A 60,948-nucleotide genomic window follows, 5' to 3' on the forward strand; every position below is an offset into this window, starting at 1 on the left:
TTTTAGAGAAGTTTGCAAAAAATAGTCCTAACATCAACTTGTCATTTACTATGTGCTCGCAATCTCGAAAATAAAAGAATTCATTCTACCAATTAGCTTTTAGCTGAATTGGTACAAGCTCAAGCTTTGAGACCTGAATGCAGTGTCTAAGTCAGAGATTCAATTCTCCACCAGGTCCATTTTTATCAACGTGTTCACTTCACACTTTGCATCTCCAATGTAAACCAAAACACGCACACAGTTACTTTCCTTCATAACTAAATTCGGAATTATAATTGTTACGAAGATTCCGTTCATCTACAAATCACCTCGTTACCAAGAGTTTGCTAATTTATAATTGTTACCGTAAGGACATAAAATATAAACCACTGCACTGCTGTTGAAACGATTATTTTCCTGCCCCGGTTCTTAAGTTGAAACGTTCCGAACCCTTCATTAAAACTACTTCCTACGCGACAAAAACCAAATTGCAAAACCTGAAAACCAAGCACTATACTAAAACTCTATAAGCCCCTCCCTCCCCTATTAAGCCATTCCATTCCACAAAACGTGCCCCGCGAAGCCCAGAACGGCCCGGCCCAAGCCCAAGCCGAAACAGAAAGAAGTCAAACAAATACGCATTAACAAAAATCCGAATCAAGTAAGCATACGCGTACGAGTCATGAGATCATAAAAGCAATTCCAAATTGGCAAAGTCTGGTTAAGTGTGTTAATTACGCGAGATGGATCCAGATCTCAGCCAGGTAGATTGAGCAATGCGAGAAAAGCAAGGAAGCGAGCGTGGAGAGTAAAATGCACCTGAGGCTTCCCTGGCACGACGGTGACGCAATCCTTGCATCCCTGAAGCTTCTCCTCGCTGATGAGCGGTCGCACGTGTACCGCCACCTTCACGCAACAATCTTCACTTGCTTCCACCATCACGAGATAGAAACAAAGAAAGCGAAAGTGTGTGGTGTGGCTGAGCTGAGTGTGAACTGTGAAAGGATGAGTTTGAATTCAATTGGTTCGTGAAATGGCTGTGCTGTGATGTTCGTTGGGAATTGGCATTGTATATTTGTGTTGTGTGCGGAGGAGAAGGAAAGTGAGAGAGAAAGAAAGAAAGCGTTGTTGATGTTGCAGTGAGTGGTACTGCTACTACAGGAGGAGGAGAGAGAGTAGTTATAGTTGGAGTAGGAGAGAGAGAGGGGAGGGTAATTTGGGAAATGAGAGAGAATGAGAAACGAAGGTGGTGGAGGTAACTGTAAGGACAACAACCGCTATCATTTTCCCTTTGCCTTCACTGTAATGTACCTGTCCAGACGGTTGCGTACTCTCACTCTTTTATCACCCCTCTTTCCCAAATTACCCCTTCCCTTTTCTCAACGGCCATCTGCTTCACCACAAAATCCTACACTTCTAACGTAATTACCTTTTTACCCCCGACCCATTCCCTTTTTACTCAAACTTAAAATTAATTAATTAATATATATGTATTAATTTAGAATTAGAGTTTTACACTACTTTTACATTGTAAAACAACAATAGTTTGCATAAGTCATGAAGAGCCAACACTTTAATATCTATACATTCTAAACATTTTATATCGTAATAGATAGAGTAAATATTTATTATATATATATTTAAAAGATATAATAAATTATATATAAAAAAATAAACGTTATATTTAAATATATGAATTATATTTTATATTTATGATCAATAAATTATATTATAGTACAAGATATTTTATTTATTGATATTTTTTTAAAAGTATTAAAATTTAATCAATTTTTATATATTAAACATAAATAACTATATTGTATGAGGGTGTTTTTATGAATTATTCTTTTATCTAATTTAATTTTTTATTTATTATATTTGTTTATGAATTAAATTTTAATATTTTTAAAATAAGTTATTAATAATTTAAAAAAAATTGGTAGAAAAACTTAAAATATTACTAAAAATAATAATTGTAAATTTAAATTTTAAACATAATTAAATTAAATACTTAAAAAAAGAAGAAATTTATTCGACTCAAATAATATTATCAACAATAAAGGATACATGACATTATGGCCCTTTGAAGAAAAAAAAAACACCAAGTCCACTTATTTTTAATATTATCATTTTTCTCTCTTTCGCAATTAACTAATTTTTTATACTAGAATTAACTTAAATATTTATCTCTTAATCGTATATTTTTTATTTTATGTCTTAGAATAGTGGATTGAAGTCTAATTCAACCCTACAAAACTGGCTTGTAAGGTGAAGGTTGTTTTCCACTTATATACTATTTAATTGCCTAATTTCTAGTCGATGTGAGACTTAGGTTTTTCCCAATACGCCCCCTCACGTCTAGCACTATTAGGTTTGGTACATGGATAAATAGTGAGTGGCCCTTTTTAATGATTTAGGATTGGCGGGATTTGAGTTTTTCTCAATACACCCCCTTATGCCCATGGTGCATGTATCAATGGTGGGTAACCTATTTTTAAAATTTTAAGATAACTTTGATACTATTTTATAATAGTAGATTTAAGTTTAACTCAGTCCTACAAAACTAGCTTGTAAAATGAGGGTTATTTTCCACTTATATACTATTTAATTATCTAATCTTATATACACATAATTGTTAATTACTTGTGTATTAGTTGGTTTTAGTAGATATTGACGTGATAAATTGTTGAGATATGGATTACATAACACACATTTATGAATATAGTTTGAAAGGTTTGAAAAGGTAAGAGAGAAGGAGCGGAGGAAATGGGTGTGGAGTGTAATATTATTGTAGTAGGGATGTAGATTTGAGAAGAAGGTAGAAAAGAAGAAAAAGGAATAACACAGCGCACAAAGCCACGTGATGCGGAACCGGATACAGCATTATGAGAGGGAAGCTTTGACGGTACACCGTCCTTATCACACACGTTCACATTTCAAAGGTGCCATACCACTTTTCCTTCACCCACACAAACCCTAACCTAGGGCATGTGCTCTGCCAGTTTTCCATGCACTCTTTTTAATTTAACTATACCTTCCATCCTTAACTATAACTTATAACCACTCAACATAATAAAACAAGTATCATGTCAATGTAAAATTTTTTATATTGACAATTAATTTATTTATTTAATTAAATAAAAATAAAATAAAATAATTTAAAAAAGTATAATTAATTATCAATGTAAACAAATTTTATACGGACAGTGTATGAATGATTAACTCATAAAACAAAAACAAAATATTTAATTGTACTTTTTAAGCGAATAATATTATTTTAAAATCAAAATCATAAATTTATTTCAATAATATGTGTAAATATGTATTAATGATATTTGTATTAAATGTAAATATATATTATCAAGATAAATTTTTAATTATGATTCCAGAACAACATTAACCACACTTGAGAAAGTGTATCGATGTTTTGTCCTAAAACAAATTGTGTTCACTTTTTTAAAAAGAAAAAGTATATTTAATTACACTTTTTGTCACTCATTTTTATATTTTTACAAATATTGTTATTTAATTTTTAAAATTGCACATTTTATAACTCAACTCAATATTTTGTACATTTTTTGATCTTGTTAGCTGAAAATGTTTGACATCTTAATTAATATGACACGCTTACCGTTAATATGATATATTAATTGTTGAAGTGAATTATTAATGTGATATATATGATGACATGCTATAATAAAATACATCGTTAATATGTTATATTAGCAGTTAATGTATCATATTAAAAGTCAATTAATGATATCAAATAATCAATTAATGAGATGACAAAATATATTAAAACTTTAGAAGTTACATAACAAAATGTATAATTTTTAAAAATTGAATGAGCTAAATTCACAAAAATATTAAAGAATAATATTGTACCTTAGTAACTATAGGAGGTCGATATATAAAACTTCTGTATTTTGTCATTATATATAAAATGTCTACTATATTATTTTTGAATGAAACTGTTTTCATTTTATCAAGAGCAATCATTATCCTATACATCACGTATAAAGGAAACCGGTTGGTTCTTCATTTGTCATATGGACCAAACTTATAAGTACAGTATTTTAGATATTTCGGATGTCATTTTCAAATTAGATGTAAATCAAGTAATGGAAATTGATATTAAAAGTGCAGCACTCATATTAAGTAAAAAGTAATACTGAATATATTTAAAGTATTGCGTCTAGATTTTTTGTTTGTCAAACTTATTGTAACCTTTTCTCAGGTTTAGCTTTTTCTGTATTCCTTTACGCATATATCATGAAAAAATTCTAAATAATGGTTTAGACATGCAAAAAGAGAGTGTATGATTTGATTGAACTATGTAGGAAGCCAATCAATTCAGCTAAGTTGAGGCCACTCCTAACTCATCATCATTAGTTCTATATGGAACTGTTGGAGAGAAAAGAATTTGAAAAGAAGAAAGAAAGAATGGCATTACAGATCAAAATTGGACCGAAATTGAAAGGAAACAAAAAAAGAAAAGAAGGAATAAAAGGTGGCATAGCATAAGAGTTAAATAAATAAATAAATACAAATAAAATTTTTATTAAAAAAAAAGGAGGAAGGATCCACACGGTCCCAATTTTAAAAGAAAAGAAAGGTAGAAGAGATTGAGTTGAGTGGTAACATAACATTAGTAGAAACAAAAACAAAATATGGCAACGTTTGGATAAAATTTTTTAATAAACATTTATTGAAGAAGCAATAAGAATATAAAATGAATTAACTTTTTTTTTTATAAAGTAGAATTAATTTAAGTTAAAATTAGCTTGTGAAAAAAATTAAATGAGACTAGTTCAATTAGTTAAACATGATGAGTGAGTGTTATGAACCCTTTTTTGGTAATGAATTTAATTCTCATGGATAAAAAATAAGTTTGATGTAAAAACTTTTATAAAGTATTAACTTATTCCCCCAAATGATTAATTTATTAAAATTAAAAAAAATAATTTAATTAGTTGACAACATCCAATTAAATGACTTATATAAATTAAGGATATTTCTTGTAAAAATAAATAATTCATGCAAGAGATATTTTATATTAATTTTTATTTATTAGTCATATACTGATTCATGAAAAAGATAAAAACAAATTTTTTTATTTGGATCTCATAAAATAATAAGAGATAATTGGTGAATTAATTTAAAAGAGAAACTTAATTCATTTCACTTTTTATTTCTTTTAACCATAAATATTCAAAAATTAATATATATTATATAACTAGCATCGGATAATTCAGTAGATATATGACAGCACACTTAATTTATGAGATGAGAATCTTGAGGTGTATTTATCACATAACACATTTAAAAAAAACAAAAAAAAAAAAACAAATAACTCTAAATGTGATTAAATTGGATTTATAGTTAGGCAAATGGATAAAACTTTGTAAAAGTATTTATGAGTTACTGATATTTATTTAAAGAGTTAACCTCTTTTAACAAAATTTTTTTATACTAGAAATTAAATCTTTAATTTTACACTTAAATCACACAATTCTGTACCAATATATCACCTCTTATGAGTAAAATACTCTGGAATATGATTGAGAAGTCAAAATGTGTAATTAAAATGGTTGGAAAAAGGTAGCATTGGATATAAAGACTTGGTGAATATAGAGAGGAAGAAGTAAAGGGAATAAAAGAAAAATAGAATATGAGACCCACTTTGTGGACATATCCAGCTGGTTGGCCTCACTTCACATGCAAATGCAACTTAGCTTATGGTGGGGTCCACCCTTCGTTCTTGAGGTCCCCCTAATTAGTCGCAGTGGCAACTATAATAAGGTTTTCCTTTCTCATTTGCATCTCTAAGCATGCTTAATAATTAATATATCCGTTGCTCTTTACATTCTAGACCCTACCTTTTTTTAACTAATATTTCTACCATGTTTTATCGAGTATTATCATGCAAAAGTTTAGATATTTACACTCTAATTATGTCGTTAAACTAAAGTATGTATGTATACAGTTTTCACCCCGTCAAGGTCAATGAGATTATGTCAATTATTACTCATCGTTAGATTCATCAACAAAAAGTTTCTTTTATTTTTTATAAGCTCATCAACAAAAAGTTAGTTTTACTAACTTAACAATTTGTTTCTCAACTCCATTGTATGATATATTTTGAACTGCATTTGGAAAATATTTTAATTAACATGTTTTGTTTTAGAAAAAGAAAAAAAAAAGTTATATTAGTCCAATGGTGAGTGAACTAAACAAATTTTAAGAAAAGTTTACTGAAATCCAATTGCATTACGTTAACATGAAAAGTGAAACATTCATATGGTTTAACTTATTTTTTCACTTATTTTAAGAGTAAGGTTAACTAAATTTACTTCAGTTAATAATTTATATTTTATATTAAATTTTAATTATTTGATCATTAAATTAATATTTTTAATGCATAAATTAAATTATAATTTTTTACAAATTTAAAAATGATTTAATACTTTACTTTGTTAAATTAAATTGATGAATAATCATAAAAAAATATTTTATATGTTGATTTAAATTCATATAATGAAGTATCATATAGTTTTCAAATTTTTTAAAACTTTATAAAATTGATTTATACATTAAGAACTTTAAATTTAATGGTTAAATTGTTGAAACTTTATGTAAAACATGGGTTATTGAGTAGTCTACCAGGCCTTACTCTTAGAGTAAGTGGATCTCTCCTCATATAATATATATGTATGTGTGTTAAAATATTTTTTTAGCCCATATAATTTCACTTACTTCATCTTTTAGTCCCTATAATTTAAAATAGGTATTTTTAGTCATATACTTATATTTTTCAATCCTTTTCGGTCTATATAGTTTAACATAGATCTTTTAATTTTTATACTTGTATTTTTTTAATCTTTATGTCATTCATTTTTTGTAACTATTAAGTCAAAAGACGATTTTAGATTCCTCAAACTTTCAAGTTCTAATGACAATAAACAAAATATTATTCTAAAAGGAAAGTATTTTTGCAAAATATAAATTAAAACGAAGCATAAAGACTCAGACCTTTAGACAAACAATGTGTCATCAGACAAAGCATACAATTTTACTTTATAAAGTCTTAAATGTGTATCATTTATTATAAGTAACGACTATTTAGTGCATCACTAGCCAGTTCCTTAAGAGACTGAACAAAGAAAACCCATAGGAACTCACAAATCTATTAAAGTGAATGAAGTCATGTTGTGCACAAGAAACAAGGATAGGAGGATCCCTGAAATCATGGAGAAAGTTAGTAAAAGTTGATGCATAACCTGCTCTTAGCTGACACACACCACAAAAAGTCTATTTGGTTTCTTAAAGTTGATAAGTAGCCCTTTTGATCTTATAAGAAGTGGAAATCTTGTGAAATGAAATTAATGCAAGCATTTAATACTTCAACGAACACTTCTCATCTGAAGGGTCTTGATAGGAAGATAGACGAAACAAACTTGTGAGGAACTCTCAAAGTGTTGCAACGTTCATCTTCATCCATGTTATCATGTAAAGAACTCCAAAAATAGAAAGAAAGATGATGGATTAATTATGAAAAAGAGAATATCTTGTACAAATATTTATTCATTCTTTTTGTAAAGACATTTGTACTTAGTTGGTTATATCACGTTTTGTTTGTAAAACGAAACAATATTTGAAAATTTTACCTAGATATAACTATTATTGTAAGATTAAGTCTTTAGAGACTTGTCTGTAAAAGAATATTCATTTTAACTTAAAGAGGTTTGACTATAAAAAAATACTTGTTGTTGAAACCTAAAGGGACTTTGTGTTCAAAAAATACTTAGGTAGATTGCTTGGAGAGACAATTCAAAGAATACTTATGTTTGAGCCAAAAGTGACTTGTTGAAAGAATATTTATATTTTTTAAAGATGGTGGAACTTTATATATATGGTTGAATTGAGAATCAGACACAGTCTCGATAGTTGAGATAAATCAGTATTAAAAATACTGTGTGTTTTTGTTTGCCTCTTCTACTACACTTTTTATTGTTAAAGCTACTAATTCACTACTTGAAAAAAGTGTGAATTTCTTATATACAATATTCAACCCCCCTTCTAGTGTTTGTCTTTTTCTCCACAATAACGTTGTCTTTTTTGTGTTGATATGACAAAAGTATTAATTTAATTTTTTGTATCTGATGTTGAATTTATTTTTTATGGAATTACTCTAAATTTAGTCCTTTGACGTTTTGTGTCTTTTTTTTACCCTCACTTAAGACATCTATTGTTGAGGCACAACTTTTTTTTACTCTCAAAAAATTGAATATTATTATTATGTCAACATAAAAGAGACGATGTTACAAAAACATTTAACAATAGAGACTAAAAGAAATTTAAGAAGCTAAATATAAGAACTAAAAAGGATTAATAAAAATAAGTATAGGGACTAAAAATGTCTATTTTAAACTATAAAGACTAAAAGGTAAAGTAAGTAAAAATATAGAGATTAAAAATATGTATATATATAGGGAATGACTCAAATAAGAACACTTGCTAATATGAGAATATGAGAGTAATTAATGACAACCCTTAGATTAAAATATTATATATAAAGTTATCACATACCATTATCATTATAGTTTTTTTTTCTGTATTTATTATTGTTAACTTTATCACCCCCACCTTCGTCACATCACCACCACCATAACCACCGATGTTGCCACCATCATCACTATCATGGTTGTTACTGTTGTCATTATCACTACCATTGTCGTCACTCCTACCATCATTGCTAATGCGGTGGTGGCAACGATAGTGAAGACAATAATGGTAACGATGATGATGACAATAGTAGTAGTGGTGGTGGTGGCGACAAAGGCAATGGTAGAAGTGACAACGATGGTTATTGTGATGGTGGTGGTGGTGATGACGATGGCAGAGGTGATGGCAATGATAGTGGCGACGATGGTGGTAGTGGTGGGGGTGGTGGTGAAAACTATGATGACAATGGTATGTGGTAACATCTTTTAATTTAAGTTGTTTATTTTTATCCAAAGATTGTTATTAGTTATTTTCATATTCTCATATTAACAAGTGTTTTTACTTTAGTTGCTCTCTCTCTCTCTCTCTCTCACACACACACACGCACACACACAAATATATATGAAGTATGATCCGTTTTCTCTAAGAGTAAGTCGACCTAAACTTAGACTTACTTCATTCAATAACTCATAGTCTACATCAAATTTTAACGATTTAACCGTTAAATCTAAAGTTCTTAATGTATAGATCAAGTTTGTAAATTTTTAAAAAATTTGAAACCATTTGATACTTCGTTTCATTAATTCAAATTGACAAATAATCATAAAAGTACTTTATACATTAATTTAAATTAATGAAATGAGGTATCAAATAGTTTTTCAATTTTTTAAAAATTTACATATTTAATCTATGCATTAAGAATTTTAAATTCAACAGTTAGATCGTTGAAATTTGATGTAGAATATGAGTTATTAAACGTAGTAAGTCTATACTTATTCTTAGAATAAATAGATCTCTCTCTCTCTCTCTCTCTCTCTCTCTCTCTCTCTCTCTCTCTCTCTCTCTCTCTCTCTCTCTCTCTCTCTCTCTCTCTCTCTCTCTCCTCTCTCTCTCTCTCTCTCTCTCTCTCTCTCTCTCTCTCTCTCTCTCTCTCTCTTCTCTCTCTCTCTCTCTCTCTCTCTCTCTCCTATATATATATATATATATATATATATATATATATATATATATTTGCGATGTAATAATTTAATTTAGTTTTTTAAACATATAAAATTAAAATTATTTATTAATTTTTAGTATAATGATAAAATTTAGAAAAGTCCGTAACATTACTATCTTAACATATTTTTCTACTGATTTTTGTTTATCGAATAAAATTTATTAAAAATTAAAAAATCATAGAAGTAAATAATTAATTTTACATAGTATTTCACAAAATTTTGCAAATTTTCAATAAATTTGATTAAATATACCCTTATCCTTGTAGCCTCTAATTAACGATTTTTGCCCTTCATTTTTTATCCCAACAATTTTATTTTATAAAATTTATAATTTTAATTTATTATTAAATATTTATCTATTAATAATTAAAATTATAATATTGATTATAATTTTATGATCTTACATAAAGTAAATGATATAATTATTAATATTTAATGTGGAGTAATATTTAGATTAAACTTTTTTAATCCTCATTTTTATTTCATTAATTTTACAATTTTTATGAAATAAAATAGAAACTAAAAATATACTTTAACTTATATATTATTAGATAATAATAATTATTTTGTCATTTACTTAATATTATATTATGAACAAAATTTTAAAAATATAAATATTAGTCCAATCCAAATTATAAAATTAAAAGTTGAGATATAAAATTGCGAATTGGACATTATAATCCATGTTTATTATATATAAATAAATTTGTAAAAAATTATCTATATATATATATATATTATGTTTAAATATATGAATTATATTTAAAAAATTTATAAATAAAAATATTTAAACATATAAATTATATTTTAAATTTATAATAAATAATTTATATTCTAACTAATGTTTTTAAAACTGGATTAGTCATTGAACCAATTTAGATACAGTTACAATGTTCAAGAGTTCAATGTGGTTGAACAGTGATTAAACCAATATAAATAAAATAATAATTATTATTATCAATACAAAATTAATATTAAATAAATATAATATTAATTTTATAGTACTAAAAATTAAAATAAAATGTTATTTATAAATTATTAACATTTAATATATGTAAAATTTCAAAATTATATATAATATAATATTTAATTTTATGTTTTATTAAAATATAACAATGTCTATTAATAATAATTAGTTTAAGTTTTATTGCATTCGTCTTATCGAGTTATTTGAAAAAAAATTCTCTAAAAAAAGTCAATTTGTTATCAACAAAACTTATAACTTAAGAGATCTAAGATCATTTTCTGACTTAGCAAAATCATATTATAAGACGAATCAATATAGATGATTGGTTATGATAACATGTAGTCTCTTAGATGAACTACTTTGTCTGTAAGACGAATGCATTTAATATTATATCATGTATGATGTCTAATAATCAAATCACATTTGTATATGATATTCCTTATCATATCAAAAGAAATAAAAAAAAACCTCTTTGGTGCTCGCACTTCAAAAAGGAAAGAAAACATGTTTTATGTTAGAGAAAGGACAATCAAATCTCTCGTAGCATGCAAAATCTAAAAAAAATCATTATTGACTAACACACCTAATAGTTCCTTCCGTTTAGTACCATAAAGGTGACAAGTAACCTCTTTGATTATATAAGAAGTGACAATTTGGTTAAATATATTTAATGCTCACAATTAATGCACTAACAAACATCTCTTCTCACAAGAAAGAAAGATGAAGACAAACAAAACAAATTTATGAGACATTCTCAAGGATTTACAATAGTCATCTTCAAGGCACCTATGTAAATAAATTTGAAGATTCATAAAGAAAAGAGAATCATCATTGTAAAAACTTTATATTTATTTTTTTTTGTAAAAAACTTTGTATTTAACTAAAAACATGAGTTCCATTTTCGTATTGAACAGGGAAATATCACTTTATTTTTATAGGAGTCAATCTAGTGAAAATTAGTTAATTTAATTTAATTTTACAAATCTTATTTAAAAAATATTTTTATAAATAATATTATTAAATGCTAGAGGAAAAATGACATCTCATGTCCCTTAATATTTATTTAAAAAATTAAATTAAAAGAAAATGATAATTATTACAAATTTTTTGAATTTTTATTTTTTTTTAACAATTAAAAGGTATAATGATCTAACAAAATTAAAAATAAAGTGTGATTACTGAAGTGGTATTTCTTATTTATATTAGAATACTTGATAAAACTTACTAACTTTACTTATATTTTGACCTGTTATACATTATTCTTTTTTTTAATTTTACTTATATTTGAATTCAAAATATAAAATAAGATTATTTTTAGTTATTAATATTTTATTTTTAAAATATTCAAATTTAAATTAAAAATGAATATCATAAATAGAAATTAAAATAAATAAACAAATAAAAAAAATTTCATTGAATAAAATTGTCTAAAAATGTTGTCTTAAAAATATTCTTATTCAAGATAATTATTCTTTTTTATATATAGATAAGTGATGTCATGAATATCCTATTTAAAATACTTTTCTAAACATATATATTTTTTATTGATTGAAATTTATTAAAAATAATAAAACTTAATAGATCTTACATCTTATTTCATAAATTTATCATAATTTTATGATTTTTAATAAATTTTAATTAATAATAAATTTGTAAAAAAAATAAAGAAGAATATATTACCAAAACTCTTTTAGTACAATCATATTTTTTCGTTAAATTCGTTCAGTTCATATATAATTTTTTGGTACGATTGTTACATTGAATCAAGTTTCATTTAAAATAATTAATTTTGGTCGTTAATAGGAACGTTCATAGAAAAGTATAACGTTATGGAAATTGTTTTTTTTCTTCCTAAAATGTAAACATTATGGAAATAAATATTGAATCGTAACAATCGCATTCATAGGAGAAAAAGGCACTCCTGACGTTAATATTTAATGCATACGAAATACAGATAAACTTGAATGCACGAACAATTAGTTAATGTACTGTCACTAATAAATTTATTTTTAGTTCATAAAAAATAGAGAAGTGAGAGGAATGGATTAGAGGGGATTTAAAAAAAAAAAAAATAATATATATATATATATATATATATATATATATATATATTTGTGTTTGTTAGTCTGATAATTATGAAAAATTAGAAATAGATCTCATATATTTTTTATATATAGTCTCTCCGTTAATGAGATTTTTATAGAATTTGAAAAATGTATAAAATTACATAATATAAAAAATATTAATTTAAATTAAATTATAATGTGAAGATAAAATAATAATTATAAATATCAATTTTATTCTTTTTTTTTATTTAAATTCAATCTATCAAACAACTACAAATTTTATTTTATTTCACTCTATTTTTTATATATTTACTATCAAATCAATTTTCATGTATTCTTTTTTATTCCTTCTCTCTCCCAAACAAAGCATAAAAAAGTTAGGCAATTAAAAAATTTAAGTCCCACATCAACTAGAGATTAGACAATTAAATAGTATATAAGTGGAAAGTAATTTTCACCTTATAAGTTAGTTTTGTATGGTTGAATTAAGTTCAAATTCACTATTCTAAGTTAGTATCACCATTTATCCATGTACCAAGTCCAATGATTTTGTAAGGTTGAATTAGTTTCAAATCCACTATTCTAAGAGTTTTAATTATAAAAAAAATTAATGTAAATTATATATGGATTTATTAACATAATTTAATTTTTTATAATTGAAATTGTCAATTTGTTAATATTTAAATTGTGTTTCTTGTAAATATAGAAAACTCAACCTTGAATGAGATATTCATCTATATATATATATATAAAGAGAGATCTATTTATTCTATGAGTAAGTTTACCTAAACTTATTCTATTTAATATTTCATATTTATATTAAATTTTAATGATCCAATCATTGAATTAAAAATTATTGATGTATATATACAATCATGTCTATAATTTTTAAAAAAAATTTAAAAACTATTTAATATTTTATTTTATTAATTCAAATCAACGTATAAAATATTTTTATGATTATCTGTCAATTTGAATTAATGAACGGAGTATCAAATAGTTTTCTATTTTTTAAAAAAATTATTGACTTAATCTACACATTAAAATTTATTTAATTATAATAAATTAATCCTTCCTCTCTCTATATATATATAATTTATCAACATACTCTAACAAAAATATAAGGGAGTGTAAATTAATAAATCCTATAATTATTGGCTAATTAATACACATTCACTTGATTTTTAATTAGAGTTGGTTTGCAGATTACACTATTTGCATGTATTTTGAGATAATTCTTAATTGTAATTTACTAATGCTCTCTCCCTATGTATTAATATTATATAGTCTTTTATTTTATTTATTATATTTATTTTAATTTTTTATTTTTAGAATATTTGTTTTTTAATTTTAAACATTTAGATTCTTTTGAAATAATGATTATTTTTAATAATTATTTTTAATTTTAAAACATAATTTTAAATTATTTTTTTAACTAATTTAATACTTAAACTTTGACTTGTTAAATTTACTTATATAAAAATTATTAAATATAATTAAAAATTTTAAAAAAAGTATTATATACATAGTAAAAATTACATAAAGTTAAATTAAAGAACAATTTAAAAATTTAAAAGTCTAATTTTATATTATTTTTTAGTTGTTTGTAAAATATAAATTTTACATAATTTTCAATATATTTAGAATCTTTTTGAATTCATACTTTTATTAAATTTCATAATTTTTATTTAAATAAAAATCTAATATTAGAAATATTGTATCTTAAATCAATCAAAAATTAATTTAAAATTATATCATAAAATAAAAAAAAATAATATTATTTTTATCTCAACCTTATCCGTTATCCCTATATCAATGTTAGTAATTCATAAGACACTTTTTAAATATGCACATTTCACGCTTTACATGCTAAGGGGTATCAAAAATTTTCAAAATCAAATACTTACATTTAAGTAAGATTTTTATTGAATATTTAAGTTTTAACTTGGAAAAAACAGAAAAAGAAAAAAAAAAGTGTTATAAATATAATTGTTTTGTAAATGTTCATTGATTGATTTATTTTTCGTGAAGGAAATAAAACTTATTATTATTATTATTAAATAGTCATTTTGGTATTTAAAAGTAGTAAGCATTGTCACATTGGTCATTAAAACTAAAAAAATATGTCAAATAAATTCTTAGAATGCATAATAAGTTCTTAATTTTAATTATTTATTCTTATTTTAATTTTTAAATATATATTAATATGACTTAAATATATTTTTAATTCTTATAAAATGAACGACATTTGATTTTGGTCTCTACAATTTTCTATTTTGTTTTTCATCTTTCTAAAATTTGTTAACATTAATTTTGATCCTTATAAAATATTTTTAGTCCTTGTAAAAGTGATTAAATGATTTTGATCCCTATTTATATTTATGAATGTCACACATTAACACAATATCACTAATGGTTATAGGTAACAGTAACACATGAGATCGTTGCTTAATCATTTAATGAATAATAAGTAATTAATAATGATTACATAATAATGAAGATTAAAAATAATAATTGTAAATTTTGAAGGAATAAAAAATAATAAAAAATACAGAGAAAAAAAATCAAATTTTACTCATTACAAAGATTAAAAATATATCTAAACTTGTTAATATTAAAATTTTAAGTTTCATTTAATTTTAGATAAAAAATAAGACAATTCTTTTACTATACATCCCTGTTTGAAGATGTACTGGTACATTACCACCTAAGACTAAAATTTTATGCCAGGTGAAATTTTTTTAGCTTATCACTTTTATAGTCAACTGTCTCTCGAATTTATAATTTTTATTTTTTAAAAACTTATTTAATAGTTTTTATTTTTAAAAATTAATACGATAACTTCTAAATTTAAAAATCTTTTACTGGAACATACGAATTTAGAAGATATTATAAATTTTTACCTTCATCGCCACTTTTTTTTATTTATTTTATTTTATCGTTTTATCATTCATGACGAGACACACCTAATATTTATGTTATAAAAAAAAAAAAAAAAATACCACCTGTCAACCAGTATATTTGAATTTCCAAATTCATTATTTGAATATTCAAAAATTAACACTGTACACTAAAATAAAACTTATATCTCAAAATTAAAAGAATAACTTTTATCATAAAATCATTTTTCTTAAGTTCAGGCTTCGCACTTGCATTACATAATTAACTCCAAGCGTGTGGTTCAGCGGTAGGGGTTGATTCACGTTTAAGTAAGGTCAGAGGTTCGAATCATGCCTTGTGTATGCAGCCACGTTAAATCACCCTTTAATATATAGTCGGAGATTGCACATCACATGTGATATTGTAAAAACTCAAAATAATAAATATATAAATAGAGACAATTCTTAACTTTACTTAGTAACAAATTTAAATTTTAAGATGAGAAATACTTTAGGGATATTTTATTTAATACTTTCCTTCTAATATACTATTTTTATTGTTAGTCGAATAATTTAATAAAAATTATAAATTTTGTAGGCTTGTATTTTATTCAATATGTCTTCTCAAAATTTAATAAATAAATTCTGTAGGTCTCTTATTTTATTTAATATGTCTCTTTTTTGATTTAGTAATAGGTCTACAAAAATTTATAATTATCAACTAAGAGTAAAGAGGGTATTAGAAATGTAAAAAAAAAAATATAATAGTGTTAAATAAAAGTGATATAAGAGTAATGTTATAACAAAAAATTGTATATTATTTTTATGCATATTTCTCTTCATCTTTTATAATATTTTTCTATAAAAAAAAATGAAGTGATAAAGATAAATAAATATAAAGCAGGGACGTTGTATAATTTTTTATTATATATGTAATATTACTCATATTTTTTGGACACTCAAATAAGTAAAACACCCCAATTAATTTGTATCCATCTCTTATCTTTATTTTTTTGTCATACATAATATCCTTAATTATCTCAATTACTTATCATTCCTCTCTCCTAATATCTCTCTAGATGTATACACCTCTTGGATGTCCAAAAAGGAAAATAAATTATTAATCTTCTCTTATTGATTCACTAGTTATCAAACCTATCAATATAGATAACTAATCTTGCGAAGTTGATACTTGAGATGTCTAATTTTGAGAATTCTCACCTCTTGAACTAAGTTTGGGAATTGAGTTAATCCTTAAAAGTTTTAATGTACAAAATGCCAAAACCAAAACCTAGCTCTATTAACTTCCTGCACTGTCTCCATAAAAACAACTGAACATGTCCATGTCGTGTTAACTTGTAATGCATTAAGATTGGAACACAATGCATGGAGCCAATGGAGTTAAGAGCGTCGTTCAAAGTGGTTGCAGAGGGGCCACCAATGGGGAAGATAGCAGTGAGTTGTGAGTGCAATTTGATGGAATATATATATATTGACCACTATCACACTCCCTTTGAGTTAAGGTCCAAACACCATGTGCTACCTAGCAGATTTATGAAGCTATGTGTATAGAGTAGGGCATGGGGGAGCGTGGCAAAAATTGATTAGTGGGCCATAACTGCAATATCATTTTCTCATATCCAACTATTCTACTCTTTTCTTGGATAATAGCCATTATCCATACTTCCACTAGCTAACATCAAACTCACACATGTATGATTTTCATTTTCCTTACAGTTACGGGTTTTGCTGAACAAAATACTGAAAAACGGCTCTCAAATTGCGGTTGCAATACGCTATGTACCCTAAAAATCTGATATTATTTAAGAATTAAAATTTATAGTAATTTATAAATTCTCTCATGCATCTTCTTAATCTTGAGATATCTTTTTAATTTAAAAAGCAAAATTTAATACCTCAGATGTGAACATCTTTAATTTGTACTGCCAATTTGTCATATCATTGCAAATGATTGAGTTTTTACAATAATTATTTTAAAAATCACATAATAAGTGGTATCTTATTAATTTTTAGTATAAAAAGATATTTTTTTTATAGAGAGTGCACTCTCTTCGTTTCATTTTATTTTATGTTTTAATATTTTTTATTTATTTTAATTTGATTATCATTTTATAATATTAAATATGTTTTTTTTTCTATTATGTACCCTTAATCATTATTAATGCATTTTTCAATTTTAGTGAATCTAAAAGGTTTAAGAGTATATTGAAAAGTTACATAGTTTATCTTATGAAATTAAGCATATTAATTGTATTTTTTAAGTGTTGTGCCAAAATCTTAAACATGAAACAAAATAGAATGAAAAGAGTATCAAACATTAACACAAGTGATTATGTAATTTATTCATTTTTTATGATTATTTTAAAAATCGCATATAAGTTGTGTTATTTTTTAATTATTAGTATAAAGAAGACATTTTTCATAAAGGGTGTATCAAATTAAATATAAGTGTTTTTTTTTCTAAAATAAACTAAACACGTATACAACACATCATACTAATTGTATATAACAATGTTTTTAATACATTTGTTATATAGACCATATTTATCCTTTATAGAAACAATTATGGTCGAGCCAATATGACTATTGTATATAACAAAGTTTTTCTCTAAATATTTAATTTAAATGTGCAAGCATACAATTCGAATTCAAAATTAATGGTATATATACTATTGTTCTACGCGCCTAGTATAGTAGTATACAACTATATAAATACACTAAACCATGAATATGCATTCATGCTATTTCTGTGCTTGCTTGCATTGCAATAATAAAAAAACAATTCTAGCTTGGTAATGATTATGAACATTTATCTATTATTTTCTTGTTCAATTCAAAATGGACAAGGACCCGTGCTCTCTCTGGCTTTCTCTTTTTTAATTTTCTTTGATGTGCAAGGAAAGCAAACTTGCAGTAAAAACGAATTCTTATGTGTTTTTCCTCTGCACAGTGCACACACTTGTCTTGGCTTCTCCTTTAGTTAGAAGGAAGAACAAATAACTGTAGAGGGGTGGGTACAATATTCACATGATACGATCTATCTCAACCTCAAGTTTTCTTTTCGAACCTAACTCTTCATTCATTGGATTTTTGTCACTCGAACGTTAGTTCAGATGCAAACAAAGCAACAACAAAATGGGCCCCATCTTAAACTGCTTATTTCGGCTTCTTGGGGCAACACATCATTGTATTGTTAAGCACTTTGTGGTGGTATTGAAAATTCCGATAATAGGACCAAAATAATCTATATAATTAGATAGTAATTTTTTTTTCAAATCTATTTTATAAAGTTAAGTTAATTTTTTTTATATTTTTGAAATCGATTTTATAAAATTAAGTTAAGTTTAATCAATTTTTTTTAAGCATTGTTAGATTTATAAGATTACTAACGGATCATCATCATATATTCAAATATTCATATGTAAACTTCACATTCAAAATGTTTAACGATCAATATAAGAGATTATGTAAAAAAAAATTAAGGCTTAAATATGTTTTTAGTCCATCAAATTTAAGATAAATTTATTTTTGGTCCCTCAAATTTAAAATTATTATTTTTAGTCCCTATAATTTTCAAAATTTTTATTTTAGTCCCTTAGGTCACCAATAACATATTTGAAAATGACTAATTAAGACAATTATACAATATCAACTAGATTAAATGTGATATTTTCACTAATAGAGACACCAATAGGTAGATTTTATGCAATAATGTTTGATAAATTTTTTAACAAAATTTGAATATAAGAATTAAAATAAGATTTTTTGAAATTACAGGACTAAAAATAACAATTTTAAATTTGAGGAACCAAAAACAAATTTACCTTAAATTTGAGAGACTAAAAACATATTTAAGCAAAAAATTAATTAATATTAAAATCAAAATACTATATATAAATAAAGAATAATATTCACCACACAAATCAATTTTATATTATATAATCATGTTGAATCCAGTTTCTTTAAGATTTGGAGTTAAGTTTGGTTGGAGATTAAGTTGTAACATGGAGGAGTTTTATAACAGTGTATTTTATTGCTAGGTACGTGATTGAAACGTGGCCTTCATCCGACAAATAATTTTTTGTTATTTTATATCTCTCAACTCAACCTTACCAAACAGCAAACCAAATGACACTATCTCACTCCTCGTGGCTGTGTGGGGGAAGTGAGTTTAGTTATGTATGATCTTGATGGGTGAGGTAGTGACAGGTCATTATTAATCACAACCTTTTCATTATTTTATCATAGTTAACCATTTTAATAGGGGTGTTCATAGGTTTGGTTCCATTCCATAAATCGAATACTTTAACCACACTAATTATGTTCATTTAATTTATTTATTTAAGATTTGATCCCAACCATATCAACAAGACATAACTGTTCCATTGATATGTATCAAGTTTATGTTTCAAAACTAAAATATACAACCCGATCTTTCACTATTTTTTATAGTTTTATTATTTCTTTTTTCTTTTACATTTTTTATTTGTTATACTCATGGTTTAAACTTAGATTTCAAATATTTTAAAATTTTGTATCAAAAATAGATTTTGACTGTTTGAAAACAAAAAGTTACAAGAATTCTTATATTTTAAAAATATTTTATAACTAAATTCTTTGTTCACTCTATATAAATTAGAACAACTATATTCTATATTGAGCATTTTAGAGAGTTTTATTTGATAAAAGTGTTTTTAGAAAAAAATTAATAATAATATCTTACAATATATCATTTTTTTTATTTTTAGATTATATTTTAACATATTTTTGTTAAAAATTATCTAACATTTAAAATTATTTTTATATCACAATGTAAATTATTTATTACAACTTTAAAGGTAAGTTGTATGTTAAAAATTTTATTTTTTCTAATTTTAATTATAATATAATTTATATATTAAAAATATTTATTTATTATAAATCTTAATATATAAAATAAATATTTTTCATACATGTAAATACTATTTAATTATACTATTAAACTAAATAGACCTTAATTTGTTTCTGGTTATTACTAAAGGTGAAACATACCAACCTACTAAAGACTAATGAGGTTCAATTTAATTAATTGAACAGTGCACTACATTATTATAATAAATCTTTTGATACTTATTTTTTATTTTTGTTGACAAAAAAATATAAAAAAATCAAACTTGTTTCAATATCTTCAAAAGTCAAGATATCAATTAAAAATTGAAATTAAAAGTAGTTTATAAGCATTATCTTTCTTTAATTTATCGAAACAATTTTTTATGAACAAAATTATATTAACTCAATTAAAATAGATAATATTTCATACACGATAATCTTAATAACGACTATAAACTTTACGATCAAAACATTAACACTAAAAGAAAGGTTTGGATTATTTGAAGAACCTAAATTACTTTTATCCTTAACATGGACTACAACTTATTCTAGTATATTTAAAAGCATCAAGCATGACTTTAATTAATAATATCCACAAACTTATAAGTACGATAAAAAAACATATTTTAATATAGACATTACAGTAATTATAATGATATTTACAAGACTTACGGTGAACAACACTTATATTTTAATATGGAACTTTCTTAATTGAAGGATTCTTATCAAATAAATTAATATCTAAAAAAATTTTTATAAAAAAAACTTAATCCTTTAAACTATAAGAGGAGGATTATTTAAGTTTCTGATATTGTTAAACAGAAATTACTATAATCGAGAAAATTACAAAGAAGTAAAATGATGATGAATAGTAATAATTTGGGAAAGTAATTTGGTGTATTAATATTTACTATCAGTTGCGGAACTCGAGTGAAGACAAGAATGAGTTTAATTAGAGCAATAGCAGAGTGGCACGTTGAGTGAATGAAAACATTCGATTCATTTCTTTGGAAACAAGGGTAGCTTTTCTTTTATGCTTCGAGTGAGAGTGAGGCTGCACCATTGCTTTCTTTTATTCTCGACCAACCACTTTTTCCTCTCTGCTTTTCTTCTACCCATGTGGACCTTTAAGCTTTAACATCACATGCTCCCACCCCCTTTCCATCACTAACATCATTCCTAATCCTCCTTTTTCAGATCAATCTCACATCTTTCTGCCTCCTTTAGCCCCATCATTCTCTCCCACAACTCTTCACTTTATTAACCTAAATCATCATTAAATAATAAATAATAATAATGCTGTTATAACTATATCTTATATCAATATCTTGATTGCCCAATATCAAAGTCTCATTCACTCTATGCACTGATTTCAATTAGGACGAGCACAGTTAATCTTATAGGCTTTAGATAACTTATGAATCTAAACTCAACTCAATCTAATCATTTTTAATTAAATTTTTTTCGTATTTTAATCAAGTTCAATCTCATACAATTTATTCAAGTTCGTTCATGTATAACTAGTTTTAATTTTCACTAGTACACAATACACATTTTACGTCGGTTATTTTAGGAGTTTTTACGTCAGAAAAACTTTCGACGTTGAAGCGGGAGACATAAATTTATAGCGGAGCGCGAAAACCGACGTAAATTTACGTCGGACATGTCAAGGTCCGACATAAAAAAGTCATAAAAAATAAATAAATAAATAAAAAAGAAAACGAGTGCAAGCAGAACGGGCCGTGCTGCTTGGAGAACGGCCCGTTCTGCTTGGAGAACGGCCCGTTCTGCTCGGAGAACGGCCCGTTCTGCTCGGAGAACGGCCCGTTCTGCTCGGAGAACGGCCCGTTCTGCTCGGAGAACGGCCCGTTCTGCTCGGAGAACGACCCGTTCTCCATGGAAAACGGGCTTGGTCACTTCCTTCTCCAGCTTCAAAAACTCAAAATGCAACACAAACATTATTACGAAAAAAACATCCCAGAAAACACAAACTTGATAGAAGATGCTACCTCATAGAACCTCCCAGAAAAGTCCATGACCAACGCAACCCTCCGAAGAAGAAAAACATCATCACGCGAAGAAAAACAGAATAAGGTGCAGATGAGGAGGACAACCACGATTTGAGGAGGAGGCGGAGGGATGAGGAAGAAAAACAGAAGAAGGTGCACAACACGCGGGAGAAGGAAACCATGAAATTTTTGAAATCTAGCTAGTGCGCGCACACCTTCTTTTAAGCAGGTCCTGTGGGTTATTTACGTCGGACACAATCCATAGCCAACGTAGATGTTAAAATTTACGTCGGACCCTTTGATATTCGACGTAAATAATTTAACAAAATTACGAAACATGTCACCGCGTTTTTATTACGTCGGATATTTGTATATCCGAGGTAAAATGGGTGACGTAGTATCCTAATTTTCCACTAGTGTTTTAAATCCAACTCAATCTAATATGTAGATGTTAAATATTATTATATGTATAATTATATATTTTAACCTAAAAAATATAAAAGTATTTAATGCCTTGATATAACTTTAACTACTATTGTCTAACATGAGGTACAAATATAGGAGTAAAAAAAATCCTGATTTACTCTCTTCTAAAGTTTCAAATTAGCATATATTTATAACAAACTTTTTATTTATTTATTATTTTATAGTTCTCACTATTATTGATTAAGGTGTTCATTTAGTGAGTAACATTGATCAAGCTAACAATTTTATCATTCTTTGCTCTCTACATTGTCTTTTTTTTTATAGATAAAATGTAAATAAAATATATTTTTGTTTATATGAATAGATTTTTTATATATAAATCAGTTAGCTTTTAGCAAGAAAAAAAACAATTTTAAAAAAATAAATTTAATAATTTTAAATAGTTAAATCCAATTAACTTAACTAAATCTAATTTGTGTAATTTCAATTACATTAAATAACAAATTTGTAATAGTTAAGACATATTGAAATGAGAGGGATTCAAAGATTTGTAAAGGTGTGAGACTATGTAATTGAGGATGACTTTTATTTTGTATTACCTATACCAACAAAATGCATCTAATTTTTGGTAGCTTATCACATAAGAACTTCACAATTGAGCGTGTTTGATATTGAGTGATTTAGGGATGAGTAATCTTTTAGAAGGTTTCTTAAAAAGTGTGTAAGTAAGGATAAAATACGCTGAAAATTTTTGTGTTGGTTTGTGAGGGTAATCATTGATCCTAAAGACGACTAGCCATATTAGAAAGAGTTATCCATGGAAGGTTTTGGCCGATGAAGGGTCCTAACCAACAAAGAATTGTGTGAAATGTCATCATGTTAAGTGTCATGAAGTGAAGTCATTGAGACGTCAAATTTAATGGGTTTACAAATGATATTAGAGTCTAGTTCTCTCTCAGTGTAGTGTGGTTTGAGGACAAATCAAGTGGAAGTTGATGAGTTTGTAACAACTTGGACACACTGAAATGAGAGAGATTTAGAGATTTGTACATGTAAGACTACTAATAAGATGCATTAGCTCATCACATAAAAATTTCACAGTTAAACGTGCTTGATTTGAAGCGATTTAGGTATGAATGACCTTCTAAAAAAAATTTCAAAAAGTGTGTGAATGAGGATAAAGTACATTAAAAAGTATTGTATTAGTTTATAAGGATAGCCATTGATCCTAAAGGCGACCGAGAATATTAAAAAGAGCTATCTAAAAAGAGTTCTGACCGATAAAAGATTCTAATTAATGAGAAATTATGTGAAATGTCATTATATAAAGTGTTATATAAAAAATTTAGACTAACTCAAACCAAACCAACACGTAAAGAATTTTGTAATTTTTTTGTATGATTTCAAATAGAAATTTGATTCCATTACATAATCATCGAATGTGACCCAACCCCCTCTTAGCAACCCAAATAAAAAAAAAAAGTAATATAATTTTGTGTTTTGCTGTAATATCCTGTTTTGGATAAAATGCTATATATGCCTCCAAATTAAGTATCTTCTCCCTCTTGCTTTGGACATTTTATCTTAAAAGCATGGAGTTGGAGACACAACATGTGCATCATTGGAAGCTTTCATCATTAGTGTGCGTCAATATGGTGTTGAAGGCATACCTAGATAAGTACCTACATAGATGACATTTAGGAGTTAGGACAATAACTAGGGGCACTTGATTATTGGGTATTTGGTGAAGCCTGGCTCCTTATGAAAGATCTCTTAATTTTTTACTAGATGCAAACAAACTCCAACGGGTGTTTGACCAAATCAACAATAATTTGTAGGGTTCTTTTCACTCAATATACGTCGAGAAGCACAATTAAGCATCGTTTGCGGTGGAAAATATTAAAAGTAATTCAAATAAAGATTATCTAGAACGTTTTTAGTCACCTATTCCATAAAAAATCAAAGCGTGTTTAGACTAAATAATTGAAATTCAACATTCTTGTGTGAATTATAACTCATACGATATACAAGTCTACAGGTCTACCTAAATATGACAGCTCAATATGGTCCATTAATTATTTAATTTTGACGAACACTTTTTAATGCAATTAAAAACTTAATAAATAAACATGGTAAGTAAATATAGGTGTTTTTTAGTCAGTATAATCCTATTAATAATTACAATTTTTTTTTCTGCTTTCACGAATTTACATAAAAATTTTGGAAACAAGATTTTTTTTTATAAACTGTTGAAAATAAAATAAAATGTGAAAATAATATAATACTTTATAAATATAATATATTAATTAAAATAAAATATAAAAACCAAAGATACCCTAATAAGGAAAAGATTAATTAGTTTTGGTTAAATACCTCTTTTGGTCCCTTACAATGTTTTTTTGTTTCAATTTAGTCCCACTTTAATTTTTGTTCTCAATTTGGTCCCCAATAATTTAAATTAGTGCAATTTGGGACTTCCGTCCAAATGATTTAGATGGAGTTAACTGTTGACCACCTGGCATCTACGTGGATGCGCACGTGGACGCCAAATTCCGGAAAAAAACCTGAAACCAGAACGGCCCGTTCTGAAACCAGAACGGGCCGTTCTGCTCTTAGAACGGGCCGTTCTGAATTCAGAACGGCCCGCTCCAGAACGCCATGCTTTTTATTGTATTTTTTATTTATTATATATTTTATTATATATTTTTTATTATCAATAAAAAATACAATAAATTAATATTCATTTATGAATAAAACTAAAAAAAAATTAAATAAGATAAGACCTTTCAAAATATTTCTTTGATTTGAATTTATCCAGTTCAAAATTTTGACTAAAATGCCGCAATGTATTTCAAAAATTGAAAATAAAATTCAGGGTTTAAGGGTACCTCCTCAAAAACAGGTTGTTATTGTTGGGGTACATCGTCAATGACTTCAAGGAAAAATACTGTTTCGTTTTATCCTTGTGTACAGTGTCAATTTGGTAGTAAGTAGTTCACTCCGGTTTGACTAACAATGAAATAAAACTTGTTACCATTGTCCTTAGTGATACACTGCATCATCCTGAATGATATACTGTATAGCTCAAATGTTTAGCAATTGAAGTTATTAATCCTCATTAACAATATTACCAAATCTAGTGTTTGAAATGCTTTGTATTTTGATTTTTTTGTGCACGAAATTTTGAACCAGAACAGTCCGTTCTGGTTACACTGTTGGTGTGTTAATTTTGGACCTGGAACGACCCGTTCCAGTTGCAAATTTTACACACCAATAGTGTAACCAGAACGGGCCGTTCTGGTTCCAGGTGTATTCAAGTATTTTTTTATCCACCTACGTGGCATCTATGTGGCATCTACGTGGCATCCACCTGGCATCCACGTGACCACCAGTTAACTCCGTTTAAATCATTTAGACGGAAGTCTCAAATTGGAACGATTTAAATTATTGGGGACCAAATTAATACATAAAATTAAAGTGAGACTAAATTGAAACAAAAAAATATTGTAAATGATCAAAAGAGGTATTTAACCATTAGTTTTTGTGTAACTTGTTTTTTTTCTTCTTTCTCGGAGACCAAGTGAATTTATTGATGAGAGAAAGAAGCCCAATAATTTCTAGCTTTTTTGTGTAACTAGTTTTTTTCGCTTGAGGACATAATCGAGCTTCCTCGTTTTTGTTTGTTGGCCCATAACTGGACGATTGTTTGATGGGTATTTACATTTCCGGCCCATTATTGTATATGAGTTTCCTACGAACTGTATTTACATTTTGACATTTTTACACCCCTATTCACTAGATACAAACTTCTATTTTCCTTTTCTAAAATATTATTTTTCCTTCTCGAATTGATATATGTTGTTCCGTACAGTAGCTTCCGAAATTATATTTTAACAAGTTACACAATTTTAAAAAATAATTTTCAAAGTTATGTTTTAACAACTTATACATAGTTCCGAAAATTGTTTTTTTAGAATAATATATACCAATTTCGAAAATAGTTTCAAAATGGAACTATACTTTAACAAATTACACATTGTTCTAGAAACAACTCTTTGAAATTAATATATATTATTATGAAAAGCAATATCTAAAACTTTAAATTCATAAACATATACCAATATGGGCATGTTGTTTTATCATTGAATTTCGTTGAACGAAAAAAATACACATTTCAAATCATCAAACTAAAAAGTAATATTTTTTATCTTTTTCGTTAAACGTGATTTTGTAAGTTTTCGTGAAATCAAACACACTATGTGTTTAAAAAACAAAAACAAAAACAAAAAAATCCAATTGAGTAATGCGTAACACATGTTGACATTTTTCAAACGAAATTCAATGAAATTCAAGAGGGTTATAACTACACATCACACATGTTTACTTGGGGGCGATAGAGATAAATCAAAGTATGATATATATGGAGTATGTTGAAATTCACAAAAGAATAAGAGTAACACCTGAGATAATCTTTTAAACATTATATTTGTTGTTTATAAAAATCTTGCAGTGTTAAATATCTTGAAATAAAATGTAAAACATGTAGACATTGACACACCTTGTAGCGTAATATTGTATAAAGGAAAACCTACATTATCAAGCAAATTTCTTAAAAGCATATCCATTATTAACATGAAAATTGTATTATCATGTAATTAAGATTTAAAGAATAATGAATATGAAAGTGAATATGAGAGTCTAAAATTAGGGTTTTTATAATAAAAAAAAATGATAATGTAAATATATAACTTAAAGTATAATAAACATGGGTAAAAAAATAGATTTTATAAAGATATATTTAGTAATAAAAATTACAAATAAAAAGAGCAAAATATAATAAATAGGAAGTATCGATAGCAAAAGCATTGCATAAAAGAGGACAAAAAGTGGAGCCACATAAAGGTGGACAAAAAAAACAAATAAAATGGACCTAAAGATACATTTAAGAGAATTATGATTCATACCCTCCTATTTTACTATTTAAACTCTTCACTTTTTAAAAATTTTATTGCTTGACAAAAAAACAAATAAAATGGACTCAAAGATACATTTAAGGGAATTATGATTTGTATCCTCCTATTTTACTATTTAAATTCTTCACTTTTTAAAAATTTTATTACTTGACAAAAATACCTATGACATTTGACACCATCACAAATTTACAATACAATGAGAATAATTTTTTATTGTACAACAATACATGTGTTTCTTATGTCCTTTTAGTCAAAATAATAATTATTTTTTACCAAGATAAACTTAAACAAAGAGTTTATCTCATAAGATTGATCTTCAGTCTTCTCCTTCGAGGTTGGAATGAATCTGATCGATTCCTTATTTTAGAATAGTGTTAATATCTACAAAAACACTCCAACGATCAATTTAGTTTAGATGTCCTGTATAATTTCTCTTTTTCTTTATATGACGCGTACCTCTTTTTTGTATTAACTACATCTGTCCATTTTCTTTAATTTTGTAACTGTTACAATTATTGTGTGTTAAGTCCACATGTTGACACATGAACTTGGTATATGAACTTATTATATCATCTTGACAATATAAATGTTCGATGTCATCAATGCGACAATAACAAAATATATGGTCAAACTTACGTTATCCAACGAAATTGGTGTATAAGTGTATGACCAAAATTACATTGTCGACGAGGTTAATACAATAATAATTATACTAAGCGCATTTTGATGTCAAACAAAGAATATAACCTTATAATCATTAGTGACGACTATCCAGAATCAAAGAGTTTGATCCAAAAGCACATGTTACATAATCTTAACCGATCAACATATAATATGCATTCAAGTTTTGCATTTTACATACAAAAAATATATTTAATTACATGTCATATAAAAATTAGTTTAAGATTACTTAATTTTTCCTCTCACACACCTTCGTACAAAAATATTATTTTAAAAGTGGTAAGCCAAGTTTTTTGATCAAGAATAATCATTAATGAAATCAGTAAATACTTTATACTAATAAGATTAAAAGAAATATTATCTTAAATTATAATCCAATAAGATCTTATAACTTGTAAGCAGATACGGAGGTGAGACCATATATAAGGGATTAACAAAATTAAAATTTATCCATCATATATATAAATGTTAAAATTATGAAAAAAATATTTATAATTATTTATTTTTAAATAAATGAAAAATATATAATAAAAATATATTTATATAAAAATATAAATTAAATATTAAAAAAATAATTGTATAAATGTCATTTTACATCCTATCAATGTTTGTTTTAAGATATTAACTTTTCTAAAGATTAGATAATGGTGTAACATCTTATATAATGTTCACAAACTTACTTGATTTACAAATATTAATAAATATTTTTTAATTTTAAATTAATTATAATCAAATCATTTTAATATTGATTTATAGCTTTTAAAATAGTAAGAATGATTTACACACGAAAAAAATGTTAAAGCGTAAACTAAATGATCCAGTACTTTGTTTATATGGAAAAAAAATATAATATCTCCGTAATAAAATTATATAAAAAAATATTTGCATAAAAGAATAGTGTCATTATCTTACAATGAGACTATAAAAGAATAATTAAATATATTTACTTCTATAATAACAACCCACTATAATCCTTACACTTAACAATTCAATAAAAGAAAATAAATGACTATTTAATGATAGCATTAGACAGTTAATGGATACTCAATAGTTAACATATATACATACATATTTACAACTAAACATTCGTATACATGGGTATAAAATTATACAATCATCCATATAATTGCAAGTGCAGTTCTAGGTGTGAGTCAAACACAACTACTAGCTACTAACTACTCCAAGGTAACACAAAATATCAACATAACCAACATCACATGGCCTCCAAACAACTTCAATAGTAATTTATCCCTACTTTACTCTCATATTAAGTATGATTATCATAGTTCAATTATATAAAAACACATAAGGATAAATTAGAGTTTAAAGAATCAATATAATTAGTATAGAAATAAAGCAAATATGCAATCAACATGAATTGCTCAACTTATTGTAACACAATGCCAACTTACAACTTTTACATAATACCACATATTTCAACTTATACACCACGTCATTAACTCCATAATTGCAATACAACATAATCATAATTTCACATTTCATATGAACAACACAACATCAACAACTCAAATTTTAACTCAATGATAATATATACAACATAGTAACTATATGTGTTGTCACATATTACAACTAGGAGATCTCCTATAACACAAGTGAGTAGTTTAAGTTATTTGACCTTACCGAACAAATAACCTAACATTTTCAATCCAACTAGGTCAATAGCCAAATGGAATATCAATTCTTAACAATATGGTTTCTTAAGTGTTGTCACTTAAACTATGAAGTCTAGTATTCATATCGAGGTAAAACAACTTGAATGTGGGTCTACCACAACATTAGCTAGCATTACTAAACCACCTATAGGATTAGTCTGCCGGTTACCTTCCAAATACCATGCCTTTCTGACTCTTAGTTAGGAACTTTAATCCTCGACCTTGTACTTTACTTAAATTTTTTGGTCACTTTATACATGTATATTTTGTCCTTGCCTACATACAAATCAACATTGATCACTTATAGTTAATATGTCTTGACCTAGCTCACATACCACATCAACTGAGGTCCTAGAGGAAATAAAAATTTCCACTTTGAAGGCCAACATCCTAAGAAAGGTTTTCAACAAAATTAGGCTCTCGAAGGACCATAACACAATATCTACACAATAAGATATACAACTTCAAAATAATCTTTCCTCTAGTCCTAGGTTGACCAACATAGTACAACTTTCAACACCATGTATAAATGCTTAAAGTATTCTTAACATTCATCATCTCAACAACATAACAACATCATGCATAAAAAATATTCAACACAACTACACAATCACACAACATACACTCAACTCAACTTCCAACTTTCAACCCTCGATCATCTTTAGATATCTTCATATATCATATATATAGAATAAACAACATTTAGTACTAATTGTATGCAATAGACAACTTAGTCAGCTCACATTAATCACTTCATAAGGTAACCAACAAATTTTTCTAAAGGAGACTAGCGCCTGACTTATCGAGGCAAGGGATCTTATGCCTCACCCATGCTCGATGTTACACAACTCACATTCGACATGAATTAGGGAGAGACCCTTGAAACCTCATGCCCAACATAGTAAGAACCCACGCTTGACCCCAACCAAACAAAGAGACTTGAGTTGATCCATGCCTAATGTCACTCTAATGGCGCCCAACAAAATTCTAATTTGAGACAATTTTCTCTCCTCACACTCGACACCATTCACACTACACTCGATGTAACCAAGTTAGAGACTTCTCTCTAACCCATGTCTGATGCCATCAATCCTACAGTCAACGTGAATAAGACACAAAGCTTCTAACGTGAGTCACGCTCAACGTTATAAAGGTGCTTGAAGCAACATTAGAGTTTTGCGATTATAGAACATAAATTTGCCTTAAGGACTTGAAACTCAACACATTTTCAACATGCAACATATGAATACATACATATATACTCTGCACAACTCAAAAACAATACCATTTCAAACATGCAACTTATAATTCGATCAAATCTCAAATCTTTTTCAACATCTCACAACCTAAAACCCCAACATACAACCTCTCAAATCAACCAACAAAGTCACAAATTTCAAAGGTTCAAACAACACTCAACTCAGGATTCGCTAAACAAACCAACAACTCAACCAAAAACAAAAATCCAACTTTAGTTACCTCTAAAACCTTCAAATCTAGAAGAAGGAGGGAAATAAGAAAGAAGAACATCCAACCACTTTGCATGAATCAAAAAATCATATTCAAGTCCTTTCTGACCTGAATCAACAACCATACAATGCAAATGAGGCACAGGGAAGGATTACCCTCATAAAGAGAAAAGTTGGAGACGAAGAGAACTTACGATTCCAAAGCTTATCTCTATAGTTCATCTCTCTAAGCTTCTAAAGACTTGAACTAGTGAAGTTCAATTATAAACAAAAACCTTATATATTACCTCCACTTAGGGTCAAATTAGACTTGTGTCTAAAAAAAACCCCAAAATTATCTAAACTCATAAAAAAATTTAGATTTCAGAGTTTGTCAACACAAACAATGATTCAACACAATAATGCATAGTTAATAAAATCAATAATACTTAAAAAAAACTTATAATATTACATTTACTAATAAAGTTTAAATAAAATAATATTCTTAATTTTAGAATAAAAAACGTATTAAAAATTTAAAAAACTTAGGGGGCAATGCCCCTAACTCAACATGTACTTATACCTACCCAGTTATAAGAAAGCCTTTCTTTTCATTTCATTGGTTAATTAAAAAAAAAAGTGATAAGAAAGCCTAATATGCGAAAGGTACACATAGGGTCCAATTTGTATTAGTCTATTAGAGGTTTTGGTAGCAGCAGGCCCACAAGATTTTTATTTTATCTTAATACAATGTATAAAAATTACCTCTATGATTTAAAATGTAATTAAAAAAATTATAATATAAGTATTGCCCCATTAATTTATAAATGTGTATTCCCGCAACATAAAATTTCTGGTTATCCTCACTATTTATACTCTCTATTCTACTCACTTCATCATGTCGCACACACATAAAATTCTTATAAATAACACACTCTAATAACAAAATGATAAAGTTATATGTTAGAAATTACAATTTTTTTTGTTTTTTATCAATGTCATAATATATATGATCGATGTATAGCCTTCGTCTTGATTATAAAATATCTAAATTACATTTAAAATTTCAATCCACATCATTTAATGTTGTTATCATATTCCACATCCACGCAGAAGTAGTCTAAAAAGAAAAGAGGCGAAATTTCTGGTGAAAAAGAAAAATAGAAAACGAGTTAAGGAAGAGACGAAGAAGGAGGAAGACTTGGCGTGCGTGATGAGAACCGTTAAGTGATTGGTGTGACGTGGCTTCATCATAGCTCTCGATTGACTATTCATCGAAATTCCTTATTTGCCATTCCTTAATCCTTTCCGTTCTTCTCTTCTCTTCTCTTCTTCTCCTTCGCATCTCCTTCTGAATCTCGCTTCGTTTCTCCCTCCCAATCGCCAGGTGCGTTACGCCGTTTTCTTTGCACGGATCCGACAATTTTCAATCTCAGCGCAATCGATTCGTCGTCGTTTCCAACGTTCACGTCGCTGTTCCGTTTTGCAGTGATTTGAGGCTGCGAATTTTCATGCATGACTGATTCCGAAAGGTTCCTTGCGATTTGGATCGAGATATGGACACTGTGATGGCCTCAGCCGTCATGAATTTCATGAACGCGACGTTGGATTGCGTCAAGTTTGCGTTGGACGCTCCTTCTGCGCGAGCTGTGGTTTTTGGAGTCCATATCGGGGGTAATTTTTCATTTCCTCCATGCAAATTTATTTTTGTTTGCTTTTGATGGATCATAATTATGAATGTAATTAATTCTCTTATTTTATACCTTGTTGTGTTTGAAGGACATTTGTTCATCGAGGTTTTTCTGCTGGTGGTCATACTTTTCTTGCTTTCACAGAAAAGTTACAAGCCTCCTAAAAGGCCATTAACAAACAAGGTTAGTTCAACAGCACTATTTATCTCTTTCTTATGCATTTATATATATATATATATATTAAAGGTTTTATTTATTTATTGAATGTGATTTAGAGCTTTTGGAGCAATTATTGTGTGAAAATTAAGTTGATTATGAAATGTTTTTATTTTTTATTTCCTTGATGTAATCGCTTTTTTTTTTTTTTTTTTTTTTGCCTATTTCTTCTCCAAATTCAAGCAGACTTCACCTTTAAATTGCATGTGAAGTTGTTATCAGTATATTGCGCAGCTGAAAAATGGTTTCCGTTGATGTTTAGATTTTATAATTTATTCAAAAACTTCAATGTAAATAGAGTATTGGACATTCAATTATTGTGGTTTTTAGTAGTCCTATCTAGGGACCTGACATGGGGCATTTCTTATTATTCTTTATGAGGATTTGAAACTCGCAAGGTTAATTAATCTATAGATTTCAGTTTGTGAAGGTTGGAGCTCTCCATGGTTGAATAATACCAGCTCTCTTTATAATTATCCGCACTTGCTTTGTGGATGATTGTTTGTGCTCTTGTAATTTTTTAGAAACATATCCCAAAGTGGATGATTGTTTAGTCTATACTGAAATTCTAGCATAGGAGGTTTATGCTTTTGTAATTGGTATTATGTTGGTAGCTTTGCTGGCAATATTGAGTTGTTCTATGCATATATCTGAAATGTAGCTGAGATGGTATTTTTTGAAGATCTCAAATACTTGATGTGAGAGTTGAAGGTTTTGTTTGTTTCAAACTTTGTTATTGTTTTTTCTAAAGAATAGCTATCTTTTGTACCTGACCTGTAACTCACTGTCTTCTCTCTCTCCCTCGTCTTGTATCTGGTGTTCATTCTAATGAGTGCTTCAGTATGGGCATTTTTTACGCACTTCTTGGTGCTTGAAAATATGATATATGTTATAAAAGAAGATTAATCCATGTTAAGATGGATACTGGGGGATAATGATATGATTCTTGTTTGCTCAGCAATTTGTTCGCTCTGTCTGTGAGCCGTCACTGCTTAAAATATTGAATTCTGTTAAGATATGTATTCAAAATTTAAAATTTTCGGCCTCTTTCTGTATTTAATTTATTATAACTAGTAGAATTTCATTTCTCCCGGTTATTGTGTGGAATCTCAGTAGTTACTGTTATTTTCTATTTTCTAAAGGACTTAATTGCCATATTTTTTGAAGGAATACTTATGACTTAATTCTGCAAGCATATTATTCCATGCTAACTCTTGTACAATGCAATCTGAGATTCAGCATGTTATTGTATTTTGTCATTCTTTTTAATTTTATGATTAATATCTGCAGGAAATTGATGAGTTATGTGAGGAATGGGTTCCAGGACCCCTTATTCCTTCTCTTGATAAAGAGTTGCAGTATGAACCGCCAGTGCTGGAGAGGTGGTTTCTTTTCTTTGGTTGCAGTAACCTTGTTTGTTTTTTTACTTTTAGTGTCTTAAACATTTCTTTGATGAAATCTGGAATTTATCACATTGTTTTATGCTTGTCAAATTCACTGCCATGGTTACATTTTTCGTGACTTGGATTCATGAAATTTTTTGAGGGAGAAATCTAGTGCTTTGGTAAGGGTTCCACCTTGTGAATTGTGACATGGTGATCTTTGGTCTTTATTGTCTTTATAGTGGTCTTGGGTTATAGCAACAGAAACAACCTCTCTTTTCAGCTCACTGGTTTAAGGTTTCAATATAAGAGTAAGACCCTATCCAAATCCACTATAACGAGAGGCTTGGGACTGAATAACCCTCTAGACTTGTAAAATTCTTGCCTTTTTTTCGTTTGAAAAGTATGTATATTTAACAAAGCCTTCCGTATGATTTAATGCCTCCCTTATACTTTTCAAAGTCAAAGATAAAATAATGTGTTTTTGTATGCAGTGCTGCTGGGCCACATACCATAGTTAATGGAAAAGAAGTTGTTAATTTTGCTTCAGCAAACTATCTTGGTTTTATTGGTCATCCAAAGCTACTTGTAAGGAAATGGTCTCCATATCCCTAATAAATTCCTTTTTTTTGGAGCACTGGGTTGATGCACTTAATTTATGCTTACTCTTTCTTGTAGGACTCATGTTCTTCTGCTTTAGCGAAATATGGTGTTGGTTCTTGTGGTCCCCGTGGGTTTTATGGGACAATTGGTAAGATTCAATCTTAAAGATTGTTTTTGAGGCAATGCTTTTGTTTCTTATGATACTTTTCCTATGCCCAGATGTCCACCTTGACTGTGAAACAAGGATAGCAAAGTTTTTAGGAACCCCTGATTCAATTCTGTACTCTTATGGACTTTCCACCATGTTCAGTGCAATTCCTGCTTTCTCTAAGAAAGGAGATATAATTGTAGCGTAAGTATGCATAAGTTTGTCTTAAATATATATTATGATGTAATATTCAGTTTTTCCACAATTTTTTTGGTCTCATAACATTTATTTATATTTTATAGTGGGCACTGACATCACATAAAATTATTTTCTTTGGTTTCATATCATTGCTTATGCTTCTATATTATAATGGTATAAAGAACAAACTGAATCATTTCTCCATTTAGTTGCTCACTTGGTACCAGCTGATCAACAGAGGCTGTGTTAATGTAAATTCTGAATTTATGATGTTCTGTAAGTTTTTATTTTTTACAGGGATGAAGGAGTCCACTGGGGAATACAGAATGGCCTTTATCTTTCTAGAAGCACAGTGGTGTATTTTAAGCACAATGACATGGACTCTTTAAGAGAAACTCTAGAGAAAATTACTACCAAATACAAGCGGACCAAGAATTTGAGGCGTTATATTGTTATTGAAGCTGTCTACCAGGTAAGTCTTGTCTATCATGCATACGATAGATTAGCTTTACACTTCTACATTGTGCTTATAGAGGAGTTCTAGCATCACAACCTTTAGCTTTAAAACAAGCAGCAGTTTGAATTGCTTGCTGCTTCTTGCAACCGGTAATATTGGTAATTTTTTTCTGTATGGACTACCAGTGCTGCTGAAATAGTAGGGCAGTCAACAAATGCAAATCGAAGATAATTATGATGGATTGGAATTTGAAATAAACTTCCAGCCTTAAAAGTGGCATTCCCGTGGTTTGTTTTTATATAATTATCCAATGAACTTGTAATTATTTGGGCATTCAAAAGGACACAAATCTATATGCTTGAAAGTACTTATAAATCTGATACATGCTTTAATGGATGCACTTGTGTGCCTTTATTATCATTCTTATGTAGTATGGATGTGTAAATAACTAACTCCTATAAATGTAAGCTTTTAGATCAATACACGTGATCAATTTTATATCTTTAATGCGCTACTTCATGCAAGAGCCCCATAGGCTTAAAGTGTGAATAATGCGTATGCTGCCTTCTGTGCCTTTTTTTAAAATTTGACTATTTAGAAAAAAAAATCGGGGAACATGATTGGTGAAGGCTTGAAGATCGACTCTCCTAAAAACATAAGTTGTTAAAGTGAAGGCTAATGATGGATTTTAAATCTCTTAAGAGAAATAATCTTGTAATTGCTGCTAAGTGCTGAACAACCTTTCTGCCTCTTTTTCATTTATTTTCTAAATTTTGTTTTATTCATATTGTTTTTAAAAGAGTCAACATGATGTTGCAAATCAGCAAAATGTGTGTTGCTTTGGTTTTCTTAACCATTCTAAATTTTAAGTTCTTGTTGGAATGCCGCCTTAATTGTGGTCTCTCCTAACCTGTCTTAATTACAGTCTCTTTGGGCTGCACTGTATCCTCAACCTCCATCACCTTCATTGCTTGGTGCAAGCGGGTGTGTTTTGTCCCATATTGCTTAGTGATATGGCCTAAGTAGTTCTTATGACTTGGACTTGGTGTTTTGTCCCATATATGTCAGTGATATGGCCCAAGTATTTCTTATAAGCTGGTTTTGTTGGATTTAGTTAGGCCTGGCCCAACTTTTGAGAGTTATTTTTTCTGTATTAGGATCTGTCTATACTCATGCCTTGCCTACATGATAACAAGAATTGCTTGACTGATACCTGTTTATATCTTTTTCACTGTAATATTTTTCAGAATTCTGGCCAAATAGCACCCTTGGATGAGATCATTAAATTGAAGGAAAAACATCGTTTTCGTGTTTTGCTGGATGAGAGCAACTCATTGGGTGTGCTTGGAAGTTCTGGAAGAGGTCTCACTGAATACTATGGAGTTCCGGTATGTATTGAATTTCTTTGTTTGAGTGTGATATGCTCACACTACATGCAAGTTTTCATATATTCAAACTAGTATTGCTGTTTGTGATTTATGGTTACGTGTTGCAGGCTGAGAAGATAGACATTATAACTGCCTCAATGGGACATGCATTGGCTACAGAAGGAGGATTCTGCACCGGAAATGCAAGAGTTATAGATCACCAGGTAAGGAAGTTTCATATCATATGTGATATATATTATATAATATAACGAATAAGGCAATAACCATCTACGAGTAATGTTAGGTTTCTTAGTATAATTAAAAAAGAAATTTGTAAATGGTGAAATTTAAGAATTTATTCTCATGGAAAAATTTTCATTTTATTTACTTTTCACCACTTATTCCTGAGTTTATTGGTGTTAACTGTAAAAGTTGCGTGATGGAGAGTTGTGCTGTCACTAATTTATTGTTTGATGATGGGAATTATTTCTCATCCATTTTCCATTCTCTTATATCTCTATTTTCAACCTTGGCAGCGATTGAGTAGCTCTGGTTACGTATTTTCTGCTTCTTTACCCCCTTATCTTGCAAGCGCTGCAATTACTGCTATTGATGTCCTGGAGGAAAATCCCAATCTAATAACAAAGCTGAAGAGCAATATTACGTTGTTAAGGAAAGGTGGGCTTTGATCTCACTGTTGGATTCCTAAATGGAATTGTAGTGGCCACTCAGCTTGTGTTTGAATTGTTGTTTATTTGTGTTTGTTTTTCACTCGTGTAAACAAAAAATTTATTTATTTGTTTTTGTTAAGCACTATGATTTGAGATACACTCGTGCCACTGCAGGATTGTCAAAAATACCAGGCATCACAATTGCAAGTAACCCAGAGTCGCCCATTGTTTATTTAAGATTAGAGAAATCAACTGGTTCCATGAAAGATGACCTAAATCTGCTTGAAAATATAGCCGAACGGGTAATGGATGGTGCTTGTTAATGTTTAATTTCATGGTTTCAATTTTGATTGTACTTAATATTGTGTATTCGCAGGTTTTGAAAGAAGAATCTGTATTTGTGGTGACTTCCAAAAGATCAACATTGGACAAATGCCGTTTGCCTGTAGGAATTAGATTGTTTGTTTCTGCAGGGCATTCAGAGTCTGATCTGCTCAAGGCATCTGAATCATTGAAAAAGGTTGCAGCATCAGTCCTGGGTGGTCATAATTGAACGCTCTACACCTTTCTTTTGCATCTTACTATGTACCGAAACATAAGTTCTATTCCATGTTTAGGTGAGCAATTTTGAAATCCAGGCAATAGATATAGTCCTGTAGTTCGTAACTTGTGTAGTATTTTCTGTTCTAGTTTAGGGTAACAGTCTTTTGCGCGTGTTGCTCATTGGTTGTCTAAAGTCGTAGAATAAATATTTAATGTTTCTTTTCTTGAGCTGGGGAATATGTCTATGAATTACATTGATATCAAAAGTATCAATATTACATTTTTCATTAGTTTAGCTGTTCCACAGTAAAGCTGGCGAAGGTCCTTACCATTGAATACGCAGTCAAAGTTGTTTTCCTTTTATAATAGTTAAACTTGTCTTATTCGTAATGTCTTCTTTCCAATCCAATTTGCTTATGTTTCTAGTTGCACTTAACACCCCCCCTCTCTTATTTAAACCTATTAACTATTAACATGAAAGCTATAATAATTACTATATAAATTTGAAACATTTCAAGAGTTAAAGCCTAATATACTGTTATTGCATGTTGAAAATGAGTATATTAGCAATTTTACCTAGAAGTTATAACAGAAAAGCATAACATATGAAATTTCTACCGATTTGAGCCAAGGATAATTTGTGAGATGAATTGGGGTGGTGACTCTAATATTGCATCGGCCACAGCTTTACATAACTAGTGCGCATTGTTTTACCATTTTTTATTTGAGCTCACTCAAGCGATAAGAATAATTGTTCTGGATCTAATCAATGGGTTCAGAACTGCACGGTTAATTTGTGTTGACCCGACGACATGCATAAAGTACAAATGTTCCCGGAAGTGCTTCACTTGGTACAACACTGCTGGAAAATCAGATGCAATATGATACTGCATACATATTAGGGTTTCCAAAATATTCTTTATTGATCCCCTGTATTCCACGGGTAATACTGATGTGGGGATTATGCGTTCCTCACCTCGCATTGTTATTCACCTACAGCGAAATCCTATAATTAAGCCACTTAAGCTACATTAGGTATGCTATTTCCTCTATATACTATATTATTCTGCTGGAATAAACATTAATTTGAGAATTAAAGTACTCATGCAGATATTCCTACTGCATGCGGTTACAACCGGTGGAGCAACAAAGAACTTCATTGTTTGTGCTCAGCATCAATATAAGGTTGGCAGAACAACAGCAACAACAATAACATGAAAGGAAAGGAAAAATGCTAAGCAAGGGAAAAAAAATTACATATTGATATCTTAAAAATGAAGTACAAAATTGTTTCTCAAATACTGGATAAAATTTAAAGAGTCACATATTACATAATGGCGTATCCCGATTCAGATCATTTAGCTTATTTAAGTGAAGGTTTACTTTTAACTAATTCTCTAATCAGATTGTGGTCAACGCAAACACAATCAAGAAAAGGCAATTAGGTAGATTTTCCTGATTTTTTTTCAACTACATTACTGGTATTAAGATTTTCATCGTTTTTTTTTTCTATTTTTTTGCATTAGTCCTCTAACAATGAAATTTTCAAGGTTTAGTCCTTTCACCAAAGGAAATTATTCTTCGTTCAGGTAGAAGTTCCTTGAAGAGTTTATGTGGAAAATTGCAAGTGGATATAGGGTTAAAGTAACTTTTAGAAGGTCATATATTGAATATGTTACGGCACTGAAAACAGAAACAAATTTAGTTATCCACTTAAACTCTTTCTTCAGATTATTAAGTTCATTGAGTTGTGTGAATACCTTAATGGCACAACAATAATGGGTCTCGCAAACTAATGTGATATGAGAAAATAGCTTCAGCACATGACCATGCATGTTGTCTGACCGTGACCAACGGCAGCAAAGTTTGAGAAGGTAAGGACTAATTCAACGATTTCTTGATCACATCTGACATCTCCTTGTGCAGAGAGAACATAAATGATGTTCAGCTCAAAAATGACTGAGAGAAGGAACAATGGGAAAGGTAGTGGAGCTTCATGCTAGTAGCTAGTATAGTAATGCCATATTAAGTGGGCAAAGTTTGATACAATAAAAGAGTCGCACATAATTAAGGTAGGGAATTTTCTTGGCTTTCACTGGTAGTGGTGAGACTAACCATCATCAACACATCATAGTACAATTAAAGTTTTTCTGGGATCATAGTTCACTTTCACTACGACCAATATCACTGTGGGTTAAGGTACGGGGTTGATGTATATAACATGGTATGGTAGACAGTCTCTTGGTTTCCTCAAGTATATATAACACGGTAGACACTCTCTAGACATGATACAAATGTTAAGGTTAATTATCTTTCAATTTTTGGTATGATTGCTCTAATAACATACTTTTGTTTCCTAAACTATATTTTAAATAAGGATAATATCACTTATTTAGTGCCTTGGCGTGGTTCCTTGAAAATCATACTTGGTGAAGCTCACGATGCTTAATTTAATCAAATGCACCTCACAATAATTTTGCTATCCAATGGTAGTTAGTTGAAAAATGTTTGTCAAACCAACGGAAAGTAGGATAATAAAGATTATTTTAGTGAGGGTTACGAAGATTATGTGTCGAGCGAGACGAATGAATCTTTTTGAAGAGTATAATTAATGATTATTGCGAGTTTGCGAGGCACACACACCCTTGTTGACTTAAAGGTTTGGTGACATGCGGCCATCAACTACGATAAGTGGTTTCTTTATTCTGGCCTTAGAAGAATATTGACACGCAAATATGTTTTGATAATATTGTTTTATATCGATTGTCAAATGCTAGATACTTACCAAACTAAATGTTTTTTTTTTTTTGAAAGTTACCAAACTAAATGTTATTATAGTTGGTTTCATTTTCAAATTTTCGTTGCTAGAACCAAATCTTTCCAACAAAAAAATGGAAATGCTTATCACCTGAAAATGACCTCGTGAATGCTGAATCATCTGTAACAGGAAATTGCACATAATGCAGTTTATCCTGAGTTGTATTTATAACTTTTTTGTAATTTTTTAATTAAGATCGTTGCGGCTAAGAAATATTGGTGATAATAAGGATTTTTCGTGGTTTTATTTATAGCAATGATCTGAAAGAATTTTTTTTTCACATTTATAGCATTTTTCATCATAATTCATAAAATTCGTCGAATATAAATCACTCACCATAAATTTTTAGATGGTTTTTAGTGGTGTGAAAAGGGGAAAGGAAACCAAAAAGACGTAGAAAGAAATTGTGATTAAGAGGAATTTTATGAAAACTTAGTCTTTAACTTGGTGTCGCGTGATCCTTGTAATCGACCTCAACTAATTAACAGATAAAACTTTTGTTAGTGTTGTTATTAAACATTTTTCATCATGGTGCCGCTTTGCAATATTCTTTCACATGGACCAGTAAATAGAATGTTGGCAGAAAGTTGAAAGAGAATGGAAAAAAGTATAATATACTGCATCCCGTTCTCTTCTGAAAACCAAAACTAAGTGCTTAGCCACCAAAGAAAGAAAAATATGTTAAGAGTAGAAAAGAAGATACAAAAAGTATTATGACTAGTTAGTCAGTGTTAAACTCTCCACAATTAACAATAAAGTCAGCCATATATATGATCCTCTTTCTGTGTGTTCTCTATATTCGAACATAGGACTGATTCATTAAGCCCCTATAGATGCAGAAGATGCAACTCTGGTGATGAATGAGATACCAAACATGCTTCCAAATGAAGGTATTGGGAAAAACCCAAGTCCCATATCGACTAGAGATTAGGCAATTGAATAGTATATAAGTGGAAAGCAACCCTCACCTTACAAGCCGGTTTTGTAGGGTTGAGTTAGGCTTAATCCACTATTCTAACATGGTATCAGAGCCATTTAGATCCACTTTACATGGGCCACCCACCATTGATGCATGTGCCATAGGCATGAGGGGGTGTATTGGGAAAAAACCCAAGTCCTGCCTATCCTAGATCATTAAAAAGGGCCACCCACCATTTATCCACGTACCAAGCACTATTAACCCAAGTCACATATCGACTAGAGATTAGGCAATTGAATAGTATATAAGTGGAAAGCAACCCTCACCTTACAAGCCGGTTTTGTAGGGTTGAGTTAGGCTTAATCCACTATTCTAACAGAAGGTTATGTATGAGCGCAGCAAATCCATACTCATGTTTGAATGGACTTAGATCCTCTCCAGTTACCGCACGATGCATTGAGGAGGGCGAGGCAGTCCAAATGAAGCACACCTAGACTCTATCTTTTTCTCTCCTCGTTGCAGATGTGGAAACTAGAAAGAGACCAAAGGGTATTTGAACAAGGAGAAAGTTAATTGTCAGAGACAAGACAACTAGACTCAATTATGCCTCCTTTGCTGTGAGATTTATATATTTTTTTGGTAACCATGATATTGATATGAAGTATTCATAATTTTCTTTGTCATGAGCTATGACACTATGTCTTGAGACTTTTCTGAACCATCTAAGACTATTTCAAATAGATCAGCCTCAGACTCATCAAAATCCAAGACTAGAGTATTATTCCCATTGGGGTGGTTTCCTTTGTTTGCAGATCTGTTAAGCCACTGAGAATCAATCCTTCCCATGGAGAAGAGCTCCTTGCTGTCATCATAGCCAAGGGTGGCACCAGGGGAATTTACAAGTGGGGCTACGAAGCATGGATTTGGTGTTCTTTGTGCATTTGCAGGTGCATATTTGAATGCACTTTGTCCAAAATTGACCAAAACCAAAATGTCTATATTTGCAGCCAAAGTTGGACACAGTGGAGTGGCAAATTCCTCTGACTGGCAGTGAATGACATGCACCAACTCTGAGTCCAATGTGAAGAAAACCTTTTTGTGCCTCGGATCAAATCCGCACCCAATTACCCTATCCCTTCCTACCCATTGTGCCTTCTCAGACTCCGTCACAAGTTTCATTCCTGTGAAACCAAGTCTCACATTTAAATGTGTTGAAAGGAACATAAATAAATCGGCATTAATTGAAACTATATCTGTGAAAAGTGAGTGATTCTTGCATAAATACTATAACTATAAAGTACTACCAATTTAAAACTAAAGATAAATTAAAAAATAATGAAGCTGAAGCCCTGCAAAATTTATTTGAGTATTATCTTAACTTTTTGATTGGTTGTAAAATTGTTAGACGGAAATATGAATATACAAATTAAAATCAGACAAAACTTAAACACTTCCTCATATACTTTTACTAAAGTGAAATTCAAATTTCGACCAAAGAACAACACAAAAAATATCTAAAATATTTCACCCAAGTTTTGTCGTTTAAAATCATTATAACATAACTAACATAATACTGCCTTTATTTACCAGTAACTAAAACCGATATGTTCTACTCTAAGTACGCAATGTGGACTGTGAAACACCTCATGTGGGCCTTTGATGTTGATGTTTTTGGTGAGAATTAGAAATGTGTCTTTAGTTGGGTCAAGCTGTTCTCTTTCTAAACATCAGCAGAGAGGCAAAACTTTATGATCAGCGAATTTTAAATGTATAATTCACTTATCAGTATTCAGTATCACCACCTAATGAGTGATGACCCTATCCTCCATTCCACAAATTTTAACCTATAGGAAATGGAATGGCCTTAAAAACTTTCTTTGCTCAAATGGTAAATGAAATGAACATGGGGTAAAATGTATCTTAGTCCCTCTATTTTGGCCAAAATTAAACTTAGTTTTTATACTCTAAAAACAATGATTTTGATCTACATAAAGTTTCCTAAAGAGAGACAAAATCACTAATTATCTAAATGTACTAACGTTTTTAAAATATAGAGACTAAGACTAATTTAATCCAAAATTGAGTAACTTCAAATATTTTACACCAAACAATAAGACAAGGGTAGGTAATTTAGTTACCTTCAAGAAAAACAGAACCATTGGAGTTGAACCCAATGCTGCGAGGGTAGCTACCTGGAACTCTCAAAGGAACACCCCCTCCAGCTGTTAACCCCAATGAGAACATCACAGATCCACTCTTTCCACCACCCTCATTACGATCAAGTTTCACATCTTCAACCATGTCCAAATCACCTACACCATTTGAACCATCTTCAACAAGGAGTTTTGTCTTCTCCCCTTCTCTCTTTCCAACCGATTCATGATCACCAACACGTGAACACAAGATGGTAATTTCAAAATAGGCCTCTTGTGGGAAAGCATGGTTCCCCAAAGCAGGGCCAGGAAGAGGTAGAGAAGTCCTAATGACAGAAGCAACAATCATGGAAGAAGAGTTGTTTGTGTGAAGAACCTTTTTCAATTTCAACCCAGGATTGAGCCTAATCTTCTGCATATATTCAGCTGATCCATTACACACTTCCCAGCTAATCTCAGCCTCAGATTCTCTTCCATTTTCACCAGCTGCACATGCTCCTAAAAGGGTTGCTGTTGATCTCTTTGAAGGAGTTGCCATGTTGCTTTTGTAGTTGGTAAAAGCAAATCTAGACCACCCATTTTCCACAGCATCAACTACAAGGTAGGGGTGATCATCCCAGTTAAACAAATGTCCTCTTCTAGATACCCCATTGTGGAACACATAAAAGTTGTTGCCTTTGTTTTTGCTCTTGTGATCAAATTGGTGATGAAGTTTTGCAATTCCTGCTTGGAGGGCCTCCATTCTGGTCAAGCTATTGGCTTCCACAAAGTTTCTATGCTCTTTCTTGTGGTGGCACCAACGCCACATGAAAACCAGCAAAAGGGTTGAAACACATCCCAAGGAGGCTGCCACCACCGCAACATGTATCACTTGGCCCATCTCTGATTTTTTCAGGTTCTTTCTTCTGCTTTCTTTTCCTTCTCAATTTCTTATGCATAGAATATTGTTCTAGCTAGGAAGGATGGGGTTTGGACTTTGGATGAGTGATGATAAAGGAAGAAAAGGAATGAAAGGAAGGGGAAAATGATAAGGGGGCAATGAGGTATGGCATTGGTGAGCATGGACTAAGACTAGTTCAATCAAAGCATGCAACAAGAGGTGTTATGTTACCTTATTGATCCAAAGTCCAATCTATTGTAACATGATGGATAGATAAACATATAGTTAAATATTCCAAAAAAATCTTTAAATTTATGTGTATGAAAGAATGTACGTGAGTTAGGTTAATTTTTTAATTAATTATAAATTTAAATATGTTTTAGATTTGGTGATTCTTTAAATATATAAAATAAATAGTGAGTTTTAATTTTGATCCAGAAAATTTTTTCTTTATTTTTCATCTTCTTAAATTTGTAAATATTGTTTATGATCCTTATAAAGAGAATAAAAATTGATTTTAATTTCTATAAAATATTTTTATTTGTTTTTTATCTCTCCAAAATTTAAAGTCATTATTTTTAAGTCCTTAATAATCATTTTTAGATAAATAAATAATATTTATTTCATAAATTTATAATTTATTTTAAAATATCACATATTAATATAATATTACGAACAATTGTAGTTAACATCTTAAATAACTACTTAATTTTTTAGAGAATGAAAAGCAATGTTTTCTTTTTACAAAATGACCAAAATCAAATTTTTTTAATTTTGTAAATACCAAACGTTAACACATTTAAACTTTAATTATAATATCTTAAAATATTAGTCTTTCACTTTGCACTAAAGATACACATGCTATGCTGGAAAGAAGGAAAAAAAAATTGAAGGTGAAGTGTCATATAAGGTTGAGTTTCCCTTGGAGTATGAATTCTTTGTCAGTATCTTTTAATTTAGTTTTATGAGAACCGACAAACACTTCTCATTTGTGAGCAATGAACGCGTTTGTTGATTTATTTTGTTTTGTATAGTTTTCAAAGGAGGGAGAAACTATTAGAGTTGTTGTGCTTTCCATTTCATGCACTTTACTAGTGGAGGCCAAATCGTCATCAGCAGATATGATTTTCCATTAATCATATCATAAACGAAATTAATATATCTGTTGCTTTCTTTTTCTTGCTAATCTTGCTCTTGGCATAACGTTTTCAATCTTTCTCTATCTGATTCAGAGCAAAGCTCCAAATGCAAATTTGGTGCTTTTACTGAACTTTTTGGGTCCTCCCACTATCTCTGCACCTCCAAAAAGTAATTAATAAACAATTAAGGTTGTGAAAGTTTACAAGTGGCCATGGCACTCTGGAATAGAATAATAGCATTAAGACAATATATTAAAGAAGAAGAAAAAAAAATACAGTTTTGTCTTTGGAAAGTAGTTATACAATTTTTTTTTTCTTTCGAATTATGTCATTATGTAATTAGCATTTTTTATTTATATGAATTATAGCCACAACAACATACAAATATTACTTTAATCTTTCATCATTAATGAGACTAGTGATTCGTTGGAAATTATATTATTGTAAGCCGACTTTACCAGAAACTTGTATTGGGCCTAAATATAGGAATGTTGTATTGGGCCGCATAAGGAGAAGGGAGGGTAGAAAAAAGTGGTTGGCGATGAGGAAGAGGAAAGTTAGTTGCTTATCCTAATGGTAAGCGAGAGAAGGAACAAGGAAGGAGGCGAAGCATGAGTAGTTATAGCTCCCATTCCATGCTTCTCCACAATGCTAAAGCAACCCCCTTCAATCTCCAGTGCCACCCCTCCCTCTCTGGGAACCGGCGCAGCGGCGTCTCAGGGGCTGGGCGGCGGCGTTACAGTGGGGTGCGGTGCTGCATGGAGATCGACATGGTGAAGAACCAGCAGGGCACATACGCGGCGAAGAAGGAGAAGGTGGTGGTGCTGTGGGACCTGGACAACAAGCCCCCGCGTGGGCCCCCCTACGACGCCGCCGTTTCGCTCAAGAGCCTGGCCGTAGGGTTCGGGGAGCTGGTGGAGTTCTCGGCCTACGCCAACCGCCACGCCTTCGTGCACCTGCCGCAGTGGGTGGTGGAGCAGCGGCGGGAGCGGAAAAGCCTGGACATCCTGGAGCGGAAGGGAGCGGAGAGGGCGTCGGAGGCGTACACGTGCGGCGTGTGCGGGCGGAAGTGCGGGACCCACGTGGAGCTGAAGAGGCACTTCCGGCAGCTGCACGAGCGGGAGCGGCAGAAGAAGCTGAACCGGCTGAGGTCGCTGAAGGGGAAGAGGAAGCGGGAGCGGTTCAAGGAGAGGTTTTTGAGGGGGAACCATAAGTACGACGAGGCGGCCAGGACGCTGCTGGTGCCCAAGGTGGGGTACGGGCTGGCGGCGGAGCTGCGGCGGGCGGGGGGTGTTTGTGAAGACGGTGAGGGACAAGCCGCAGGCGGCGGACTGGGCTCTCAAGAGGCAGATGGCGCATTCCATGAGTCGGGGGATTGACTGGCTGTTTTTGGTTTCGGATGATTCGGATTTTTCGGAGATGTTGAGGAGGGCCAGGGAGGTTGATTTGGGGACGGTTGTGGTCGGCGATTGGGATAGGGCTTTGGGGAGGCATGCTGATTTGTGGCTGCCTTGGACTGCGGTTGAGAATGGGGAGGTGGACGTGGATGTGCTTCCCAAGAGAAGGAAACATGTTTTCCAAGACCATCACTTGAATGGGGAGGAATTTCTGGTTTTGTATAGTGAGGATGAGGATGAGGATGAGGATGAGGATGAGGATGAGGATGAGGATGAGGATGAGGATGAGGATGAGGATGTGGAGGACTATTATGAAGAACAAGAGGAGGAGGAGGAAGATGGGTTTTCTATTTTTTGATTCTTTTTCCGATCACTGTTTCCATATCGGAATCAACTGTTATTATACTCAATTGAGGATGTACTCTTGTGTTATATGTACCACAATTTTATTATTTCCATTGCCTTGCTTCTCAACTGGAACTGGATTGGCTTCTGCAGCTTATCTTTCTGCTCTCACTTGTCATCCATTTTATTCTTTGACAAAGTTTACGTGTGCTTCAGAATTAAAATAAAGGTTTACAGTAAATATCAAAATAGGTTAGCAATGTGAAATTTCGATTATGATCACAGAATGACACCGAGTAATTGCATTCTTCTTTTTATTTTTTGAGTTCCCTTGAATAGATATTATGGATAAGATGACAACCGTAAGCTGGGGAAAGATAGATTGCACTATTGCAGTTTGGTTGGTTATTGACGTCTCGTGTGTCCTCTACATACTCGAGTTTAATGTGGTTATATTTTGTTCTTTTACGGCTATTGTCTGCTTAAGTTTATTCGGTGAGCTAGCTGACATTAGTCACTTTTCTTGGGACTTACTTGTACTTCATTTCACTTGTTCTAACCTCTGTCCAATATGATTCAAATTATAGCCTAAACATCTCAATAGTAATGCTATAATTTGGGTTGCAAGCTGCCAAAGTTTATGACTCGAGGCAAATATGATTGTAGTTATAGTACGACTTAGTTTCTTCCGCAGTAAAAATCAAATTTTTACACCATGTGCATGCTTGAATGTGCATAATTTCATTTGCCATTCACTAATTTAATACATGTAATCTATTGAATTATTCAGTATCCATTTTTCTAAAATAAAAGTTTCACAAAGTTCGATGCAATTTATAAATTTTCATTTATTTATAGGTTTAAGATTTGAAAGATTTTATGAATCCAGATTCAAAAATTAGCCACTACAAATTTTCAACCTTGGTATCCCCCCCACATTCCGGTTCAAAATTTTCCACTAACATATAAAACTATCGATTAGCATTTGTCGATGAAAAAAAATACTTATAAACCAAAGGACTACCAAATGTCAAAAATAGTACCCATTAAATAAACTAGTAAAACTAACAGATACCATGACAGATATATTAGAAATATTTGAGATATTTTTAATATTGAGATCTTTATGATAATACCTCTTGCAGCAATCTGCTTGAAACTTACAAAATCAACTGTAATATTCTGTTTAAACTTTTACAAGTATATTGAAAATTGCAATACATGAATTCTTATCCTATCTAAGGGAAAATGCAAAATGTAAATCACAAGTATAGCTTGAGTATGTAATTCAAAACAGCCGGAATCCAAATGTTTCTACCTTTTCAAATACAATTGATCTCTATTCATTTTTGGGGTGCTTAACACTACAAGCAATATAACAGAAATTAACTGAATATGAGAACCAATCTCCAACAGAAGCAAACATAAAATTGCACCCAAGCTGTAACCAATATAATTCTAACATGAAGAGGGCAATGGTGTTCACATGACAAGGTGGTGCATAATAAATTGGGGAAACAAAAGAGAGGGAGAGGGAAAAAATAACAATTAAATAGACATGAAAATCATGACAGAAATCAACAAAGTAAAAAAGAAACACTATATTCATATAAGACCTTTCAAGTATAGATTCAAGTATTTTCAAGCATATACAATGAACTGCAACAACTAGGCCTTTCCCACTCCCTTCAAAGACTGAATGAAACACAAAATTCTTGCCACTGATTCCTGGGCACCCCATACTATTTATATGTTAAGAGAGTAAAGAAACAAAAGCGTAGCACGTACGTTCATTTTCATCATAATATCATTCTCGTTCAATTCAAAATCTATAATCATTTCCCAGCAGGCTGGTGGGGACAAGGAAGAACCAAAACAAATGGAGTTGTGAAGGTGTATGATGAGGGTGGAAACGACTTTGAGCAAGTCAATATTTCCCGGGAAAAGCATAGGAAACTCAGGTTTTTCAAGAACTCTATCTTTCAAGAGACTACATGAGTTGGGAAAGTTGGGTTTAAAGAATGCTTAGAGAAGCTCCATGGAAGTTAGGTGCAGATGACCATTTCAATAAGCTAAACTGCTAAACTGAACACGTTTTCTCATGTAGTGCATTTCACTGCGAGGTATCTGACGTTCATGAGTCCATGCCAACGTCTATAATTGATTTGTCTGTGATAATGAAAATGTTAACGTTGACTCGTTTACTTAAAACTTTATTCATTTCTCAGTAGGAAGTTTCACTGAAAATAGAAAGTTTAGATAAGCCATCGTAACATTCATTAACATGAAATATTTCCAGACAAGTATCAAATATTTATGTCAAACAAACACGATAATTGGATAAAAAACCAAACATGAATAACTTGACAACCCAATTTTATGCGTGAAGATCGTGCAAATTAAAAATGGATAATAAAGCAACGAAGAAAAGGCATGCGATTGTGTATTGGTTTCATTAATATAGCTTCAATGGAAGACAAGTTCATAGATATGCAGAACCAACCATTGAACCTTACAACGAGAATATCACATAATGTTGCTAAATTTTCCACCATCCGGATGTTTCCATCTCCTTGACTTTCCCATTAGATAACAACCACCGCTTAAACAAAAAATATGATAAAAGCAATAACAAGATCACCACTAGCATTTCTTTTTCGCTAGATTTGAAGGTACCAATTAATCCAGAGTGGAGCTTTTGGAAGACCATTGCACCAAACTAGCTAAGCTTTTGAAAAAACAAAAAAAAAAACGTTTATTTTTATTTAGAGTGGTCTATAAATCATTATTTATTATTACACATAATAATAACCATATTTACTGCATAATAAGTGATACTGTTACACAACCACTGGTGCAACCAAATCAACCACATGGAGCATCAGGAACTGTTCCTTTTACGTGCCATATAATAGATTATAGATCAAAACAATTACAAAATGATTGCATTCATGCCCAGAATAATAAGAATTCAAAGCCATCAAGCCAAGATAATAAATTTGGCAAACATGGTGTAGCTACTGTAGTATAACATAATATTACGCCATCTCTGGTGAAAGGCTCTTATATAGGTTCTTAAAATAAGAACCAGTTCTTTTTTTCTTTTTTATCATTTGAGTACAGTGACATAGCTTCTACGTGTAAAATTGATTCTTAAAGAACCCATAAAAACCGGGTTCTTGCAGCTAAAAAAGAAGAAAGTAGATCCATTGTTGATACTACACAAAAAATCCCAAGGTACAACAAATGTCCCCAAAATTTTACAAACAACTCGTGCAAGATGCTCATCAAATGTATAAATTGAAGGGGCCAAAATTTTTTAATAAATCGAGTATATACATTCATTTCTTGGACCGAGTGGGCCAAAAAAATCATCAGTTCATCACTAACACCAATTGTACCTGCATATTTTCAGGAAAAGTATGCTTGCACAGCAATGTTATGCAGACTGAAGTGTAGGTAAAGGTGAAGCGGACTCAGTTTCGATCGTGCGATCAACCAGTTCCTAAAATAACTTAATGCCACTTGAGCCAAGGTTCTTGAGCAAAATGCATGGGACAAATTAGCTACACCAATAAGATACTCCCCCAAGCCATCTGATCCATACTGCTTAAACTTTGCCTTTTAAGCATTATTTCTGATTCTGACAGCATATATCAGCTATCAAGGAAAATTTGAAGATATTCCAAAAGGAAGGAGAAACTCTCTTCTTTTTCGGGCAGCCTGGACCTAAAGGAAAAACAATTGAGCTACAAAAAATGTAAGCTACTCAAAAAAGAGAGGGAAATGGTAGCAGCGCCGCATCTTATGCCTTGCATTCATCACAGCTGCTAGGAACTGCAACTCAAGATGAGAAAAAATTGGTATGACTACTGAAAACAAACCAAGATGAAAATACGCCTCCCTCATGTTCACTCAGACGTTGTCCATAGATTATGTAATGATTTTTTTTCTGGATCTTGTAGCACACAACCATTTCCTTGGGATCTCTTGATCATCACTAGTTACAGTTGGCACATGCCAACTACCATTAGCTGATTCCTGCAGTTATATTATATTTAGCATATATGAGTTGGAAAGCTCAGTTTTATCGGTCAATAATTTTTTTCCCTTTGACCCCTTAGAATTGGACAAAATCATCCCAAAATACCAAGTACAGGGTATGAATTACACTTCGATGCTAAGCAAGAATCACTATATAGCCACCATACCATTTGCTCGGTGAATTCATTTTGTTTATATTCAAGTGAACAAGAAACGCAGTTGTGTTATCATCTCACCTGAATAACTATTGAATAACGGGGAGGCATAATTAGGGGGCGTCCACAAGTTGAGCCTAATGTTCGAACCTGTAAACCAAAAAATGCTTCATCAATCCTTTAGTTATTGGATTCAAAAACCCAATACAAAATTCATTAGCAAAAGACAAACAGCACATTAGTAATCCAGCATCGAGAAAGGCTAAAATTCTTGAGAACTGGTTCTAACAAATACATAACAAACTCTAGTGAACTTTGGGAGCAGTTTCCCTCACAAGATTTTATATTTTTTTTAATATAATATACTTGTATAATTAGAAATTGTCCCAATAATTTAAAATGAAGTATAACAAGTCAAATTTATAATATGGCTATTGCCTCCACAAGTTCATACATTAGAATATTGTTCTCACAATTTAAAATTTTTGGATTCGTCATCTGATGCTACACCAATATCTTCTTATAGTTAATCATTTTGTATGTTATCATTTCTTGTGTGACATTTTTATTGATTTCGCCATCGTTTTGTAATATTGGTCCCAAATATTTAAACTTTAAAACCTACGATATGGTATCTTTTTCCATTTTACTTACAAGTTCCAATTCATTTTATTCTTGTTTCTTGCTCAAATTACAATGTAAATAATTTGTTTTACCCCTAATTGAGTGAAAATCCTTTGATTCCAAAATTTGAAAACTCAAGTTTAAAGTTAACTTCTTCCCTTGATTTCTCAATCAAAATATCATCCATAAACAAACATGTAGTCTTTTTTTTTAACAGAAGCGTGATAAATTATGCTATATATGCAAGATCTTAATTTCTGGCCTTGGGTAATCAATACTCAATAGTCATGGTTACAAAAGACAGGCAGAATTCAGAATAGATTTATAATGAATGCATCTTGAATATGGTCAGAGTTATAGTATATATAGCGTATAGGAAAATCTCATATAGTTTAGAATACCTGATGCTTTTCCTTCCATCTTGGGAAAAAACTAGAACCTAGTAGTTGGAACAAGTGGTCCCTCATCTCGTCATTTGTTAACAGTAAGCATTTACAACTGACCGCAGCATATAACCAGTACCTGTGATAAACAAAACAAACACCATTTTAGTGCAACTGAATTGTAGAAGAACTACAGAGACATATATACAGTGAAGAATTTATATTCATATCAATGTTGTAAATGTGTGATAAAACAAATTAACAGCCGAAACCCCTATACCACCAGATTGAGTCAGCTACATGGATCAATCAACACCATTAGGTTCTTTGCAAATGTAAAATAAGAGGAAAAAAAGAGGGGGGGCAGTAGGCAACTCAGTCTAACTAAAATAATATGGAAGTACTACATTACCAGTCATCATTTGAACCTTGAGGAGTGACATAAAGAGCACCATTTTTTTTCCAATTTTCTATAAATCTCCTGTTTTTTGGATTCTGAGCAGGACCACCATTTACCCGACTTATATGCAAAATTACAAGTGGCAATCTCTTCGAAGGGCTCATTTGACGTAATTGTTCAACAACAGTATTAAGCTACAACCAAGGGCACAGAACCATTAAGTAGTTACTTTCTTAATGTTCTAATAAACTCAACAGTTTCACACTCACCTGCGAAAAGCTGAACTTATGCCCGTTGGCAAGGCCTACATTGGCACCATCCACAACAGCATCAAACGGGCCATGCCGCTGAAGCCACTTCTGCACAAGTTAAACTTGTATACCAGTCACTATTTCATTGCTAAATTCTTTTATACATAACCTATCCTATCCTTCACCCAATGTAACCAAACAGAACAATGAATCTTGTTGTGTTGTACCTGAAAATGAACAAAGTTTGATTTGGCTTCTTTCTGGCAAGCTAATTTACACAAGGAGGCAGAAAAATTTTCAGTCTCTTTGGGATCAATATCAATGCTGACAAGCTTCTCCCCGCACGACGAACACACGCCATCCTCGCTGACCGGAGTCTTGGCCACCGTCCAGCGGCCGCTCCCGAGCCACCCTTGTCCATGCCAGCCTCCACCTCCCCTCACAATCCCTTCCCTCACCTTCCTCACATCCCACTCCTCCCTCCCAATTTTCCCAGCATACTCCGAATCAAACCACTCCTCAAGCAACCGCGAAGTGGGTTCCGAAACCTGCCTCACGGTGGCGCGCAACCGGTGCAAAATCTCATACACCTTGTCCTCCTTCTTGGCAGCAACGCTGACTTCCAAGAGAGCAGAAAGCTCAGGCTCCTCAGCCACAATGCCAGACTCCACCATGTGAGCATCGACCAAGTAAGCCTTCTCAGCATCACCCCTCTTGCAGAACCCAAACAAAGCAGGCTCGTAAGATCTGAGCTTGGGAGCAACAGCGACGTTCTTCATCTGCTTGAGCAACTCGAAAGCCATGTCGGGATCCTCCTTGGCAGCGGCAACCCTGGCGGCGATGGTGAAGGTGGCCTCGTTGGGCTGAACGCGGTCGTTTAGCATCTGCTGGAAAATCTCAAAGCCTCGCTTGAGGCCCAAATGGGGAACGTCGCCGTTTTGGAGGGAGCATAGGTAGAGAAGCTTGTTGTAGTGGTCGAGGGTGAGGAGAGTCCCCGATTGGCGAGCGTGGTCGTAGTGGCGAAGCGCTTGCACGACGTCGCCGTCCTTGGAGCAGTCGTTGAGGTTGCGCAGCAGGACTCCTTCGGGAGAGTCGAAGAAGGCTTTTCTTTTGGCTTTGCTCCAGAGCTTGATGGTGGTGCTTCTTGCTTCGTCGCCACCCAACGTGGCCAAGGTAAGGGCGTGGCAACACCGGAGTGGCCGCCAGTGCTGGGATTGCTTGAAGATGCTGCGACTGAGAGGGCAAGCGAGTCTCGCCATCACTGTTTAGAAGGGTTTATTGATGATATTGATATCTCTGGTGTGGACTGTGATTGGGATTTACTCATTTAGGGCTTTCGATTGTGTTCGCGGCTTCCTTCGCCGTGACCTATCAAATCATGGGATGCTAAATTTCCTCTTTTCCCTCTCTAACTGGCCCAAGCAAATTATCCGAAGCCCAACGCGTAGTCAGATTTTTCATAATTGGGCTGGAAGCTCGGTTACCCGACATCTGTGAGTTCATGTGGTAACTTTGAAACTTTGATAATGTTTAATTGTTTTGATTTCTCTCTTGATTTTCCTTCGGTTGAGAGCTGAGATTATTATGTGTCCTTGAACTTCGCTGTTTCAAATTTTCTGATAATAGGTTTTTCTGTCTAGTGGTGATTGTTCTTGTTCAATTTGATAAATTAATTGGAATGGAAATTTTCAGATAGCACACTAGTTGCTTGCGGGTTGCAGAGACTCAGTTGAACTGCTAATTGCGCTCTAACAGTTTGGGCCTAGCATTATTGCATTAACATGTTAGGTTGGAAAATAAAAATGGATGAACTCATGACTATCTGAAACGAGGCCTTGGTCCCTATACCGCATGTTACTAGCACCAGAAAATATCTAATTTAAGATTATAAAATTACAAACATATGTATTATATTGCATGCATATAAAAGTGAACAAATACATAAATACATGCATATAAATATAGTAATCCGATAAATGTGAACTATATATTTTAAGTTATCGGTTAAACAATTATTATTATTTACACAAGTCTACTATTAACTTATAGTCAACAAAATATCCTTCAGCTTTTGTATCACTAGGTAGCCTCCATAGCAACACTCCAATTTTATACATATCTTGTTCTCATACCACATATGATCATCGTAATTCAAGTCACGTGAAAACAAGGGTAAACTAGAGCAAAAAAGAAACAACATATATACAATATAAGAATGTCACATCATCATCTCATCTCTAACAATACAACACAAGACATCACGTTATACCACACAGATCAACACCATAACTTAGTTTCAACATAGCAACACATTTCATGACAAATCAATACAACATATGAACAACACAACCAACTCAACAAATCATATGCTCAATACAACAATTATATGCATCATCACGTATTTCAACTAGAAAATCTCCTACAACACAGGTTAAGTAGTTTAAGTAACTTGATCCTACCGAACCCACAACATAACGTGGTCTTTTCAGATTTGCTAGATCAAAAATAAATTGGATATAAATCCACAACATAGCAACTCGATTTCTCATATGTCACTACTTAAATAAGGAAGTCAGATACTATTGTCAAGGTAGAATAGCTAGATATGGGTCTATCACGTAAGCCTCCTATGGGATTAGTCCACCGACTACCCTCAAAATACTATGCCCTTCCGACTCGATCATGCCCACACACGGTACCAATAAAGTCCCAGAGCAGAAACAACACAATATCCACTTCAAGGGTCAGCTCCCCAAGAATAGTTTTCAACAAATTGGACTCTCAGAGAACCTCAACACAATATCCACACAATGAGATATGTATCTTTCAAAAATGTCTCCTTTAGTTCGAAGTGATCAACAAAGCTCAACAACACGACAACTCTTTATAGATTCAACACAACTAACAAAATCAACACATAACTTTACATGTTACCACTCAATCATCACAACTCATTCAACTCTTTAATTAACATACATCTCAACAACTCATCGTATATTCAACACAACTACACAGTCTACATACAACTATATCAACACACATCTGCACAGTCAACATACAACTCTATCAACACACATCTTACAACTCATATCTACTTCTCAACTAACAACTCATAACAAATCATCACATACTACTTTATCATATTTTCATGTAAAAACTAAAGTCAATAAGTATTCAACACTTCATCAATTATAACAACATATCTTCTTCTACAACTAATGCCCGGTGTAACACAACCTACGTTTGGCGTCATTTAGGCAGGGAACTCTCTGTCTTGCCCACCCCTAATGCTACAAAATCTGTGCCCGACATGGCTAAGGCAAATGCCCCTAAGACCTTGAGCCTAGCGTGGTAAACTACCACGCCCAACCCCACCTTAGGTAGAGAGTCTCTACGTAAGTATTGCCCGACGTCACCACCTTGACACCCGGTGAAATCCAAACAAAGAGTTTTGGCTTGGCCACACTGGGTGTCACTCAACTTTGAGCCTAGCGTCACTAATCCAGAGAGCTCTCAAGGTTCCCATGCCCGACTTCATTCCAACCCAAGACGAGTCTCTCTCCTCACACAAGGTGCCTCCAATCCTGCACCTAACATGATTGAGATAGAGAACCTCAAGCTAGACCAACTCCCGACGCCTTGAAGGCATGCCCAGCGTGGTATCAAAATTTTGCATATGTAAAACTTGATTTTGAGCCACAACTTGAAATCCAACAAGTTTTCAACACATGCAACACAAAATAGCAAGCATATACATCACAATCAACTTAAAAATGTACTCAAATTCAACATGCAAACAAAATTTTTAAAAAATCATCGATTTTGGCTAACAACTCAAAAACCTTATTTCTAACCTTCTTCTCACTTAGAATTTATCAACACAACCACACACAAATTAGATTCCACACTACACAACTCAAAATTAGTTTATCAATCCTCAGTTCATCCAACACAAAATTTTCCAACTTCCCTTACCTCGAGGTAGCTCGGGTCCAAGGTAGAAAAGAATAAAGATCAAGGCTCTGCAACAAAAACAATGACTTGATTCAAGGTTTCTACTACATGAATCACAAACAACATAGCGTAGAAAGGATTGGAAGAAGAAGAGTGAAAAATTTAGAGAAAAAAACTCACAGACCAAAGACCTTCTCTCTAAAATTTTGAGGGAAATGAGTTTACGAGACTTTGTTCAAACAAAAACTTTATATACTCTCTCCTCCAAGGTTAAAATGGATCTTTGCCTAGAAAAACTCCCTCTCAACACCATTGAAGCCCTTATGGGATCCTCAAACCCCAAGTCTCTCAACACTGATTAACAACTCACTCAACAGTATTAAACAATTAAGAATAATATAACACTATTATAACTTACAGTGTTACACAAACAATAAGTACAGTACTTCTTGTTTAAAAGTAAGAAATTATTGAATACATTTGCATATTTAATTTCTAGGACACATTATAACAATGCACCTAAATTAGTAATAGGAAGATCTAATAAGTTTGTGGTGGAGATAAATATATATATATATATATATATATATATATATTAATTTATTTATTAATTAGACTAACATATCATTAGCCTTAAAGCAAATCTTAAAGTGTATTTTTTTAAAATTAATAATATCTTTTGATAAAATAAATATTTTAGAGATAGTTCTTGAAAAAAGTATTTATATTTGTATATCTTTTAAAATTAGATTTTTGAAAGTGAATTTTTAAGAATATATATATATATATATATATATATATATATATATATATATATTGTCTTTTTCTTATATCTCATTATTTATTGACCTTATCAATTTTAATGATATTATTAAAGTCTATTTTATTTATGCATTTTAATAGTATTTGTTAATACTTTTTTTTTCTTATTTGAATGAAATAAAATAATATATTTTTATTCTTCTTAATTATAATGTAGCATTCTTATTTTTTTTATTTTTTTGTTGAATTTTGCATTTAGATAATTTTAATAAGTTTTAACTTTTTAAAATAATTTAATATCATATTTGTAATAAAGTTTGAGTAAATAAATATATCTAGTGACTTTATTTTAACAAAGGATATTTTTGTAAAAAAATATTTATAAACTCAAAAATATACTATTGTAACTAAACATGAAAATATTTAATTTCCAGAAATCATATATGAATATTCCAAAGAACTTTTATAAGTAACCAAACATACTTTAGTTATTTCCAAGAATCATGATTTCCTGAATTTGTAATTCTCGAGAATCATGATTTTTGAATATAAAAGGTTAAAACCCTAATTTGGTCCCTTATAATATTTTTTGTTTCAATTTAGTCCTACTTTAATTTTTTGTTTCAATTTGGTCCCTAATAATTTAAATTAGTGCAATGTCGGGCTTCCGTCCAAATTATTTAAACGGAGTTAACTGTTGGCCACGTGGATGTCACGTAGATGCATAGGTGGATGCCAAATTTCTTAAATGCACCTGAAACCAAAACGGCTCATTCTGGTTGTACATGTTGTATGTTAATTTTGCATCTGAAACGGGTCGTTCCTGGTGCAAAATTAATACATCACGAGTGCAATAGAATGGGTCATTCTAAAACCAGAACGAGCCATTCTGGATTTAGAACGGGTCGTTCCAGAACGCCAACCACATACGTACATTCAACAAAATGCCACAATGTGGTTCAAAAATTGAAAATAAAAATTCATAACATAACATAAATTTAAAGATAGAAATATGTTTCAGAGACTGAAAACAAAAATTCATAACATAACATATACTAAGAAAATTCATAGAAATTACTAAGAAGAGAAATTGTAACGCCCGATTCTAACGCCCAATTTATATAATAATAATTATATATTTCTTATATAATATTTTCGCAAATATATCATTAACAATATTTTTTTTATGGATAAAGATAAAGAAACAGAATATTTTGTGAATTTAATACATAACATAAGTATTTATAATAATGTATTATTATACACAATATTTCTTTCTTTCATTTCTATTACAAACTTTACATTGATAATAGAAATAAATTTACAATAACAATTATAATAGATTCATCAAATAGCCTCCACATTCCAATTTCTTCCAAGAAAGACAACAGCTATAATCACTGTAAAATGCTCTGGAATCCCAAGTAGATCCATCTATTTTATAATATATTTAATTTAAAAAAAACAAAGAAAAGAGAGGAGTAAGAACAATATCCAATAAATACAATAATTCAAAAGAATATAAAGAATTATTTATAATCAATATTAAACATATATATATATATATATATAATATATATACAAATCATATATTAGATTTTCATGATACAATAAAATTTGAATTATACTTGTAGTGACTAGTCAGGATAAATGAGCATCATCAAAATATCAACCAATAAAAGGATATTTCACCTTAACCAACAATAGGATATTTCACCTTCATTCTTTACTC

The 60,948-nt window shown here is 30.7% G+C and overlaps 5 protein-coding genes across 6 annotated transcripts in view; 2 read left to right on the forward strand and 3 right to left on the reverse strand.

The window, feature by feature from the left end:
* FRA1 (P-loop containing nucleoside triphosphate hydrolases superfamily protein) overlaps window positions 1–1,283 on the reverse strand; it is a 12,546-nt gene extending 11,263 nt beyond the window's left edge. The window contains exon 1 of one of the 2 annotated variants that reach the window (XM_020378572.3): window positions 799–1,283. In XM_020378572.3, coding sequence (XP_020234161.1) covers window positions 799–918 — 120 coding nt within the window. In that variant the 5' untranslated portion in view covers window positions 919–1,283. The remainder of the gene's footprint in view (window positions 1–798) is intronic. The other variant, XM_020378573.3, reaches the window with a different exon arrangement.
* A 31,614-nt stretch (window positions 1,284–32,897) lies between these two features.
* On the forward strand, window positions 32,898–39,282 carry LCB1 (long-chain base1). The gene is made up of 13 exons (XM_020378574.3): window positions 32,898–33,103; window positions 33,206–33,390; window positions 33,496–33,590; window positions 34,914–35,005; window positions 35,500–35,593; window positions 35,684–35,756; window positions 35,828–35,960; window positions 36,252–36,426; window positions 37,659–37,799; window positions 37,907–38,002; window positions 38,315–38,456; window positions 38,624–38,751; window positions 38,826–39,282. Exons 2-13 carry the CDS (start codon window positions 33,273–33,275, stop codon window positions 39,000–39,002), a joined length of 1,464 nt encoding a protein of 487 aa, XP_020234163.1. The 5' UTR covers window positions 32,898–33,103; window positions 33,206–33,272; the 3' UTR covers window positions 39,003–39,282.
* A 3,115-nt stretch (window positions 39,283–42,397) lies between these two features.
* On the reverse strand, window positions 42,398–47,175 carry LOC109814220 (uncharacterized). Its single transcript, XM_083063254.1, has 2 exons — window positions 44,868–47,175; window positions 42,398–43,910 (listed from the first exon to the last, which is right to left on the reverse strand). The coding sequence occupies exons 1-2, from the start codon at window positions 45,760–45,762 to the stop codon at window positions 43,417–43,419; spliced, it is 1,389 nt and encodes a 462-aa protein (XP_082919380.1). The 5' UTR covers window positions 45,763–47,175; the 3' UTR covers window positions 42,398–43,416.
* A 201-nt stretch (window positions 47,176–47,376) lies between these two features.
* LOC109814221 (uncharacterized) lies at window positions 47,377–48,960 on the forward strand. Its single transcript, XM_083063255.1, is given in 3 exon segments — window positions 47,377–48,187; window positions 48,189–48,616; window positions 48,618–48,960. Coding segments are annotated over 3 exon segments (1,356 nt in total). The 5' UTR covers window positions 47,377–47,512; the 3' UTR covers window positions 48,871–48,960.
* A 2,869-nt stretch (window positions 48,961–51,829) lies between these two features.
* Window positions 51,830–56,268, reverse strand: PRORP1 (proteinaceous RNase P 1). The gene is made up of 6 exons (XM_020378579.3): window positions 54,728–56,268; window positions 54,519–54,608; window positions 54,262–54,443; window positions 53,868–53,988; window positions 52,924–52,992; window positions 51,830–52,684 (listed from the first exon to the last, which is right to left on the reverse strand). Exons 1-6 carry the CDS (start codon window positions 55,757–55,759, stop codon window positions 52,577–52,579), a joined length of 1,602 nt encoding a protein of 533 aa, XP_020234168.2. The 5' UTR covers window positions 55,760–56,268; the 3' UTR covers window positions 51,830–52,576.
* Between the last annotated feature and the right edge of the window lie 4,680 nt (window positions 56,269–60,948).

This window comes from Cajanus cajan, chromosome 9 (assembly GCF_000230855.2).
Source record: "Cajanus cajan strain Asha chromosome 9, NIPB_CcT2T_4, whole genome shotgun sequence".
Classification (NCBI taxonomy): Eukaryota; Viridiplantae; Streptophyta; class Magnoliopsida; order Fabales; family Fabaceae; genus Cajanus; species Cajanus cajan.

What these genes read in the sequence shown, in the direction of transcription:
- LCB1 (XM_020378574.3), top strand. Translation starts at nt 33,273, where the DNA reads ATGGACACTGTGATGGCCTCAGCCGTCATGAATTTCATGAACGCGACG. An exon ending in AAAGGAGATATAATTGTAGC is followed by an intron (nt 35,961 to 36,251) that starts GTAAGTATGCAT and finishes TATTTTTTACAG; the next exon opens with GGATGAAGGAGTCCACTGGG. An exon ending in CTGAATACTATGGAGTTCCG is followed by an intron (nt 37,800 to 37,906) that starts GTATGTATTGAA and finishes TACGTGTTGCAG; the next exon opens with GCTGAGAAGATAGACATTAT.
- LOC109814220 (XM_083063254.1), bottom strand. Translation starts at nt 45,762, where the DNA reads ATGGGCCAAGTGATACATGTTGCGGTGGTGGCAGCCTCCTTGGGATGT. An exon ending in TGGTTCTGTTTTTCTTGAAG is followed by an intron (nt 43,911 to 44,867) that starts GTAACTAAATTA and finishes TTGGTTTCACAG; the next exon opens with GAATGAAACTTGTGACGGAG.
- PRORP1 (XM_020378579.3), bottom strand. Translation starts at nt 55,759, where the DNA reads ATGGCGAGACTCGCTTGCCCTCTCAGTCGCAGCATCTTCAAGCAATCC. An exon ending in ATAAGTTCAGCTTTTCGCAG is followed by an intron (nt 54,444 to 54,518) that starts GTGAGTGTGAAA and finishes CCTTGGTTGTAG; the next exon opens with CTTAATACTGTTGTTGAACA. An exon ending in GATGGAAGGAAAAGCATCAG is followed by an intron (nt 52,993 to 53,867) that starts GTATTCTAAACT and finishes TTTGGTTTACAG; the next exon opens with GTTCGAACATTAGGCTCAAC.